The sequence below is a fragment of the Pseudonaja textilis genome, chromosome 7 (genome assembly GCF_049901715.1).
Source record: "Pseudonaja textilis isolate UNSWEBS1 chromosome 7, rPseTex1.2, whole genome shotgun sequence".
In the NCBI taxonomy this organism is placed as follows: Eukaryota; Metazoa; Chordata; class Lepidosauria; order Squamata; family Elapidae; genus Pseudonaja; species Pseudonaja textilis.
The window spans coordinates 22,703,305-22,764,575 of NC_141996.1; the positions used below are offsets into that span (position 1 = coordinate 22,703,305).

The 61,271-nt window shown below is 36.9% G+C and overlaps 2 protein-coding genes across 8 annotated transcripts in view; both read left to right on the plus strand.

Moving 5' to 3' along the window:
• The window catches only part of TEX26 (testis expressed 26), a 15,134-nt gene extending 2,813 nt beyond the window's left edge, over positions 1–12,321 (plus strand). Inside the window, exons 2-7 of one of the 3 annotated variants that reach the window (XM_026708890.2) lie at positions 1,014–1,098; positions 5,285–5,447; positions 7,641–7,797; positions 8,195–8,368; positions 9,088–9,249; positions 10,994–12,321. In XM_026708890.2, the coding sequence (XP_026564675.1) occupies positions 1,014–1,098; positions 5,285–5,447; positions 7,641–7,797; positions 8,195–8,368; positions 9,088–9,249; positions 10,994–11,100 (848 nt within the window). In that variant the 3' untranslated portion in view covers positions 11,101–12,321. Of the gene's footprint in view, positions 1–496; positions 662–1,013; positions 1,099–5,284; positions 5,448–7,640; positions 7,798–8,194; positions 8,369–9,087; positions 9,250–10,993 lie in introns of those variants that run through there. The other 2 variants (XM_087937222.1, XM_087937223.1) reach the window with 2 other exon arrangements.
• A 6,883-nt stretch (positions 12,322–19,204) lies between these two features.
• LOC148125266 (cilia- and flagella-associated protein 337-like) lies at positions 19,205–60,008 on the plus strand. 5 transcript variants are annotated; one of them, XM_087937224.1, is made up of 30 exons: positions 19,205–19,393; positions 24,506–24,785; positions 25,888–25,941; positions 28,860–28,943; positions 29,144–29,209; positions 29,706–29,936; positions 31,750–31,829; positions 34,307–34,399; positions 36,467–36,512; positions 37,760–37,806; positions 37,936–38,053; positions 38,713–38,782; positions 40,142–40,385; positions 41,810–41,912; positions 41,994–42,145; positions 44,725–44,830; positions 46,383–46,489; positions 46,581–46,660; positions 46,753–46,807; positions 48,509–48,554; positions 50,008–50,067; positions 50,918–51,083; positions 52,211–52,297; positions 52,687–52,745; positions 53,436–53,574; positions 54,515–54,554; positions 54,633–54,721; positions 56,858–57,033; positions 58,767–58,867; positions 58,949–60,008. In XM_087937224.1, the coding sequence occupies exons 1-30, from the start codon at positions 19,326–19,328 to the stop codon at positions 59,127–59,129; spliced, it is 3,228 nt and encodes a 1,075-aa protein (XP_087793350.1). In that variant the 5' UTR covers positions 19,205–19,325; the 3' UTR covers positions 59,130–60,008. The 5 variants fall into 5 exon arrangements, with proteins under 5 accessions (XP_087793350.1, XP_087793352.1, XP_087793353.1 ...); XM_087937225.1 differs by having other exon boundaries at positions 19,206–19,393; positions 44,728–44,830; XM_087937226.1 differs by lacking the exon at positions 25,888–25,941.
• The last annotated feature ends 1,263 nt before the right edge of the window (positions 60,009–61,271 follow it).

Here is a 61,271-nt window from a genome sequence, read left to right on the forward strand (position 1 = left end):
AGTGCCAGGTGAGTGCGGGCGAAGAGAATAAGCTAAACAGAACAAAAAGAGCTTATTCCGAATGGGGATCCTAAGAGTGTTCTGGAATTGGAGAGGTGACTAGTTTAAGGAAGTTTGGTCACTGCTATTCCACTGGAAGATCCCAGGCTCAAGAAGGAAAACTTAGCGGTCTGCCTGTTTTAGATTACTCTTACAAAAGCAACCATGATATGTGTGGCACTTTAAAGAGGAACATATTTATTGTTACCTCCTATGAGCCATTTTCATAGCTTTTTCCTACCCTCTCCCCGTCCATTTCTGGGCACAGTTAGGAGATATACAGTTAGGCATGAAAATCAGCTGGGTGACTTTAGGTCAATCATTCTCTCTCAGTCCATAATGTCAAGGCTCATTTCTGATGCAACCAATGGGTCAATACTCAGTTGATCCTCCCCCAAAAGTGGATCCTGCATTTGTGAAAAAATGCTACAAAGAAATATATATGGATGAATTAGTTTCTATCACCTTGATGAAGAGAAGAAAGCCTCTGTGATACTGTTACTTTAAAACAAGTCAGGTGTGAAGCCTGAACATTGTGTGGTAAAGGTTCTATAATTGCCAGTTGGCTATGAGAAACAGAAAAAGAAATGCAGGAAAGAGATTTTCTTCAATTTGTTAAATTGTAAGTATTTTCTTTTTTTCTTTAGAGATGATAGATAAGTTCTTACTGTTATAAGAAGTTGTTGAATTATTATTAATAGTATGATGAAAGTAAATAGTACCTTTGGGTGGGAGAGAAATGAACTGGATGAAAACGATAATATGGAGACAGATAGTGTATCTTTGTCTATCAGAGACCTAATCCAGATTCTCCACTCAATCTGCCATTTACTTTTATAAGTAATTCCCATCGATGCCAAGACTCTTTTGAAAGATATGTTGACTAACCATCATTTTGTTCATTCTTGGTTAGTAAGGCAAGAAACCGTAGGGAGTATGTAAAATGTCTAGCACTTAACACGTACTGTTTTTAGTAGGTAGACTAAAGTGGGATCCTTATGAATCGACAATGAAACATGATTTTGTCTTTAAATCTACAACAGATCCTGAAGCAGATTGGTAAGAATATACTAATTTAACTGAATTAAAGTTTTTAATCATATTTGGTTTATTGACTTCATTTGAAACATTCTCATTTTCTTTTATTAATCTGTTTTTAAAACTTTCATGGTTTGCTTTTCTAGTGGAATATGATGCATGTATGGAAAAGGAGACTAGCTTTAAAATTGGTTATGTTTTATATGTGCTGGAGACTATTTAGTTTAGATTGAGAATAATTTTGCTTTCTTCTATTTTATCTATATTTTCTCACCAAATTAGTGTGTAATTGCAATTTCCCTCCATCTTAAGCTTTTAAAGTAGGTTAAATTAATATTTTCAGAATCCAACTGATACATCCCTTATGTTTTTTTCAAGTGGATTTAAGCCACATCTCTGCTGAAGAAAAATAAGCCACATAAATTCCTATTCTGGAACTGGTTCTGAACAGTTTCAGATTGCCATGTTCATTTCTTGCCAAAGATTACCCTCTCACATCTGCTGTTTGTCATGATAAATATAGCTTATTTCAACCAAAAGTCCATATAAAATGTAATTCCCCCTCCCCCGCCCTGTAAATTCAGGGTGTTTTTTTTTTTCAAACCTTAAGCATATTTTCAATCAGAATTATTTTTATGGAATAGAAGCCCCTAGTTTAAGCATGTAAATTGCAGCATGGAGGGAATATCAAAAACTCATAATGCTCTTCTAGATCTTTATGAATCGGATATGATTGGAAATGAAGTCCTTACTCCTTAGTGTATATTTTGAATATATTTTGTTTAGGGTTGACAATTTTTTAGTCAGGAATGTTGATTCTGAGGCAGAAGCATCCTTAGTTTATGAATTTTTCCATGACACACATTTCCAGAGTCTGGACCATCTTATTTTCATGTAATATGCCACTGCAAATAGCATTAGCTAGATTTTTAACGTTCAGTCCCAAGAGCTTTTGATTACTGTGAATTGGTATTAAATATCTATAATATTTTCATATCATTTATTGAAAATACACTGCTCAAAAAAATAAAGGGAACACTTAAACAACACAATGTAACTTCAAGTTAATCACACTTCTTTGAAATCAAGCTGTCTGCTTAGGTAGCAACACTGATTGACAATCAATTTCACATGCTGTTGTGCAAATGGAATAGACAACAGGTGGAAAGCATAGGCAGTTAGCAAGACATCCCCAATAAAAGAGTGGTTCTGCAGGTGGTGACCAGAGACCACTTCTCAGTTTCTATGCTTTGTACCTGATGGTTTGGTCACTTTTGAATGCTGGCGGTACTTTCACTCTAGTGATAGCATGAGACGGAGTCTACAACCCACACAAGTGGCTCAGGTAGTGCAGCTCATCCAGGATGGCACATCAATGTGAGCTGTGGAAAGAAGGTTTGCTGTGTCTGTCAGCGTAGTGTCCAGAGCATGGAGGCGCTACCAGGAGACAGGCCAGTACATCAGGAGACGTGGAGGAGGCTGTAGGAGGGTAACAACCCAGCATCAGAACCGCTACCTCTGCCTTTGTGCAAGGAGGGACAGGAGGAGCACTGCCAGAGCCCTGCAAAATGACCTCCAGCGGGCCACAAATGTGCATGTGGCTGCTCAAACAGTCAGAAACAGACTCCATGAGGGTGGTATGAGGGCCCGACGTCCACAGGTGGGGGTTGTGCTTACAGCCCAACACCGTGCAGGATGTTTGGCATTTGCCAGAGAAGACCAAGATTCGCCACTGGCAAATTCGCCAGTGGCGCCCTGTGCTCTTCACAGATGAAAGCAGGTTCACACTGAGCATAAGTGACAGATGTGACAGAGTCTGGAGACGCCGTGGAAAACGTTCTGCTGCCTGCAACATCCTCCAGCATGACCGGTTTGGCAGTGGGTCAGTAATGGTGTGGGGTGGCATTTCTTTAGGGGGCTGCACAGCCCTCCATGTGCTCACCAGAGGTAGCCTGACTGCCATTAGGTACTGGGATGAGATCGTCAGACCCCTTGTGAGACTATATGCTGGTGTGGTTGGCCCTGGATTCCTCCTAATGCAAGACAATGCTAGACCTCATGTGGCTGGAGTGTGTCAGCAGTTCCTGCAAGATGAAGGCATTGATGCTATGGACTGGCCCGCCCGTTCCCCAGATCTGAATCCAATTGAGCACATCTGGGACATCACGTCTCGCTCCATCCACCAATGCCACATTGCACCACAGACTGTCCTGGAGTTGGGGGATGCTTTAGTCCAGGTGTGGGAGGAGATCCCTCAGGAGACCATCCGCTACCTCACCAGAAGCATGCCCAGGCATTGTAGGGAGGTCATACAGGCATGTGGAGGCCACACACACTACTGAGCCTCATTTTGACTTGTTTGAAGGACATTACATCAAAGTTGGATCAGCCTGTGGTGTTTTTTTCCACTTTAATTTTGAGTGTAACTCCAAATCCAAACCTCCATGGGTTGCTAAATTTGATTTCCATTGATATTTTTTGTGTGATTTTGTTGTCAGCACATTCAACTATGTAATGAACAAAGTATTTAATAAGAATATTTCATTCATTCAGATCTAGGATGTCTTATTTTTGTGTTCCCTTTATTTTTTTGAGCAGTGTATATACAGGTATAAGAAACATTGTAATATGTCATACAAACTTTCCAGTATATTCTCAGGTTTACCAATTTCCCAAGTGGTCAAAAGTTCAAAGTATGGGCTACCTGGATTTATTTCCTTTGGAAAAGAGAGTTATTTATATATATAAATACACCATAAATAAATCAAGTAGGGTAACCAGTCCTAAATTAGTTTTCTAGAAGATATATATTCCATGAAAATATGCTTTTATCCTTCAACTAATTCTCTGCCTGTTTGAAGATTCTGTTGCTATAATATATATCAAGTGTTATTGATAGAAAGACAGACAGAAGGCTATTTTATTGCCAACTTTTTGGTCTCATAGATCAGATGTCCTTGTATTCTAATGGCTATTCACACCCCAGGGAATACTGTTTTAGTAAATTATTACCCAGTGCAAACCATAGAATAAATCTATTACTGTACTGGCCATTCTCCTCTTTTAGGAAATTCACAAGTCAAAATCCATTGTTGTAAGCTTTTTCTATTAAAATTCTGTGTCAACAAAAGTACATTTTTTAAATTTCAGGGCTGGTTAGAAAAAATTAAAGTCATAGCTATATTTATATATAGATCACTAAATCAAGATTTTCTAATCTAGGGTTTGCTAAACAAGACCAGTTCAACACAATGCTGAGCTAGATGGAAACAGCCTGTATAGTGGCTTAGCATTATATACAATCCAAGTATTATGTATCCTTTGATTGCAGATCTTATGATTCATACATGATATGGATCTGCTATAGAAGAAAAAGAAAGAATGGTTCACCAATAGGCCTATCCTGCCAATCACTTGTTTGCCTAAAGAATTATCAAGAGACCTGTGAATGCGCCAGAGGTTCATTTAGTCTAGCACTCTGTTCCACCCAATTCCACCCTTTGCATTGTATAAATCATAGGTGTCAAACTCGCAGCGTCATGTTGCCATCATGTGACATTTTTTTCCTTTGCAAAGCTGGGATGGGTGTGGCCTGCGCATGACGCATCCGCCCCACAGGCCTCCAGTTTGACACCCCTGGCATAAATAGTTCCTTTTATCAGTCTTGAATATTATTGCATTTAGTTTCATGGGTCTGTCTATGTCCTAACAGCTCCTCTTTTTTATAGCATATAATTTTATAGGCTAAAGTCTCCTTACTTGCCTTTACCCCAAGTTAAAATGCCCCAGTTATTGTCATCCTTTCATAGTCTGTATTCAATAATTCCCACAGAATTTGATTCCAAGTTGATGTCATGATAGTTGTCATGGTATTATATTTCCTGGATCGTGGTCATCTGGTTTGCCAATATTTCATTCTTTAGTCCAGTTGCCCATGGCCAAACTGAGTGGGAAATCCCAGCATATCAGGAGAGGTAGGTTGGGGAATGCTAATAAGGACAATAACAAACTAGATAAATATATGGTATCATTCAATTCAAGCCAATTTCTTATGGGCCTATTTATTTAATAAGAGCTCGTATGATGTATAAATACACTTTATTGAAAAGAGACCTGTAGTAGAATTAGAGATAGCTGCAGGTTCAGGTAGTTCAGAGATAATTGGTGTGTGATTGCTTTGTCAATGCCATTGCCTTGTTTCTTGCAGTGCCAGAGCCGGGACAGGACATGTCATTCCCTTTCAAATAGATGAGCCAACTGCAAAAAGCATCTACAAAGATGAATTCTGCTGGAAGCCATATTCCAAGGCAGAGCCTATAACGAATGGCTTTGTGACAGTAAAGGACAGGAACAATCCTCAACCTGGAGAAGTAGGATTCAAGTTATTGTTATTTCAATAACATGTCTTTCTTATGCTTCATATTTTAACTTTTGATTATTTTGGATATATTATAATGGTTTTGAAATCATTGTTCAAAGATGATATCATGGGAAAGGAAAGGCTTAGTTATAAGAAATACTTAACAGAGTTGTGAAAAGCATATGAAATGCAAAGCGTCTTTCTTTGATGTGTTAAAACAGCTGGATCTGCTTATAGGACAGGCTTGTATGGTTCAAAGACTTTTTTGTTTTCTGCACTTAAATTTGCATCTACAGACAACATTTCCACTGAACTGAAAAGTGCCAGTAGAGTGAAGTGGCTGCATATACACATCCACCCACACCTAGAGATGTGAACAACGTGCAAAACAGTCATGTGAGGCTTGTGAGCTTTGTAAAGGATGCAGCTTCACTCTTGCTATTATCCTTTTGCATAGAATTTATTTCTATTGCCTGAATTTTATCTCCAAATTTATATGTATTTATTTATCACTGAGTTTTATGGTGTCTAATGATATTTCCATCAAGTATGAAGCCTTCAGTCCTGATGAGAATTACACTCAAGGCAAAAAAATTAAAAACCTTTCTCCATTCAAACTTTACTGATTTTTAACAATATATATATATATAGGCACAGAGCCAGCGAAGTGCTTAGCATCATTTATGGCAAATCTATTAACAACCATTCATTCAGCAACTACTTGAAGTTTTGATGATGCTGAACAAAGGGATTTATGACCACTCCCTGAAGGTGATGGCTATTGCAACATCCCTACAGTCATGTGATTGCAATCTGGATGCTTGGCAACCTATTTGCACCTACAGCTGATTGACAAGTACTCTGTGGTCACGTGGTTCCTATTTGCAACCTTCCCTGCTGGCTTCCCTTGAAAATGGGGAAGCTGATACGGAAGGTCATTGGGTTAAGCCTCCTTCCCCAGCCTTTCTTCATTTGCATCTACTGCATCCCCCTTCACTTACACACCCCCATGTCGTCTTTCCACAGCCTCCCTGTACTTGCATACACATATGCCTGCACTCTACATCCTCTTTCCACAGCCTCCCTGTACTTGCATACACATATGCCTGCACTCTACATCCTCTTTCCACAGCCTCCCTGTACTTGCATACACATATGCCTGCACTCTACATCCTCTTTCCACAGCCTCACTACAATTCTACGTCCTGCACTGTCTTTCCTTGGTCTCCCTGCAATTGCACACCTAAACATGCATAACCCACATTCTCTTTCCACATCCTCTCTGCAATTGCATGCCACCCTAATCCCTCATTTCCTGGCATTTCTGAGCTCACATCACACCAGGCACCCTTTCCATGACTCGTGTGTGGCCTCTTCTAGGCCTGCCCCCACCCCCCCAAGTCCTTTCTGGGCAATTCCTCCACTATCTACTTAATGACCCACACATCTTGGATTATGACATCAACTGAGACAGCCTGGATTGCTGAGTGATGTATTTATCTGACACATAGATAACAGGCACATCGCTTAGCGAGGGCAATTCCAGCCCCAATTGCTGATGGAGCTCAAGGACTATCTATAATGCTGAATATGTACCCAGGCAATTGTTCACCAATTATTTTACTGGTGTACAAAATGGTATTTGTGGTTTCATGGCATTCAGGTATACACGGGGTATGAAAAATTTCCCCCAAAGAGATAGGAGCAGTTGTAGAGATTAAGTAGGGCAGGAAAGAAGCTAGGAAAGCTTTTTAGAAACAAGATCCTGTGCCTAAAAAAATTTCAATGGTCTGAAATTGCTATTCTAATACATATGTGTTCAATTGATGATGATGATGATGATGATGATATGCTTTCAATCGCATCTGACTCCTGGTGATTCTATGGGCCAGGTCTCTCCATGGCTTCCAAACAATGCACTACTTCTTTGAGTTGCTCTATGCTCTTGCTGCTGCTCAGCCTTAATGGTGTCCAGCCACCATGTTCTTTGGTGGCTTTTTTTCCTTTTGCTGATAAAAATTTAAAACAAGCAGTTCAGATGTATGGAAGATATAAATAATACTTATGATCAGAGACATCTTTTAGAAAGATAACAAAAAATTAAATTGCTTTAAAAAGATAATTGAAAGCACGTTTGGATGGATTCTTTTAAAAGAAATCAAAGTTTTTGTTCTTTATCATTTTTTTCTTTCTATTTTTTAAGCGTTTCCTAATATGGCAACTGCCTCGAGAAGAAACAGCACTACCAATAGATAGCTTTTCACCATGGACAAAACCTTTTAGTAAACAAGATTTGGAGGAGGTACTAAAGAAGCAGTACAAAACAGTATACTCGAGAGATTATTTAGGAATACAACCAGGTGAATATTGTGATTTTCCTTCCTTCTCTTGGAATACGTAATGAAGTACACATGAAAATTTTTAATTCAAAGCTGAAAACATCCCCAGAAAACATTCTGATTAAGTAGGAGATTATAAAAAGTAACCACACAGAGAACTCCAGCCTTGAAAAACATGGAAAATAAAATTCTTTGGATGAAAGTAACGCACTGAACATTTATATGGTGAATTTGTGGTGAACTACATGTGGGGTATTTGGTAAGGTACTATCCTTCAATTTGAGCCCTGGTGAGATTAATAGGATTTACTCTCAAGTATATCTAAGACTACAAATGAAACAATGTTCTGCTATTTGCTTTTCACTTAATACCCCTTTCCCATTCCTTTCACAATAATTCTATTATTAAATCTTTTCAGGTGCTCCAAGGGATGATGTTGTTCTCCCTCCAGATTGGAAAGCATTACTCCCAAAGCCACCAGATACTGAAGTCAGGCGCCAATATCAGACACAAGTCCGTGCACCCGAATTAATGGATTTCACTTGGAAATACGGGTGTAATGCAAAACGTAAAGTTCCGGTCAAAGGTGCTGGTAAGTAGTGTTTTTTTACCGCTGAACTATAGAGTTCCATAAATTAACTATGCAGGTGGCTTTTCTTCCACGGTTAGATTTTTCTTTCCAGCTTCCAATGATCACAAATGCAGTGGAAAATGATCATCACCAGAATGGACAAGGGTCAGATTTTAGGCCAATGTTCAGCATCTATAATCTAGGTACTTCTCCATTAAATTCCATGGACTCTGTGTGAGCCATTTTGTCCCTTATTGTAATAAAAACAAAGAGAGAAATGAGGTTGTAATCAGATTTGTCACCAAATTTCAAAAGAATAAATGCTGCGGTTAGAGGCACATGTGCTCCAGCTCTGAGCTAAAGAATGCTAGTCACCATCATGGTGCAAGTATTTCTACTCTCCTGGCAGAAGATCACCAGTCCACGTGTTGCTCCTCATGCTCCCAGGCATCTTCTCCTTGGATTACTCTAAGAGTATCAATCTTAAGGGATCTGCTCAGTATCACTTTTAAGCACTCTGCTCAGTTTCTCAGTGGACAAGTACAGATTTAGATTCCCACAGATTCAAGGGCTATAATTTTAAGAGAACAGAGAACGTATGGGCAACAATATCCCACTTCTTATGAAGGAAGGACATAAGATTTTGTGATATGGAAAAACAGAAAGATTTAAAAATGTGGACAACACTCAGTTGTGTTGAATTTTAGTTTGACATGATTGTTATTGCTTTGCCTGCACAGTGCCCTCAATGACAATTGCTCAGATCTGGAATCACGAACATAGCAAACATCTGTCCACCTATCAGAAGGATTTTGGAAATGATTATCTTGATATCCTATCAGTTCTGAATTCTGTAGATCCAGAAGAAATTAAAGAATATGTGGAAAGAGCGCCTAAGCCAGGTAGATGATTTGGGGTGGGGTGGGGGTAGGTGGGGAGAATTTTGTATAGGACTTCATAATGTTGAATATGATAAGACTTTGTGATCGTCCTTTCTATCTACATAATAAGTTTTTTAATTCTTCCATTTGCAAAGTTTCTTTTAAGACGTAGATCTGTTGCCCACCTAAATAAACCTAAAACATACAAAGTAGGTCAACAGTCTTTTCATATGGCAGACACCATGACCCAACAAATGAATATTAAGAGCGTTATAAAAGATAATGTGTTTATATTAAAAGCTGTTCACCATTTCCATATAAAGACATCAAAATTAAGTTTTCGAAAGCCATTGGTTTTTAAAAAAATGTTTGAGATTGAGTTTTGTGGATGTCACATGGGTTGTTTGGGAATGGTTTAACTATCTTCAGGCACAGAATTATTAACTCCTCATATACTTGAGCAATAACTTCTATTTGTTCATATCAACTCATCTCAAAGATCTTAGAGATATTTGGTGAAAATGAAAAACAATATTAGCATCTGGATCACTTGATACATGTAAGTCAGTAGAATCATCTGACTTTAGAGGAGACCTTGATAACCAACTGAACAGATAGAGAGAAGCAGAAGTGGAAATCCTGTTTGGAAGTATGGATGACTCCATGCCTAACAATCAGAAGCCCTTAGGTGTATATGAAAACAAAATGAATTAATATGAAAAAAAGTATTACTGTATTATAGCTCTCCACTAGACCTTATTTAGATTATTACAGAAATTTGGGTAGCTAGTGTGTGTCGGGGGAAGGCAGGGAATAATGGGCAATATAATAAATAGGACAATACAATTTTACAATAATTTTAACCCTTTCCTACTTTGGTTTAAATGAAAACTGTCCAACTGAAAAAATTTGCTTTTAATAACCCGACATTATGACAAATACCATGATTTGAGGAATAATTTGTATAGATACCACAACAAGAAAAAAATGTTAATCCCTTTCTAATCATTAATTCTTGTCAACACTTCCTCAGTAACAAACAGATAACAAACAGATAATCAGAGTTGGAAGGGACCTTGTAGGTCATGTAGTCCAACCCCCCACCCAAGCAGGAGACCCTACACTATTTCTGACAAATGGCAGTCCAATCTCTTCTTGAAAGTCTCAAGTGATGGCACTCCCACAACTTCCGAGCGCAAGCTGTTCCATTGGTTGATTGTTCTCAACTGTCAGAAAGTTTCCCCTTATTTCCAGGTTAAATCTCTCCTTGTTCAGTTTCTATCCATTATTCCATGTCTGGTCTACAGCCGCTTTAGAAAATAGCTTGACCCCTTCAAATATTGGAAGACTGTTATCATGTCTCCCCTGGTCCTTCTCTTTACTAGACAAGACAAGCCCAGTTTACTAGACTAGCCAAGCCCAGTTCCTGCAACCGTTCATTGTATGTTTTAGCCTCCAGTCCCCTAATCATCCTGCTTGCTCTTCTCTGTACTTTTTCTAGAGTCTCAACATCTGTTTTATAATGTGGTGAACAAAACTGGATGCAGTACTCTAGGTGTGGTCTTACTAAGGCTTTATAGAGTGGTATTAGTAATTTGCATTAAGAAAGATTAATATGGATTAAATACAGAGAGTTATTTTAGTAGGATATCTCAGCAAAGCTCTTTAACAACCAATCCATACTCTGAATTAGAAATAATTAATGGAATTTATTTTGTCTGGCTCTTCAGGTGTAAGCAATAACCTTCTTTCCATTTTTCTCCAGAAAAAATAATCCTTCAGAATTTCCTTGATAGAGTCAGTGGAGACAAAATATCGCAAAGGCCTTCCTCATCCAAGAAGTCAGACGAAAATCCAATCAGATGCGTTTGATACTTTTCAGCAAAAAATTCATCAATTTTGAAGGGTGGCTGTTTCAAAATTCAATATCTTAATAGTAAACCATTTGAATACTATATTTACTTTTCTTATACTTGAGAGTTTCTTTAGAAAAAGACTGCAGTGGCACTACTAGTTTCCTAGCACTGACAATCTAATATGAATTGAAGCAGTTTTCAGTTGTTATTATTATCTAAGATGTGGTATGCTTGATGTATTGTGGATCAAATTTCTTAATCCATTCCAGTTGCACTGGAGATTTATTTTCATCCTGCTTATCAGATTACTTTAATTAATTATATTAATTACATACCTTTGTTTGACTTGTTTCAATTTTGAGAAATGTTTAAAGATTTTATTCATACACACACAAAAACATTTATCTTGGCTTAAATGTATTGATATAATGATCAGACATTTTAATTGGGACTCCTTATAGATTTAATAAATACATGAGTTTTAGTTGATAAATTGCTGCTTTTTTTTCTTGGCAACCTGATGGCTTCCAATTTTGTTAAGGTTGCACCTCCTAGGACCTAGAACACTCTGCCATAATACTGATGCCAAAGCAGTTAAAAATCCCCAAAGACAAAATTAAACAATTGCATTTGCATAGGTAGAATATATTTGCCCATTTATAAACAATTACATTTGCACAAGTAAAAGCAAGAGGTATCATCTTAAAAGAACCATCTCAGAGTATGAAAAAAAATGAATGCCAAAAGAGTTTTTATAATTGCAATACTATTTTTATCTGCCATTAGGTATTTACATATTTTTTGAAAACATTTCTCTCATTAAACCTTAATTTTTGTCTAGCTAGACCAGTGGTTCCCAAAATGGGCAGTACTGCCCCCTGGGGGGCGGTGGGATGCTAAGAGGCAAGGGGGCCGATAGGAGGGTGTTGGAGGTGGGCCCCTCGCAGAGCGTAATTCAGGGGTGGGATTCTACCAGTTCTCTCTCTCTCTTTCCCTCTCTCAGGCTCACCCCATTGACTTGGTGCACTACTCCGCTAGAACTTGCTTGGGCAGGTCCCTCCGGTGCAGCAGGCTCAGTGGGGTGGACTTGCGGGGCCAGCACCTTGAACGCGGCAGTGGCGGCAGGTTTGAAAAGTAGAGCAAAGCCAGAGGTCAGTAATTTTTGCTGCAAAGAATCACAAAAGCTCCTGGGCTGTGCACAAGAAGGGACACACGTGTCAATGCAATTCAGCAACATAAAATAAATAAATAAAATAAAATAAATCAACAAGAATCAGCAAAGCATCTCTGATTAGATTCTATTCAGTACTAGAATCTAATCAGAGATGCTTTGCTGATTCTAGTCCAATGACCTGCTCCAGCAGGGTTAGAAGGGAGTGTGTGTGTGTGTGTGTGTGCATGGCTGTCAAAACTCCAAAAACAAGTCAAGTAGCTCTGGGGACTCCAGTCATAAATTAGAACACTTGCTAAGCAACCGGCCATGAAGTGAGGACCACTTGTATTTGGTTTGACAGCCACCTGGCCATGCCCACCCAGTCACATGACCACCAAGCCACGCCCAGCCAGCAAGCCATGCCCAGCCAGTCATGTGACCAGCAAGCCACACCCACCAAGTCACGTGACCAGCAAGCCACACCCACCCAGTCATGACCAGCAAGCCACGCCTACCCAATCACAATACCAGCAAGCCACACCCTCAAATTAGGCCACGCCCACAGAAATTTGAATCCGATCCCTGAGTGGGAGCACCGAGGATGAGTTTGTAGCACCAAGGTGTTGGTGGACTGAAAAAGTTTCGGAACCACTGAGCTAGACACTCCATTTTAATTAATCAACTCTAGTTGCAAGATTTTCATTCTTCAATAAACCTCTTTATTTCTTTGAAGCCATATTTTTTTACATGTTGCTAGATAAATATCTATTTTACATATTAATTATGTGCATTGCTTTATAAATTAATCTGGTCAGAAACAAAAAAAACCCAACACCTCATTAGAAAGTATTTCTGTTGTATATGTTTATTTTATAGTATTTTCAATCAATTCAGTATTCAGCTATATTGAAAACAATAAATACATCCAAAGCCATGGAACAAAGTTAGAGAGGGAAGTTAAGTCTTACAATCACTTGCATACTTTCTGTATTTGGAAATAAACCTGCTATTAGAAATCTTAAGACCCTTGACATTATGATAGAATATGTAATATCCCTGCTGTGCTTCATAACAGCCTAATCAAAACATATGCAAATTAGAATGTTTATGAAAACACTTATTTTCAGATACAGCTGAGTATACATATAAGGATAGGGAAGGATAAAAATAAAATGCTGTGCTCTTCAGTGAAATCAAATAGAAGTGCAAGTAATTAAACACAAGGATGAAGCTAGTACAGCTGCTTTGCTGCAATACAAGAGGGACAGTTGTTTTAATACATCTAGGAATGATGCAACATGCTCCCTTCAAATGTTTTACGTAGCTCTAGAATTAGTGCAATCCTAGCATAATATAGTCCAAGCCTGTAAAAATGATGGCCCATGGACCAGAGGTGTCACTCCCAGGCAACGCCCACCCTGGCTCCACAAAGGCAAAAAACATCACGATACAGCATGATGACACAACATGACATGATCGAGTTTGACACCTGTGATATAGCCTGACTGATTTTGGCCTCAGATTGTGAGAACCAGGTGGGTTGATTTGCAAAATTCTGGTTTATGATTTAATGTTTTGTGTAGATGCGGTTTGACAATCCTAGATTAGAATTATGCCAGTAGTGTCTGTAGTAAATTGTCAAGGCATCTGATAAACAGGTACATAGGTTGTGGTGTTTATGTGATTACATCATCATGTATCACAAAAATTTGCCTGCACAGTTTCTTGCAGGCATCACTAGCTGTATTCACACCCTTAACCTCTTAGTCAAAAATCTCTAGAGTGTTGGTCAGCAAAGAAGATATCTAGAAAATTCTTGAATTTGACTTGACTTTAATATATTTATTCTGTAAATAAAGCCTTACAGATTTATATCTGTATTTGTACTTCTTTCACATCATGAGTAACAAAATATTTAATATTTTATAGGTATGCAAAACTGAAGAAGTATCTAATAAATATTCGACATTAGAAATGAGAGAAATTTATTAGAAATGTATTATTAGGCCCAGTACTCTTCAACATCTTCATAAACAATTTAGATGAGGGCATAGAGGAGAAACTCATCAATTTTGCAGATGATACCAAGGTAGGAGGAATAACCAACATTTTAGAATATAGGCTCAAGATCTAGAAATATCTTTTTTTTTTTTAAGTATTTGGGTTTTCAAAAAAAAAACATGATAAAAAATAAAACGTATTTTTTTTAGAGAACAGCATGTTTCCAGGTTGGCACATCTCCATACAGATGTAATCTTAATTACATACTCATCTTTCTATATTCAATTTCATATCTTATCACTACTTTATAGATTTCATTAATTTTTTCTTCATTTACTTTCCTCCACTTTATTTTACAACTTCTCATTCATTTCTAATTTTATTACATATCCTTTTCCAAATTTCCATATCTTCATAGTAATTATACTTATACTTTTATCTGTCCTGTTTACCATTTCATTGTGTATTCTTTTTTACCCATCATCATCCCAAAAAGAGAAAGAAAAAAAATTCCCTCCCTTTCCGGGCATTAGCAAGGTTTCCCCTACAATTACCCAACAGAGTATGTCACCTTTATATTTTATAATTATTACCCTTTCAAATTCCATTAAACATTTTATTTATACAGTATCCCCTTGATCAATTATAGCATTCAACTTCTAATAACTATTTTATATCATATATCTCTTTTCAAACAGATTCTGCTTGGTACTTTCCCTTTAAATTCCCCCCAATACCGTTTAGATTTCAAAAAGAAGAAAGAAGAAAATACAATAGGTAACATAGTTAATCTATTCAGATTCCTCCTAGAAACTGATATTGATTTCATTACAGATCTTTCACAATTCATTTCAATTATATTATGTAGATCATTAAACATAATTAATATAGTCTTCTACAATAATCCTCATAATTTATTTCAATAAAATACTTTTAATTACTATTTTCATCTTATTTTCCCTTCTTTCACTTTTATTCCATTTATCTCTTTATTTAATTTAAATATTACTAGACATTCCATTCATTAACAATACCATTCAACAATACCAATTCCATTCATTAACATTTCACAGGGGTGGGATTAATTTTTTTTTAACAATCAGTTATGTGGGCGTGGCTTAGTTGGTAGGCATGGCTTGGTGATCATGTGACTGTGGACATGGCTTGGTGGTCATGTGAATGGGTGGGCATGGCCAATTCAACATCACTCACATTGAGACACGCACCTCCTCGCCTGCTCTCTCATGACTGTGGGGATGCTGCAACAGTCGTAAGTGTCATAACTCACTTTTTTCAGTGCCATTGTAACTCTGAATGGTCACTCCACACAAGCAAAGTACCAGTAAAAGAGGGGAAAAAAACTCCAGAGAAGTTCCAGAGACAGGAAGTCTAGTCCTGCCAAGAATGTAATAAGGGTTAACAGAGAGGCAGTTTCTGTAAGCAACACCAGAATGTTTCCTTCCTGCCTTCCTTACAGGATTAGGCCAGTAATTTCTTCTAACAATCGGTTCTCTGAACTGCTTAGAATGCTAACAACCGGTTCTACCAAATAGGTGCGAACTGGTAGAATCCCACCCCTGCCTAAATTCATTATTTTGTTGCGTTTTTCGCAAAAAGTCTATAAGGGGTTTCTAATCAGCAATAAACATGTTGTCTTTTCTCTTATCAAAGAAGTCAAATTTGCCATTTCAGCATCAATGATACACTCAATTGGAATGTGGAACTAAATTGCAAAGGGAGTTTTATCAGTTGCAAATTGATAAAATCAAACATTTTTCTAACTTTAAAAAAATCTCAGACTTTTTTGGCAGATGAACAACAAACCCATAAGGCCTAGTTTATATATATAATGTGGGTATAATGTGATTGAGATTAGTTTTGTTGTGCCTCTCTTGCTTGTTCAAATTTTTTTATCTTATTTAGTACACACGTGGATCGAACTATAGGTGAGCAGGATGTATAGATTTAATAGAAAAATGAGGGAGGACAGGCAAATATTTTTATAATTGATTGTAATTGAGTGTTGGTCATTGAGTATTGATTCTGTGTGAATGTAGTAAACAAGTTACTTTCTAAAGTCGAAAACAACCAAACTATGTAAAAAAAATTACTACTAGATTTGCTGCTCTCTTTATTTCCCCTCTAGTGGCAGAATAGGATACTTGCTGTTGAAATGTTTGGGGTTTTACTTCTGTGAACTAGAGCTAGTTGAGATACATTTGGTAAGTTAACAAATCTGAATGTGGCATAATTGCAGATGAACATTCAGATTAAATTCCTGTCTGGAAATTACTATGCCAAGATGTCCTCTAGATGGCACTTTCTAACTCTGGTAAAATTACTTTTGAGGATCTATGTTATTAACAGTCTTTTAAAAGGCAGTATCTGCAAAGGTTTCTTTTAGATAGCCAAAGAAGCGAACTAAAGATTCAGGTCTGAGCAAACATGTGTCCAGGTTATCTTGGGCTTTTCAAACCAAAAATAATAGAAGTTTAACTAGAATGTATCTTGCAGACAGGGATGGGTTTCAATTTTTTAAACAACCGGTTCTGTGGGCATGGCTTAGTTGATGGGCGTGTTTTGGTGGTTATGTTATTGGCTGGGCATGGCTAACTCAGTATCACTCACATTGAGGCACGCATCTCCTCGCCTGGCCTCACATGGCTGTGGGAATGCTGCAACAGTTGTAAGTGTGAAAAATGGTCATAAGTCACTTTTTTCAGTGCCATTATAACTTTGAATGGTCACTCCACACAAGCAAAGTACCAGCAAAAGAGGGAAAAAGAACTCCAGAGAAGTTCCTGAGACAGGAAGTCTAGTCCTGCCAAGAATGTAATAAGGATTAACAGAGAGGCAGTTTCTGTAAGCAACACCAGAATGTTTCCTTCCTGCCTTCCTTACAGGATTAGGCCAGTAATTTCTTCTAACAACCGGTTCTCTGAACTGCTTAGAATGCTAACAACTGGTTCTAGAAAATAAGTGCGAACTGGTAGAATCCCACCCCTGCAGTTTCATCTTTCACTTTGATTACCTATGCTTTCTATTTTCTACTTTATTATTATCTGTGATATAACTACACTATATTTTGTACCCTTGCAGAATCCTCTCTTTTAGATTATCTTATTAACCATTATCTCTGAGATCTAGAAAGATCTTGACAGACTTGAACACTGGGCCCTATCCAGTGGTGGGATTCATTTTTTTTTATTACCGGTTCTGTGGGCATGGTTTGGTGGACGTGGCAGGGGAAGGATACTGTAAAATCTCCAGTCAGAGGTGGTATTTGCTGGTTCTCTGAACTGTTCAAAATTTCTGCTACCGGTTCTACAGAACCGGTCAGAACCTGCTGAATACCATCTCTGGCTCTATCCAAAAAAATGCAGTTCAGTGGTGGAAAAAGGAAGGTTTTTCATTTAGGCAAGAAAACCCTAATCTAGCAATGAGAAGGGCCTAGAGTTGACATGATAACAGTCTTCCAATATTTGAGAGGTTATCACGAAGAAGGGGAAACCTATTCTCCAGAGTGCCTTAGGACAAGATAAGTAACACATGGAAACTTATCAAAAAGAAATCCAACCTAGAATTAAGGAGAAATTTCCTTACATGACTTGCCTTCAGAAGTTGTGGGTGATCACTGGAGATTTTTAAGAACAGATTGGACAGACATTTGTTCAAAATGGGGTAGGGTCTCCTGCTTGGGCTCCCAGGTCACTTCCAACTGTGTTACTCTGCTCTGTTATTTCTATTAAAATTATTGTTCAGAGTATTTTCAGAGCAAATGCCTTTCAGATCAACTGTTGACTACATTTTTCACTGCAATTCTTACACAGATTTATAAAACTATTTAAACATGTACAAGAATCTTGAAATGATTATCTACTCTCTTACATTTCTGAAATATTCTGTCTAGAAGTCTTTCATGAATCATTTTGGAATTTCTCCACATATTTTTGTTTAATCAGAAATACAGGAAACAATACTTGAGAAAAGTAGGAAAGGCTTCAAAGCCACATTCCTATGTCTTGTGTAACCCAAAAAAGAAAAGGACATTCTGGAATCATTTAGAGTTATTTTCATATTTGTGTTCCAGTTAAAAGATTCTGAGTTCACCAGGCATTTGATTTGTGTACATGTGGTTTGTATAAATGACCATCTGATTTGTAGCCTTTTTTTACACAGGTATTTTTTCCTTGGCATAAAAATTATTTTTCTCCTTCATTGGAGGGGGAAAAGTCCAAAAAGTCACAATGAAAGTCACAGATATTGACTGAAGTCCTGCCTCTTTTTACATAGGTCACAATGCCTATAAAAGGGCTGGGCTTTGATTGTATCCTTGTGGCCACCATTTTTCTGTTTTTGGCCCCTATTTTCAACTCACTTTTTTGGTGAAACTGTTTAAGTAATGCAAACCTGTCAGATCTAATCAGACAGGGAGAAACCATTGGGAGAGAGAGGTGGTCCCATAAGTTATCCAGTCCTCAGCTCAGACTGTGAAGGAGTTTATAAATGACCATCAGCACTTTTAATTGCACCCAGAAACGTACAGGTAATCTTTTCAGTTTGTGAACTAGCATCATTACATCAGTGTACCGAGACACCTCCATTGGTCCAATGTTGCATTCTGGATCCCTTATGCAGACCATGTCTAAAGTTCAACTTCAATCCCTGCCAACTTTAGCCAACAGAAGGAAGTACAGCACAACACAACAAACTGTTGCAAAACTGGATCAAGAGACCATCTGATCCATACCAAATGCAGTGGGAAATCTGAGGAAAAAATCCCCAAAATAATATCTGACTATTTGCTGTAGTTCTTCTTGAAAGTTGTCATAACTTGGAGACACATGTTCTGAAATACATGTGACAACTCCACCAGTAACTAGGACTATTCCCAAGCTTCGCCTCCTTTGATGTTTGGGGACTTAAGGGAGGTGCAAAGATTGCAGTAACCTGAGCATTGCAGACAGACCTAACAGCAGGTTCCAGGCTCCTGAATAGAAGTAAGCACAAGCTGTTGCCTTATAAACGAAAAACAAATGCAAGATTTCAGCCACTGGAATTAGGAAGACAACGATTCAGATTCCATAATGCCTCTGAGGAAAAAAGTGCGACCAAGTTCTGCTTCTGGGAAGTTAGAGACCTCCATGCTGACCAGGTAAGGGGCAATAATGGAAAGGAAGGTGTTATGTCTCTATTCATTAAACAGAAACACTGTGCTACCTTTATTTTTTTCCCCACACAAAACAAGATTTAGTTGCAGCTGACAAAGGCAGTCATGTTTGGAATGCTTGTGTGGTTGTCAAGGAACCCAAGCTGTTCGAGTTTAGTGTTTGTTTTTCTCCTTGTGTAGGAATTATAATTGTCTCTGCCTGGTATTATGGCTTCTTTACTTAGCAATGATTCCTCCACAATTCTATCTCGTCAGGAGTTCAGTATACACAGCTGACCTGTGGATTTAGCTTCAGTGAAATGTGTGAACACTTCTTAGGTAGGATAGCTCTTTTTTTTTTTTTTAGAAGATGCAGTGCATTAGAATCACATTCAGTCTCCTGAGGACTTTCTGATGGCATAACCTAAGACTTACTCTCACAGGAGGAACTTAAGAATAAAGCCGCTGTGTTCCTGCAAAGAAAGCATGTTAGATTTCTGACCTGCTGGTGATTAAATTCACAGAGCAGAGGGAATATTTTTAATATTTAACAAAACTTTTGCAGGATTCCTGCTAAGAGTACACATCTCAGCAAAAGCATTTTTGTAAGGAAGGAAAATCTTCTTCTGTTGCATATTTTATCTCAATCAGGAGTGGCATTCTGACTCAGGAATAAGTAGAACCCTTTAAAAAGGTGAGCTGCCACTCACCCCTGATCTATCACAATTTTCTAGGAGGGGGAGGGGGAGCCAGTTATTCAGTAACACAATCTTATCCATCGATAACTTGCAATACATACAACATACTACTATAACAATACCAATAGCACTTAGTCTTATATACCACTTCACAGTGCTTTACAGCCTTCTCTAAGTGGTTTATAGTGTCAGCCTATTGCCCCCAACAATCTGGATCGTCATTTTACCGACCTCTGAAGGATGGAGGTCTGAGTCAAACTTGAGGTGGTCAGGATCAAACTCTAGGCAATGAGCTGAATTAGCCTGCAATATTGCATTCTAACCACTGTGCCACCACTAGTCTATGTTGTTGAATTTTATTTAATCATTCATTCTTTATTTGAAAAGTCTCAGTCTCACAAAATTATTCAGAAAGTAGGCAAATTTAATGGCTACCTTTAAAAACTGTGAACCTTCACCATTTCATTGATGAAAAAGTTCAGTAATTTTCTCAAATTCTTTTAATTAACACAGGGCTAAATAAACGTCCTCTAATATTTGAATTATTCTCTGCCTTTCAAAAAGGATAAGCATTTCTCCTTCAAAAACCACCTTGATATGAATTGTTATATTACTAATATAATATTTTGTAGAATTTGGCTAACTAATCAGTTTTGATGTATACATCTCAAGTTGGGCCCATACAATGTGCTTAGTTCCAAGGTTACATGGATTTCCTCTACTCTTTTGTATATAAATACATTACACATTCCTCTTTTCACAGAATTGCATACCCCATGGTTTGTTCAATAAGCTATTCTTAGCCAACAATCAATAGAAGACAATATATCATGCTCAACTATGGTTATATCATGCTCAACTATGTTAAGTCCAAATATCCAATGGAGTTCATTGGAGGACTTTGAGCCAGTCAGGCCTGACAAAGTTGCTTTGATATGGATAAAATAAGAAAATTACCTTCCCATTCCCATCCCATCCCAGTTAAGTACTGTATCTGCAAGAATAAACAAAACTATATAGAATGATTATGTCACATATATGTGAATCGTACCTTAGGGGTTCATATTCTTACCAGTGCTGTGATCAGATGTGCTTTAGTTAATTACAATGAATGAGAAATTTTATTATATGGGCCTTTAAAAAAAAGTAAATGACAAGCCCTTTGATAGTATTAATAAGAAAAATATACAGATCTGTCTATGACACTCAAAGGAGATTTTTGCCATTTTAAAATCATTTCTATATAGTTTGGTTTAATGTATTTTCCAGGATATTTGAATAATTAATCTCCGGTAGAGAAAGACCACAGAGATATTTTAGTGAAGATCATGTCTTGAGCTTTTCAATTAGCTTAAGTGTAACCAAGCAACATTACAGAGTAAACAAAACATGAGAACAGTGTTTAAAACTATCACTCACCACAAAGCTATAGTGTATATTTATTTTTAGTTTGGCTTTCAGCCAGATAACTGGCTTGTGCATTTAAAAAGGTTCATCTAAGGAAACCATAATCAAAACTAAAGAGAATTCAGTCCATTCCTCTATACATAATTTTATTTGTTATCATATGTTTAGCCATTAAGAAATGCACATGACCTGGGAAGCCAGGAAACATATACTCCATCCATTGTGTTCCATTGTTTTCTAGTGGAGGTGAATGTTCTGGAGATGTACATTTGCCACATCATTTGAGATGCAAAGCCTTTAGAGAAATCCTAAGGAGCCAAATTACTGACAAATTATAATTTTCAATTGTAATAGAAGGGAAAATATTAAATTCCCAAGTAGTAGGAGTTCTGACATCCAGTGGCCAGTTGGATACCAGTAGATTTATTTAGGATTCAAAACAATAAACATATTCATAGAGCAAAGAGGCCAGTAATTTATTAAAGTAATATAAATTACAGAAGAATGTATACTCAAATATTCTTTCTGTAGGTAAAACTGAAAAAGATTTTAGGTGAACCCCTTCTTGGGCCAGTTGGAATATAGACCCTTCCCAGTCACGTCTACATCAAGTGCCCATCCTATTCTGATTTATCTTGGCTTAAGTACTTTTACATAAATGTAGGAGGGTCATCTGTTTTTAGCTCCTGGAGATGCCTGCTCAGGGATGTCTCTTCTTGGAATTCAACAACTGAACTTTTCTTTTGAAAAGTTACTCCTCTATTCAGTAGGGTGATAATGTTGAGATAAATAGCATGGGTTTAGGACAGAAGGTGCACATGCATCAAGATCAGTACAGTAAAGATATTTTTATAAAGAAAAAGGAACACACAGTGCAGAAGCAACTGAGTGAGCCGAGTAGTATAATAGTGGATGATAAATAATAATTTGGGATTTATATAAACCAGGAGAAAAGTGGATCATGTCATTCACCATTTCATCTGCATGAAAATTATTATTAACTTAGTTAAAATGTAGCTTAATTATTAAACTATAGCCCAATTAACTCTATATGAGCCCTGGTGGTGCAATGGTTAGAGCGCAGTCCTGCAGGCTACTTCTGCTGCAGCCAGCTGCCTGCAATTTGGCAGATCAAATCTCACCAAGGCTCAAGGTTGACTGAGCCTTCCATCCTTCCGAGGTGGGTAAAATGAGGACCCAGATTGTTAGGGGCAATATGCTGACGCTGTAAACCACTTAGAGAGGGCTGTAAAGCACTATAAAGTGGTATGTAAGTCTAAGTGCTATTGCTATATAACAAAATAATATCTTATTCCAAATTCCAAACATATACAAGAATAGGATAGGATAGGATAGGATAGGATAGGATAGAATAGAATAGAATAGAATAGAATAGAATAGAATAGAATAGAATAGAGTTGGAAGGAACCTTGAAGTTCCTCTAATCCAATCCCCTTCTTTGGCAGGAAATCCTACCATTTCAGACAAAAGGTTGCCCAATGTCTTCTTAAAAACTTCAAGTGTTGGAGAATTCACAATTTCTGTCGGGAAGTTGTTCCACTCGTTAATTGTTCTATCAGGAAATTTCTCCTTAGTTCTAGTTGCTTCTCTCCTTTATTAGTTTCCACCTATTGCTCCTTGTCCTGCCCTCAGGTGCTTTGGAGAATAGCTTGTCTCCTTCTTTTTTATGGCAAACCCTGAGATATTGGAACACTGCTTTAATGTCACCGCTAGTCCTTCTTTTCATTAAAATATATGATTAATTCAATTTTATTTCACTTAAATCACCATCATTCCATTCCTAGTTGTGATCATATCTGGAAACATAACTGTCAGAACGTCACTTAAAGATCAAGTGTGATCCCTTGACATAAAACATGCTACCCTGCATATACCCTGCATTATGGCCTTGCAAGCTGAAGATCTTTAGGCATATGAGCAGAAGACTCCAGTGTCAGGCAGAAGCCATTACAGAGTAGATAAATCCCTTGTCTCTGATCTAAATGCACAAGTTTCTGGAGGAGATTTCACATTAATCCTGCAATAAAAGAGAGCAAGAGCTTTGAAGTGCCACAAAAACTAAGAAACATGTAACTGCTTTATTATTTTAGCTTAGAATGAAAGAATGATAGAGTTGAAAAAGAGAGCTTAGGTTATCAAGTCCAATCCCTGTCAAGTAGATTCAAGTGGTTGGAGAGTTGGTAGGCAGATGCACTTCAGTTGGGATGGGTTGGGGGACACAGCAGAAGAAATTGGGGTCAGCCATTTCAGGAAAGGAAACACTCATGGCTTTGCAGCTATATTCTTCAGATAGAATTGGATCACCTGAGTCAATCTCAGGTTAGGGTGTTAAGAGTACATACACCTAATCATCATGCTCTGCTCAGTTCTGCAAGACCAGGGACACGGATCATAAAATAACATGTGGTTGTATTTTCCATCTATGAAATATTCTATCTTTAAGAATATTTTATCTCATTCCCCCCATTAAAATTCAGGTAGTCAGCCAAACTGGAGCTCTTTTGTAGAACTGTTAATGCATACTTGTATGGTTTTGGGATGTTGTGTTGGTTTTTAGGTTATGCGTTTAATTTGATGTTATGAGGATTCTTATAAACCAGTAAAAATCCATACAAATTAAATAATTTCCCAAACTGTATAAATAGACATACAGAAACTCTTAGAAATTGCTGACATAGAAAGTGTCCATAATGAATGAACCTTTCTTCCTTCTTCCTCTGTCATTCTTTCTGGCTTTGTTATCTGCAGCTTTAGTCCAAATTTTAGAAAGTCACTTCACCTTTTAATACCTCAGGCATCTTTAATTGTTAGTTGAATAATTGTAATTTGTGCATGAAAAAAAACACTGTTTCATTGTGTCAAAGAGAATTAATTCTAACCCCAGTCTGGAACTTTGCTCCTTTTGTTACTATTATTTCTAAAACTGGTTAATAATGAATGAACAATAATACCATTTCCCACATGGTCACCTTCTGTTTTTGTGCTTGGACAGCATTCTGAATGAGCTAACAGAGCCAACATTGACAAAAGACTCTCTGTTTGGAAGAGCACAGACTTCATTAGCAGGCCCCAGATTGCAAACTGCCTCTGCAGTTTCTATTGGCAGCTTCTCAGAAGGCCAAAAGAATATTCCCAGGCCCCCAGAATGGTTGGTGAGGGAATTACTGAAACGGCAGCAAAGGAGTCACTCCATTGGACTCATGGAAAACATCTCAGAGAGTGAAAGTATTCATCACCGTGCCGATTCCTCCAGAAGCCACTGGAAAGGCAAAGTATAACATGTTCTCTTTGTTAGCTTATTAAGGATTTTCCATAGTTAAAGGTTCTGAAGAGTTATATAAAAGATTATTCAAATGTCCTTTGTACAGAAATCATCTGCTTAGAAGTTGCTTAGAAGTCAGATGAAAACTGAAGCACATATTTTATGTCATGCTATATGTTTTTATCAGGTTATTTAGGACTACAGGTTATTTAGCATACATTTCAGTCTCCATGGAGATGCCACAGAATTGGCACTACGGTCTGTTCAAAACCAACCACTGAAATACAAAGCAAAGATATGGGGACCTGTATTTATTTTTCTACTTTAAAATATTATCAGTTTGCGGATGGGACGGAGACACTGAGCCTGCCATTCAAGGGTATGAAATATGTTTTGTTGCCTACGTTGCTCAATGACGATCTGTATACATCCAGCTGAAGGCACGTAAATTTTATTTTATTTTATTTGTTTGTCAAACATGTACAAAATAACAAGTACAGGTATAAACATAAACATGAACAAAAGAAGTAAATGCAGATAAATGGGGACAGTAAGACAGGGACGGTAGGCACACTTATGCACGCCCCCTTTAAGGACCTCTTAGGAATGGGGTGATGTCCACGGTAGACAGTTTGAGGTTGAAGCTGTGAGGGGTTGAGGCTGTAACAATGGAGTCGGGTGGAGCATTCCAGGCGTTGACCACTCTGTTGCTGAACTCGTATTTTAATAATAAAACTGTTATAATGAAGGAAAACTTAATTCACTCTCTGCTAAATCATTTTCTCATATTCTACTTCCTTTCGGATACATTCTGTATTAATGGTGCTTTATATTTTTCTAAAACATCTGAAACCTTAGCTCAGAGGGACAGAGTTGAACATTTGGGGGTTTATTTATTTTGCATTTATATCCTGTTGTCATGTATTACTTTTATGTTGTTACTTGCCTTTTAAGAGTGTATATTCTTCCTGATACTGTGAGAGAGGACTAAATGCATTTGTGGCAGATATTAAATATTGATTCAAGACATCAAACCAGAAACTTCTCTCAGAAATTCAGTTGTGTACCATACAATGTTTGCATTAATCCATCTTGCTCTTTGTCTTGGCAAGATTGAACAGCAGATTACACTTGATCAGCTGCAGAAACTATACACAGCCTTTCAGGTACAGTCATCCTATTAAATGGTTGGTGTCAAAGTAATTATAATAATCTCTGCATGGAAATTTTTGACGTTGCAGTTGCAACATATCTGGGAGGATCTAAGTTGAGAAAATTTGTAGACGTGATCCCATTGGAAAAGATAGATTAAAGACATTATTGATTAAAAATGTTGGTCTGATATAAAATATTTATGCTTTGGAATTGATTTGATTTTAATACAAGGTGATGATGAACGAAAGTATTCATTCTTGAAAAATTCATTGTCAAAAGATGTATGTCAAGCAAGAAAGTAACATAATCCTTGCAGTATGTGATTGCCTATACTGGCAAGTGTTTTCTTGGCATAAGAGGATGAATGATGATTAAGAATTGCTATTTTATTGTTTTCATATTTGCCAAAGATGGAGCATACATTACTTAGATTAATTGGGACTGAAGTGTTTGTAAATTTGTAAGTTGCCAAGGATCTGAATTATTATTATATCATGGGGATGCTGCAACGTGTCAAAAATGGTCATAAGTCACTTTTTTCAGTGCCATTGTAACTTTGAATGGTCACTAAATGAACTGTTGTAAGTTGAGGACTACCTGTATTCACTTTGGATGGCATATACATTTAATAAATAAATATAAAATATTACTCAAAATTGAACTGTGGAGACTAAGACATGACTAATTTAATAAATTTTGCTTTCAGTCTTGCTCAAATATCAGAGTGCATTTGTGATGACTCTTCGATCTAGAGCTCGGTCAAATCTCAAAAGGACTTGAGCTACTCAAAAAAGCCCAATTGGGTAACACAGAGAAAATAAAATGCAAGAGAAGAAAAATGGCTTTCTCCTTCCTTTACCACAAAATCGGCTGAAAAAGTTCAAACAAATTTAGGATACGTTTTCCTCTCTACTCACTCCAGTCACCTCCCAACTTTTTCCACTGCTCTCAGCTGAGACTTATTGCTGCCCATCTTATAACAGTGACTCAGTATAACATGACTGAATAAGTTCCTCTTTGTGAAAAATGTTCAGGAGTTAATATGTCAATTAATGTTGAACTTGTAGAAAGAATGCAGAGAATAGCAGCAAATATGTCTATGGAGATTCTCAGTCATCTAGGTCATGGCCGTCTCAAAGATGCTTTTTTAAGAGGCAACTGGACTTTCTGGATTTTCTTTGAAGAGAATCAAAGAGGCCATCTATGACAAAATTGAACAGTCCTCTCTCAACAGAGGGGGGAGGGATACGACATCTCCATACCCATTTGCACCACTCAGATGACCCTGATGACACAAATTAACCTTCAGTTGGCCTTAATGACTTGCTAAAAGAATGCAAATGACTTGCTGTCTGCGAGGAATATAAATCCTTCCATTCCCCATCATCCAGTCAGAGCTGAAGAAGTTTCTTGAATGAGAAGTGAAATGTCTTCAAAGAAAAACCAGAAAGTCCAGTTGCCTCTTGAAAAAGCACCTTTGGGAGCAGCAAAGATGATTAGGGGAATGGAGGCTAAAACATACAAGGAAAAGTTACAGGGATTGGGGTATGTCTAGTTTAATGAAAAGAAGGACTAGGGAATGATATGATAGTGGTGTTCCAATATCTAAGAGGCTGCCACAAAGAAGAGGGGTTCAATCTATTGCACAAAGGACCTGACGGCAGGACACAAAACAGTGAATGGAAACTAATCCAGGAGAGAAAGAACCTAACATTAAGGAGAAATTTCCTGACAGTGAGAACAATTAATCAGTGGAACAACTTGCCTCTAGAAGTTGTGAGTGCTCCAACACTGGGGGCTTTCAAAAAGAGATTGGACAACCATTTGACTGAAATGGTATAGGGTCTCCTGCTTGAGCAGGGTTGGACTAGAACAGGGGTCTCCAACCTTGGCAACTTTAAGACTTGTGGACTTCAGCCAGCAGAGCTAGCTGAGGAATTCTGGGAGTTAAAGTCCACCAGTCTTAAAGTTGCTAAGGTTGGAGATCCCTGGACTAGAAGACTCCAGGCTCTCTTCCAACTCTATTATTCTGTTATTGTAAAATTACAAAAAACAGAGCAAAATTTAATATAACCATTAATCTGTCACTGGAGTCTTCCTCTCTGCTTTGGCATTGGCTGTAAAAGGGGCAGCTCATTATCTGCCACAGGCCTGAAGAAAATGTTCCACCTACTTACTGAAGGCCTTTACAAGTCAGGTGGAAAGAAGGTCCAGGTGAGTGGATGTCTTTTTATCCAGGACCAGAAACAATAAAGATCACAAGAGTTGTTCTCATCAGATGGCATGATTTATTGAGTGAGCTGTTGAGGCAGGTAAAAGTATCAATAGAGATAGAAACCAAGATATGTAACTTTGGTAGAGAAACAGAGTCACCTTATTTATGGTGAAAGTGGATCAGAATCCCTCTTGAATTCCTGAAGTCTGCTGTACCTGTCAGGCCTCAGCCCAAAGACGACATAGAGAATCCAGTTCTGTATTTGCTTATATCTAATAGACAGAATCTTGCCAGACTAAAGCTGTAAACTTCTAACCTAATTGATATACTTGGGAGATTCTAGGGTGTGGCTACCCTGAATCTTTTCCTTCCTCCCCACCTAGTTCAGAACTACACAGACTCTTGCCTTGATCCCTTGTTTGAGATGCACTGCCTTCTCCATGGGAAGCTGCAGTGCTACTGCCAACATTTCCCCACTCCTTCTTCAGCTGTACATTTCTTCACAGTATCTCATTTCTGATGAAGAAAATATTGACGTTATGGTACTTTAGTTTTACATTTAACATTGCTCTCATGTTTGAATTATTCAGAAAGAAAGAAAAAAGTGACAGAAGAACAAAACTATGGATTTGAAAACCTAAAAGCGAACATTTTGCCATATCTACTGCTCTATACTAATGCTTAATAACGTTTTGCTGCTTTATTTGCCTCCAGGGATTGGAAACAAGTGGACATAAATCTGTGGATGCAGAAAGCTTCAAGCACATATTAAAGACATGTGTGGAATCACATAATGCAGTAAGCAAGTAGTTTGAAATTACTTGGGATATTTTTACATGTAGCAAAAGTTATAAGTAAAAAGAGGATGGGGATGGAAAATTATATGCCTTTCTTCCTGCCCTAAGGTGCTTCATCAAATGGTGGTGGGGGAATGGAACAGTGAGCTCCAACAAAATGCATTTCATGAAATTTCAATGCTCATTTTTTTCTTTCTATAGACTGATGAAGAAGTGGAAAAACTGTTCATGAAAATAGACTATTTGGCAACAGGCAACATTCAGTGGGTACATACATATTTTGCTTAATGGAAAAGTAGATGAGATGTAGTCAAGCATTTGGCCTCAACAAAACAAGAAATCTTTTTTTTTAATGTGAATTAGCAGAAGTATCCTTGATTGTGGCAACATTAGAAAAGTGTTAAATAAATAAAAATAAAATGGCAGATGTTTCCGATTTGAAACACAAGTAGCTTAAACACTTGATTGAGAGTGTTGGAAATAAATGGCACTACAGTGTATATGGAGGTACTGAAATTAGTACAAGGACAAAGGTTTTGTTCCTTCTGTAAATATGTATAGCACCACGCTCTATAGGTTAGTAACATTACTTGTCAAATGTTACATAGCTTTTATGTGGCATGTTTTTAGGATAGAAAATTTAGCTCAATGTTCGCTTGGGAATAAGCCTATTGGGTACTGAAGGATTCAGTTCTGAATAACCATGCATGCCATTTGCATGCACAGACACCAGGATAATAACTGTCTCTTTTTCTCGATGCAGCATGATTTCTGCACCTACTTGCAGATAGAATATGCTGAACTGGACAGCTCATCTATGCGCTTGAAGGAGGTCGCCTTTTCACTTCCTGCTACAATGCAAGAGATACCTCATGGGGAGCCTGTGCTGCGTATTTGCTCCCTGGTGGATAGCACATTAATAACAGCACAAGAAGATGGGCAAATTTCCTTCTGGTCACCAGAATTTAAGCTCAAACGAAGCAAGATGGTGTTTGTATGTCACATATTTTTATTTTGCACTATTTAGGAATATAGTTCTATTTGTTTCCATTTGTACTGCGTTCTGTCTTGATGAGATTGCATTTTAAAAGATCTTCCTGCTTAAGCAAAATCCCCACCTCTCTTGGCTCTTCATACAGCCTTTTCCAATATGACCTTCCAGATGTTTGCTGGTGCTGAAGGAAATTGCATTGCATTACATCTGATATCCACTGGATTAGGAAGGACTATTGTCTCATCTCTTTGGAATGGTTTTTACGTGACTTTTTGCACCACAGCCTTTCCCCATTTGAGTCTCAAGCAAATTTCTTCATATCTGTGGCTAGAAATGAAGCTGGCTTATGAAATACCTTTATGTATTCTTTCTTCACTTTAGCCTCACAGTGATTGCCACATATCCCAATAGAAAACCAGTTGCCTCTACCACCACCAATGGATCCTCTTCTTCCTTACTCCTCCCACTAATTATTTTCTTTTCCTTGAATATTTTTTTTGGTGGACTGCAAGAAAAAAATAAAATAAAAACACCAATGTTGGCACTCTTCCTATACCTTTGGCTTCTAAGGAAAAATGGAAGAACTCTTTCTATTTTCATCAAGATTATATTATGTGCATGCTAAAGAAAATACTCCATCCTTTCAAAAGTTTATTGGTTAACACGTTAGCCAATAGAAGTGGAGGCATTGCATGTAACAGAAGGAAGTATTGGAGCTCAACTACTTGGATTGCTGGTGCCAGCATAAGTCAGAAAATGTTATTTTTGATGCAGAGCAAGAAAAGCCAGAAGTTGACTTCACCACAGATTGGGGTTGAATTGGGGGTGATGTTGTATGCTCTGGTCCTTAGAAAGGAGTTAATGAACCAATGCAACTTTATGGCTTTTCATGGCCAGCTATCACACTAGGGGCAGTACCTAATGTTATATCACAGTCCATTGATTTAGAGTTCCAAGCAGATTTACCAGCTCTACTTAAAATTTTTTTCTTAAGCACGCCTTCTCCAGCCAGCCAGATACCTTAGTTACATGACAATTCTAGAATTTGCTAGGGCTTTATCCTTGGCCAGATTCAATGCCCTCCCAACAGCTGTTACCGAAGGAAGATACCAAAAGATCCCCTTTGAAAAGTGACTGTGTCCTAATTTATTTTGTTGGGCATATTTAACATATTTAACAAAATAAATTAGAACAAAGAAACAAAGAATTAGAAATTCACCTGCAAAACACCCCAAAAGATTGCAAATTGAAAAAACGGATGATAATAACTAAACATAAATTAAATTTAATTGAACAAGAAGGAATGGCCTCAAAGTTAAATACAGCCAGACAGATATTTTTTGAACAGGCCAATAAACCAGGAAGGTGGTTGGCCTATAAACTTAAAAAAGAAAAACAAAAAAGATTGATCTACCAATTAATAGATGTGAACAGGGATGCCCAACAAGGGATAGAACAGAAAAAAGAAATTGCATGTAAATTTTTTGAAGATCTTTATAAAAAAAAGGAGGTAAATGAGGATATGATAAGAAACTATTTGGGTATTACTAGAGATAAAATAATTAAGGAGGAGATGAAGGAAATGTTAATTAGAGATATTACGTGGCCCGAGTTAAAAGCAGCAATAGAAAACTAAAAGAAGAATTTCTTCTTAAAAATATTTCCCTTATTATTCTCTCTGTATAGCCATGTCCTCTCTGCTTTTTCCAATATCCAAGTGATTTTTTTAAATTTATTTTGATTTTGAAAGAAGAGTTGCTGATTAATGATTCAGAAATGTCAGCTGAATTTTAACTGTTTCTCCTCTTTGTAGGAGAAAATTCACAGAAAATCTAAGTGGCTGATGGATTTTACTGTCATGACACCCTACAATAAACTAATTCTGGGAACTGGGTTAGTATTTATTTATTTTTATTTATTTTATTTGTTTTTATTTGTGAATTGCTTACAAGATAATATAGTTATGAATACATGGATACATAAAAGAAAAAGAAAAAAAAATATAAAAGAAACAATAGGACAGGGACGGTAGGCACGTTGGTGCGCTTATGCACGTCCCCTACAGACCTCTTAGGAAAGGGGTGAGGTCAATAGTAGACAGTCTTAGGTTAAAGTTTTTGGGGTTTGGGGAAAAAAACCAGAGTCAGGTAGAGTATTCCAGACATTGACCACTCTGTTGCTGAAGTCTTATTTCCTGCAATTAAGTTTGGTGTTGAGTTTGTATCCATTATTTGCTCTAGTGTTGTTATGGTTGAAGCTGAAGTATTCATTGACAGGTAGGACATTGCAATGTATGATTTTATATACTATACTTAGATTGGACCGAAGGCGGCGTAGTTCTAGGTTTTCTAGGTCTAGAATTTCGAGTCTGGTGGCATAAGGTATTCTGCAACGAATAGAAGAGTGGAGAACTCTTCTTGTGAAATATTTCTGGAGTTTCTCAACTGTGTTAATATTAGATACGTAATGTGGGTTCCAGACTGATGAGCTGTTTTCAAGTATTGGTCTAGCAAATGTTTTGTATGCTCTAGTTATTAGTGTAATATTACCAGAGAAAAAGCTATGTAAGATTAGGTTAACAACTCTTAATGCCTTTTTGGCTCTGTAGTTACAGTGGGCTCTAGCACTTAGGTCATTTGAGATGACTACTCCAAGATCCGGGACAGAGTTTGGATCATCAACAAGGTCTTGACTATTCAGCCTGTATTTTATTTTCTGATTTTTTTAGCCAATATGTAAGACAGAGCATTTATTTGTTAAGATTTGAAATTGCCATTTGTTTGACCATTCTGATACATAGTCAAGATCTTTTTGAAGGGTAGCAGTATGGTCTGTGGTGTTGAATAGCTTTACATCATCAGCGAAGAGAACACAGTTGCTCTTGATATGATCACAGAGGTCATTTATGTAGAGTATGAAAAGAGTTGGTCCTAGAACACTGCCTTGGGGGACACCACTATTGACAGGTACACACCACTAACCTGATTGATCATTTCCTTTTACTGCAGAACATTGGGAGGGACATTTACTGGAAAACAGCAATGACTACAGGATATGGTAAAAAATTTCAAGTTGGGTACAGGTTGTGAGCAAAGCTTGTACCATTATGTTTTAATGTCAGTCAGTGGATGTTGTAACAGGACAGGAAAATGGAAAAAAAATAGCAGTGCATGAGTAACCAGAATATTGTTCATGCCAGCTGGAGGAGATTCCTCTTGAGGTGGATGTTGCTGTGTGAGGCTGGAATTTTAGCCAAGGAAACCAACAACCACAACTCTTTGAATGTAGAACATTAAAAGCCATCTAGACAGCAACACAGCATAGACTCACCCTGAGTATGTAGTACAGCCTGTTTGTGAAGGCAACAACATTTGGATGGCATGATTTCTTGCCTCTATGGGACAAGGACAAAGCAGTCAAAACAGCTATGTGGATGTGACCTAGGGTTCATTTCATTAATGGGTGCACCTCTTGCTGCTGTAAAGGAAATGCTGCCATCTAGGCTTTGTATCTAGGCCCTCAGTAACCCAGACAAAGGAGAAGAGTTTTGTTGCTGCACAGTTTTTTATTCTTTCTCCCCCCGCCCCACCACCTAATTTTTAGAGTTAGCAGAAGTCCAAACAATCATGCATCATTTTCCAACTTCTCCTGAATGTAGAGAATAAGAGTGGTGGTATGGGGACACTAAATCATAATTAACAGTTTAACTAAATGAAACAATAACTTTTATAATTATAGAAGTCTTCTATTTTCATGTAAGGAAATATCAGACGATGTGCAATCCAGAATAAGTGGATACACACAACACTAAATCAAATGAAACAAACCATGCAATGTTTTAGGTTCGTTTCTGTTTAATCCCCCTTTAAAGCTGAATTCTGAAACTTTGGGAGAAGATGGAATCAAACATCCAATTTTACAAAACTCACGTCATCTCTTTCACTAAAACCACTTACATTTTTCTCATAGCAAAACTGCTAGGAGGAGCGTGTGGAAAGAGCCACAGCAAAAACAAAATTACAATATGCGCTTCCTAACATCATCACATGAATGATTAATAATGTATTATTAATATCGTGGCCTCTGGTGCAAATACATAAATTGCATCATTTGCATGATTATATGATGACACAAATGTCAGAATATCATCCATCTGAACATAAATAGAATCATACAGTATGTTCCCAATTATGCTGTCTCAAATATCTAATGACATTATGAAATTGGTTTTATTTCCAATCCATTTTGAAATTAACCCTAACTAATCCTTGTCTACAGCTATTGTTTACCACTGTTTGTCTTACTTATGGGAAAAGTATGTCTATAAAGTCTGTGATGTTAACATCTGATCATATTTTAACTTGTGACAGGGATCGTGAACTTCAGTTTTATGAAAGCTCCAACTTTGAACCGTATGTTCAGATTAGTGGTTTGGAAGCTATACCTTTGAATCTAGATTACTGGTAAGCCAATACAAATCCCTATCATCTACCATTTATCATCGCATAATGATTGTGTATTATTATATATGACACTAGATCAGAGGTGAAATTCAGGAGGTTCTGACAGGTTCTGGAGAACTGGTGGCAGAAATTTTGAGTAGTTCGGAGAACCAGCAAATACTACCTCTGACTGTCCCTGCCCCATCTATTCTCTGCCTCCCTTCCAAGACCCAGCTGATCAGCTGGGTCTTCATTTGTTGCTCTGCACAGGAGAATGGAGCTGAAAAGCAGGTTAGTGGGGTGGGGAGGGAATGGGGAATTTTGCAGTAACCTTCCCCTGCCATGCCCACAGAACTGGTAGTAAAAAAAAATTGAATCCCACCAGTGCACTAGATCTATTACAGTGCTCTGTTTTGGCATTTGGTACTCTTATATAGTTGTGGAAGGTCAGTGATGCAATACATTTCTCTGGTTATGATTCTTTTTTTTTTTTTGCTTTTGCTTTCCTTAAGTTGGTCAGCAACCATCAGAAGACATTCTTTTAATTTTCCCATAATGTCCCAAAATGTTGCTGCGTCAACTGTTTGGGTACACAGAGGGCTCCAATAGTCATGAAAGTTAGGGAAACAGATCTCCTGTGGCTGTGCTGGCATTCTGGCCACACTAACATTAGTTGAAATGATAGTTCAGTAGTGTCCAGAGAACCACAGGACTTGCACATATGAGATAAAGCTCAACATCATTATAGCATTAACTATCTTTTCATAATTAGGCTTCAGAAAATTATGGGAACCTGTAAGCACGAGAACCATTATAACAGGCCAGGATCTTAGAGGTTAGAACAGAACAGAACAGAACAGAATAGAATAGAATAGAATTCTTTATTGGCCAAGTGTGATTGGACACACAAGGAATTTGTCTTTGGTGCAAATGCTCTCAGTGTTCATAAAAAGAAAAAGAAATACATTTGTCAGGAATCATAGGTATAACATTTAATAATAGTCAAAAGGTACAAATAAGCAATCAAATCATACTAGGAAACATAATAATAAGTGATCAAATCAAATCAAATTATACTAGTAAACAGTCAATTGAAAATCATAAGGATACAAGCAACAAAGTTACATTCATGCATCATAAGTAGGAGGAGATGGATGAAAGGAAGGATGAGAAGATGAATAGTAATAGTAATGGTAATGCAGACTTCGTAAATAGTTTGACAGTGTTAAGGAAATTAGTTGTTTAGCAGAGTGATGGCATTCAGGAAAAAAACTCTTGTGTCTGGTTGTTCTGGTGTTCAGTGCTCTATAGCATCGTTTTGAGGGTAGTTAAAATGCCAGTATTCCAAAAGTCCTGTTCAAAATCTCTGTGCATGATTATGCGCATTTAGAAAATAATTCAGAGGACATCTTGTGAATTTTTCATGAGCGTAACAGTTCCCTGCTGGTTATAAAATCAACTTATCCTTTGTTAGATTTCTTGCTCAAACTGAAAAGAAAAGATAGTGGTTACTTTAAGAATTGTTTTAATGAGGCAGTTCTTAAGGCATTTTTAAGCTTATACAGAAGCCTGAAGAAAAGTAGGTCACTTTAATAAGTAGCAGAGGGGGTGCTAGCCTTTCATGGGGTTCAAAGCACCCCTTCTGAATCATTTTCAAAGCACGTTAGCCTTACTCTGTTCTGAGGAGAAGTGTACAATGTTGGCTCATTCTAATTCATCTCTGACTTTCTCCGTTGGCAGGAAGATATGCAACCAAGGACTTTTGTTCAGTTCAATGTAGTTTAACATGATTTGCAGAATTGAAAGCCTTGATTGCACATTGCTACCCTTTGTGCAAAGCATATTCAGATGAAACTGATTACAATTTGTTTACAGATCTTCTGATGTACGGATGTCATAAGCATCAGGATGCATATCTGCATTCTAGGCTCCTCTCTATGCCTAGCTGTTTTTAAGGGTTTGAAGAATTGCCATCTTGTTTAGATTTCATTTATATACTTGTAGGATTCAGATTCCCTTGAAAACTTGTATGAAATTTATTTATGAGGGACAAGAAATTCTTCATTTTCTCCTTTACCTTATTTTCAGCTGCACAGATCATGATGAATGCATGATTCTTTATGGAGATGACCAGGTATGCATTCTAAAAACGCTCGGAGAAAAGAAAACAAACAGAAGTGTGATATTTGCTTCTAAAGGTATAATCAAGAATTATGTAGTAGAGTGTGAAGGGAGAAGTCAGATTAGATCCAAAGTGCTGCTTATTGCATGAATCTAAATGAAAGAATCCTGAACAAATGGTTGACTAGAGTGTACTCAAATACATCCAAAGAATGGTAGCCCACTTTTGATAGGAAGTTTTTCCTAACTTTCAGGAAATTTTTCCTCTTCCTGTAATTTAAATACTCTGCATTCTAAAAAAAAAAGAACAAATTTTTACTTTCTTCCATCCTTTCAGGCATTTGAAAAAGAGTATCATACAATATCTCTGCCGAGTTGGTTTTTCTTTTTTCTCTTACAGTTAAATATACCCAACTTCCTCAATCTCTTTTCATATAGCTTAGTTTTTATTTCCATTTTTATTACCCTTCTCTGAACTTTGCTCCAAGTTTCCTGAAATGCGATGCCCAGAACTGAACACAGTATTCAAGGTCGAGGGTCTGACCAAAGCAGAATATAGTGAACTGATTACTTCTTATGATATGGACATTATACTTCAGTAAATGCAACCGTTAACTGAATAACTCACAAGTTATACAGGTAGTCCTTGAGTTATGTCCATAATGAAGCCTGCCTATTATGGTCATAACATGGTTGTGTAGTGGGTTAGTCATGTAGCCAGCCCAATTTGACATCTTTTTATAGCGATCATTAAGTGAGTGTTGCAGTTATTAAGTGAACTAATGGTTTGCTACAGATGCAGTTTTGTCAAAAACCAGAAGTTAATGCTGGTTTTCAGCAAAATTGTTGTAAAACCTTATCGTGTGATTGTGGGATGCTCCAAACAGCCATAAATGTGGCTCAGTTGCTAAGTGCCAGAAGTACAGTCATGTGACCATGGAGGGGGGCAGCCATTGAAACTTCAAATCCTAAGTTGAAAGTATTCTTCAGATGGTCTCTAAGCAACCAGTCATAAGTTGAGTACTACCTGTATATGGAAAGAAACATTCCTCCTTGTAATATTCTGGTCTCGAGTCATTAGAGTTTTAAAATCACTTTCAAAACTTTGAATTACAAAATGCCTCATGTAATAACGATGCATAACTGTGGCCTTTCAATTTGCTTTCAGCACCTGACCAGAATTTTATAACTTATAATTTTGTAATCTTATAAGATAACATGAATATATCTTTATGTTTTTCCCCCCTTGCTTTGTTGTAGGGATGTGTCAATATCTTGCAGTTATATTCTGTGGGTGAGACCTTGAGGTAAGTGCTTACAAAAGCCCAAATATCAATTGAGGTAACAGGAAGCATTCAGTTGGCAATTTGTAATTCCTGCCTGGTAGAGATATTTCAGATGAAATGATACAATTATATTTTCTTGATGTGTTTCAGGACATGGAAGAAGCTGCCCAAAGTGGAAAATCTCCCTAATATAAGGCTTGAGAGTGCTATACTGTCTCCAAATGTCACTTATATCCGTTGGAAAGTTCACGGAGACTGGGTGACTCAGGTAAAAACAGAAGGGTCTTCCACAGAAGTGGCATTCAGCAGGTTTTGACCAGTTCTGGAGTACTGGTAGTGGAAACTTTGAGTAGTTCAGAGAACCAGCAAATACCACTTCTGACTGGCCCTGCCCACAGCCATTCTCTGCCTCCCGAGTCCCAGCTGATCGGCTGGGTCTTCTTTTGTTGCCCTTCACAGGAGAAAGGAGCTGGAAAGCAGGTTAGTGGGGTGGGGAGGGAATGGTAATTTGCAGTAACCTTCCCCTGGAGTGGGGTGGGAATGGAGATTTTGCAGTATCCTTCCTCTGCCATGCCCACCAAGCCACACCCATCAAGCCAAGCCATGCCCACCAGGCCACACCCACAGAACCGGAAGTAAAAAATTGAATCCTACCACTGGGGCGCTATTCAGTTTTTTTATGTTTAAGCTTCTTACAGCAATAAAAAAAAGATTATTTTTTTCCAGAAAGGCAGGAAAAGTTCATTGTTGAGAAACAGTTAAACTTTGACTCTGTGTCCCATGATCATTTTGGACAATGGATGGGTGTATTTTTCCAGGATTTTGTAATGATTAGACAGCTATGGTATGTTCTTTTTCTGTGTAAGTTAATCCTTGCCCATCTCACCAGTATTTGGTTGGATAATATTCTGTTCTCTGTCTTTTTAGCTGAATTACTATGATTCTATTAAGGCAATAATTTCTGCATCAAGCCATGAGCCTACAGCCTTAGTTATAGGTAATTATATAATTCCTTATATGTTGTTTGTAAAGTCTCCCCTTAAAATTACTTCATGATTGATTATATGCCATCAAGTTGGTGTTGTCTCTTAGTAACCGTATAAATAGATTTTCTCTGTAAATATCTATCTATCCAAAAGTTTTTTCCATAAACATCTGATCCTTCAAGTCTTCCACCAGTGCATCCATCATCACTGTTACCAAGTCAGTACACCTTCCTGCTGTTCAACCTTTTCTTCTCTTTCTTTTCACTTTCACAGCATTAGAACCTTCTCTAGAGAGAGAGGTCTTTGAGTAATGGATCCAAAATAGGACAATTTGAGCTTGACTTTGGTCATTCAAGGGCTTTATATAACACTGTATAAGATGGGGAAGGTGTAGATTAAGCTTTCAGTCTTAGTATATTGAGACATACTTACAATTTTCTTTCAAAAAGAGATTGGACTGCCATTTGTCAGAAATGGTGTAGGGTTTCCAGCTTGGGCAGGGGGTTGGACTAGATGACCTACAAGGTCCCTTCCAACTCTGATTATCTGTATCTGTATTTATTTTTACAAATAACACAGCAAACATATCCAACATGCCTTCATCCTCCTATATTTCTCCTGTCAATCCTGTGGGATGAGTTGGGCTTAGAGAGAGTGATTGACCCAAGGTCACCCAAACCTGGTTCCAAGAAAGTAAACTCAAGACAAAGGCAGCAGCACAACCTTTTTATGTTTCATCTATGAATCCTGTTTCTTCACAAATAAAAAGCTACTTCCAACTAATTAGCTCAAACAAGAGCCTTTCCAAGTTTTTGGAAGGCTACCAAAAAACAACAGAAATATTTTACAACACAAGAGTCTTCAAATACCAACTGTAATGTCCACGAGGCTGAATTTTAAAACATCTTTGCTTCCTGCAAAAAAATGTTCATTTCACAGCTGGCTTTTATCTTCTTGAAGGAGGAGCCATTACCTTGCAGCCTTACTCCCGAGTTGCCCGTGCTGTTGCAGCTGCTCTTTCCTGTGAGCAATCCTGCGCGCGCACGCACTTGGCACAGGCTCCTCAGGAACCTCCTCATCGCTGCTGCCAGCCCCCACAATCTCTGAAGGCAGCAGTCCACTCCCTAATGGTCCTGGCCCCTCATCTGAGTCCTCGGTCTCCTCAGCCGTCCACACCTGCTGCTGGCTAACCACAATACTAAGGCAGGACTAAAACTCATGGTTTCCTGGTTTCCTAGCCTGGTGCCTTAATCACTAGATTAATTAAACCACATAATTAAAAAAAAAAAAGAATATTCACTCTGTATAAGAATGTTGGAGTCTAAATTCTGTGTAAGAATCTTTTACTGAATTCTCATATCCTTCTACAGGTTGCATTGTGGGAGCTACCAATGTTGAGCAACAAATGAGAGAAATAAAAGAAAATAAGAAAGATTCAAAGATGAAGAAAGCACAGGAAATGCTAGGAACTCCCTCCCAGAGAGCTGAAGGGGATCAGATTATTTTTCGGGTTCATAAAGGAGTTAAAACATTTGCATTTAGTAAAAAAAATAATGCCATAGTAACCGGCGGAATGGATCGAATTATTCGAATATGGAATCCATACATGCCTGGGTAATTATTATATTGCAATTATACTTCTACAGCTCTATTATAGTCCTTTGCCAACTATTAGTTATTTTAAATGCATGTGCTACTTTTATTTAGGATGCATGAATTAGTATGATTTGTAAAGAAAAATGTAAAACAGATGAATTTTTAATTCATGGTTAGTTTAACTCCTTAAGAAATCCTTACTATAGTCATGGAAGGAGGAGATAATATTTTTCTTGTCATTATCAATGATGAAAATAAATCTTAGTTTTTTTTATTATTTATGCATTATTCTTTAGATTTTCATTAGATTTCTAAAGGAGCCCGTGGCAAAATAGGATTTGTTATAGAGAACAAATTCAGGTCTCCATTACCTTTTCCATTCTCACTCATGACACTCTCCTACTAAGAATTTATTAGCTTCATTTTCCCCTCTCTTGACTGTGAAAAATAGAAAGATATGTCACTATCATCCAACACTGATTTGTCTTTTGGGACCATTGAAATATAGCTGCCCCTTCATGAAATCTTTAAAAGTATTGCCTTAAGGCAGTTTTTCTAGTAATACATTTCAGAGACCTCTTGGTCTTTGAAGAGTGAATTAATAATATTTTTGCAGATACAATTCAAAATTGAGTCAGGTGAAATTATTTTTGTTGTATGTGTTTCTAAATCTACCATGTTTCCCCCAAAATGCGACCTGCCCCCAAAATAAGTCCTAGCTTGATTTTTACATGTGTGCCCAATATAATCCCTATCCACAAAATAAGCACTAGTTAAGACCCCACCCACTCTGGGGTGCATGGGGTGGTGCAATTACAATTAAAATTAAGCTAGAGGGGATGGGGGTGGTGGAGCTGCCCTATTTACCAGGCTTTGCATACCCCAACACCTGCCTTGCCTTGCAGGCCTACTTGTTCTGCAGCTGCTTGCTGCTGGTCATGTGCATTGCCCCTAGCTTCTGTTTCACTGGCAGGGGCCCTCTGGAAAGGCCTCTGCAGCTGAGAAACGTACTCCAGATTGACATGTGCAATCCGGAGCTCTGTTATTGGCTGCAGGGGGCTTTCCAGAAGGCCTCTGACAGTGAAACGGAGGCTGGGGGCAACACATGTGAGTGGTGGCAAGCAGCTGCAGAAGAAGTGAACTGACAGCGGGCTCCTGTTGGGTGGGGCTGTTGGTGCCACAGCCATGAGGCGAGTCAGTAATTAGACATCCCTAAAAATAAGACCTGGTGCCTTTTTTGTGGCAAAAACAATATAAGACCAGGTCTTATTTTTGGGGAAACACACGTATATTTATAGGCATGGTGTCCAATTAGTTGTCAGGAGTTGAGAATGACTTGAACGACCAAATAAATAAATTACTATTATTACTGGCTCATTATAGTATATAGTTCATTATGTGTTCCTGATTGATCAAGATTTACTGTTCTCGCTGAATTTTAGAAGACCCACAGGCATGCTCAAAAGTCACATGGCCCCCATTTTCTATGTCTACGTATCTGAGGAGGATAAAATATTTTCCATATCAACAGACAACACAGTTAAGGTCTGTCTTTTTCATATTTCAAATTATATTTTCTTTACTGTAGTTCTTTCTCTTTAATGTAACACAATTCTTTCCTTGCAGATATGGGATATGGAGGATCAGACTTGCTTATTCACTGCTTGTTCAAAAAACAATGGAATTAAAGGAGAGATTACTACTTCTCATTATGTATCAGGCACTCGATCACTCTGTGTTGCCACAAATACACTGGCCATTCTTCACCTAAGATTACGGTAAAGTACAAAGCAACATAACCAGAGCTCCTGTTAGTTAGACAGAACCAAGAATTGCATTTATGGAAAACCCCAAATGTAAGAAATTGCTGATAAAATTCTAGGTTTTTTTTTTTTAATAGTGTGATTCTTATGTTGGGACACTTCAAGAGAATACTTGAAATGTTGTGGCATTTATTAGGATTGCACTCATAAGCAAAATATTACAAGGATTTTCTAAAATCTAGATGAACATTTAATTTCAAATAATTATTACTAATGTGATTTTTGGATTAGCTTGCTGGAATCTATTAAAACCTATAACTTAAGCATTTGTTGATTAATGCTAGGGAAGGTTGCAGTTCTCCTAATATACAAGTATTAACAAGTAGAAGTACTTTCCAATATTTATCAGCCTTTCAATGAACTATAAAGCATCATATAAAATCCTGAGATGCAGGCATTTTCATTACTAGAGCATGTCATTATGGTGTTACTTTCTCTTTCAGGATAAGCAATCCCTAAATTTCCAATATTGTGTTGCAATGCTGAATCAGGCTTAGAGGAACTGACATTCATAAGCTTTAATTAACATATGTGCACATACTAAACTAATACATATCAGGAAGGTTAGGAACCACAGAGGAAAAGTGATGCCCAAATGTATGCAGGCACCTTTGGGGATACCAAATTGTTTATCTAATGCAGTTTTATGTTTAGATACAGGAGTGACATTCATTAAACCTGAAATACAGCATTTAGTTACTAATATTTACTTCAAAAGACTTTGTGTAAAGATTTTATTTCCTTTATAATTTCAGATTCATTCGGAGAAAAATGTAACTTCAATTCAATTCTACTGAATGAAGAATTAGCCTCAATTAATGAAAGTAAACTATAATAAGACTAAAAGATACACATTCAAATATGTGTTATTATAGACAAATCAAAATACAAACAAAAATGCAGTAAGTAGAAATAATAAAGCAAGTCAAAATTAAGACTTCAGCAATATGATAGAGTTTATTCAGGTTTGATGAATGCATATTGGCCAAAGAATAGCCAACGAGCTATATAAATGTTTGTTTTAGGGTTCTGTTTATCAGTTTATGTCAGAATAAAACTTATGATATAAGAGAATATGATCAGTCAACTTGCTCTCCTCTGTTTCACACAGGGATAAATTTGGGCAGCTGGAGTATTATTGCATTTACTCTGTAAAATTGCCTGTGGGAATGAATTGAAAGGATACTGGTGGATGCCCAGTGATATCTGGAATGAGTTAGTTTAGATAATCTGCAGGTGACTGTCATAGTTTGAAATAAATCAAATTAAATTTCTACATGTTCAATTCACTACTTTATAACACCTACAGTTTTTAAAAGCCAGAGAATAATAACAGTTCTGGAAAAAAAATCACGGGATAGCACTTTCTTGTGATATTTTCCCAACCTAGTACATGTGTATGTATCAAAAGTGACTAATGAAAGCAGCCTTAGCCAAACAAAGAGAATAGTGTGTTATCTAAAGATACTATATAAAGAATACTACACATTGACACAAAAGGGGGCACATGGCTTAGTGGTCAAAGACATTGAGCTTGTCAGCTAGAAAGATGAGAGTCTATCTTTGAGACCTGAGTGCTATGCAACTCCTGTTCTTTGCTCCAGCTCCTGCCCCACTTAGTAGTTAGAAAACATGAAAATGCGAGTAGATTAATAGGTACCACTTCAGTGGGAAGATAATTCCATATGTATTGGTGTATAATCATGCTGACCACATGACCACGGAAATTGTCTTCGGACAATGCTGGCTCCCTCAGCTAAGAAATGGAGATGAGTACCACCTCCTAGTGTCAGACACAACTGGTCAGGGAGACTTTTAGCTTTTTACATATTGATTATAAAGATAATTTTACAATGGATATTTATGTTTGGTTCCTGAAATTAAAAAAAACCCAAAACACCAAATTATCTATGTGATTTGATAATTCTTAAATAAGGTTTTAATGTCCTATTTTCATCTGCAGTTTTAGAAGATTGATACAGAAGGCAAGACAGGGACATGTGTCTATTCTAGTGGATATGGAGAAATGGAGACTTCACTTCCTACTATTTTGTTAATTTTATAGGGACATAAAGGAACAGTTTATCTTGCCACTAAGACTGAAGAATAGAATAGAATAGAACAGAACAAAACAGAACAGAACAGAACAGAATAGAATTCTTTACTGGCCAAGTGTGATTGGATACACAAGGAATTTTTCTTTGGTGCATAAGCTCCAAGTATACACACATATAACAACTTTATTTAGAGATACTAAATTTAACAAAACATACTTATTAAGATTAGTATATTAATAAACTTGTTTGGACAGTTATTCAGAAGAAGGATTATTAGAAATTGGGCTTTAGAGGATAGATTCATTTTTGAATAGCTGGACTGCTATTGATTTGTACAGGTTTGATATACTGTAGTGGTAGCTTTTCCCTTTAATTATAGAATAGTGCATTTATGTATATTTTGCTAATTAAGCATTAACAGCAAGCCAAATAACATTTTAATTTATTGATAGTTTGATTTTGTTGTTGTCTCTAAAGTAGATCAACTCCAGATCTTTATATTGTAACTTCCCACAAAAAACCAGTTTTGTGCTGCAAATTCAACAAAGTATTCAGGCATGTTGTGAGCTGCTCTGAAGATTCTGTAAGTGAAATGATAATTATAAAAATCTGTTCAATTTTGACCATAGTTATCTAATCAATATATTTAGAATCTTCAGAATTCTGAGTTTTTTTGTTTTAGATATGAAGTGAGTTGTGATTTGAGATTGAGCCTTCTCAAAACTGGAATTCCTTGTCAAAAGGCATGGTAAAAAATCTCTTTTTAAAAAGATTTTACATATTCAAGGAGAATGCAGTTATCTCCAGTTGCTCTTAGAGTCTCTATATGCCTTTCAGGATCAGAAGCAAATGCTTCTAAATAAGTACTTAAATCAAGACACAATATCGTACATCTGCTTCCAAAAGCATTCACTTTTTGTGTATGATAGAGATCAGTGTTTCTGAACCTTAGCAATTGCAAGAGTCACTTTGTGAGAGATGTGCAGTTGTATAAATGTGACAAATAAATAGTGTGGAATAACCAGTGTGTTGAAGTCCACTTTTATTAAAGTCTTGTAGAAGTTGAGAGAAACACTGCATTAAATATACTGTATGTTATTATGAAATGGCCTCCCAATAAAAAAGACTTCCTGTGTATTTCTTTTAGACTGCAATCTTCTTCTTCTTCTTCTTCTTCTTCTTCTTCTTCTTCTTCTTCTTCTTCTTCTTCTTCTTCTTCTTCTTCTTCTTCTTCTTCTTCTTCTTCTTCTTCTTCTTCTTCTTCTTCTTCTTCTTCTTCTTCTTCTTCTTCTTCTTCTTCTTCTTCTTCTTCTTCTTCTTCTTCTTCTTCTTCTATAAAATTTAGTCATCAATAAATTAGCCTCAAATCACAGTTTCAATAAATGTATTTGTTTATTAAATTTGTTTGCCTCCCATCTTGCTGCAAGGTTACTCTTGTTACTAGTATATTTTGAAAACTGCTTGGTGCACAAGGGAGAGGAATGCCTGACAAAACCAAGGGATAAAATAGAAATCACATGGCCATGAGCTATAATGCTTATAAATGCAAGTAATATTGCTGTATGGCTGCTTTAATGCAAGTAATATATAAAGTATGGCTGCTTTATGTGCAGAAGGTCAATTTCAACATCCACCACCTCCTGGCTAGGAAATAAGACTTCTTTGAAACCCTGGGTGTAATGTTAACCATACTGGCCTAATAGACCATCAATAGGGTGACTTGTATAAGGCAACTATACATGTCTTTACATGCATTCTACCTTGGTTGTTGCCAAAGAAAAAGGATCTGTTTGCTGGAGCTGTATGGCCTTCAAACTTAATTCAGAAGAAAATAATGTGTAAGCAGAAATATCTTGTCCCTCTGCTCTTCATTAAAGCAGCTTCACTTGGGACTTGGAACATGGCAATTCTATCAGATTGTGTGGGGTGGAAAGAAAAGATGAGAGATAGGCTGTTCTTAGATGACCAGAGTGTATGTCATGAGGGGTTTTATAGGTGACAACCAGCACATTAAATTGCATCCAAAAATCTACTGGCAGGGCAGCTTGTAGAATTGATTTCTCTGTAAGATACATGTTTTAGGATAATGGCAGTAGTGTTTCTATATATGTCCCTTTTTTTCTTCTTCTTTTAAGGTGGTCAAGGTATGGGATTTCGAAAGCGGAAAGCCTGTTTTTGAATTTGGTAATGCTCATAGTGACTCTGCAATTACATGCCTCACATTTGATTTTAGTGGAAGAAGGTACATTTGGAGAGTTTTAGGGTGTGAGAAGGGCTGTGATATTTTTAACACATCGCTGAAGAAATAATTAGGCATTTCAATGATGTTTCAGACTCATTACTGGAGGAAAAGATGGCTGCCTGAAAATATGGAATTATAATAATGGACAGTGTCTTCACACTTTGAAAAAGGGTAAGTAGAAGATTGATTGAATTATCTAAACATTCATTTCAATAAGGGGGAAAATTTACAAGTCCAGCATTATGGGGTTTTTTTCTCTGCAGAAGACAGATATGATGAAGTTCGTGACTGTGCTTATGTGGAGATCAACAAAAATGAGTAAGTTATCCACATTTGTCATAACATGTGATGTTTTAGTGTAGGAAAGGCTAATGAAAACCATGTGGGTTTTTTTGTGTGTGGGTGGCAGGTTCATATCAACAGGCCTCTTCTTGAAAAAATAAATTTCAATCCATGAGGTTGTTTTGGCAGATGACTTAGGAAAAATCTCATATATTTCCCTCAAGTTAGGGATCTATCTGAGTCATCAGGTTCAGAAACTGAAGAGTTTGACCTGTCTAAGCCCCAGCCTCGACCAGAGCAATTAAAAGAAAAGAGCGCACCTGAGAAGACACAGGTGCATAATAGCAGATATCCAGTGTCTGAGTTCTGGGAAGGTCATGAGCCTAACATGGTGCTGTACATTCAGCAGAGAAAATCAAAAGAAAACCAAGCTATTTATTTGATAGGAAAAAACCTGCTTTTTTCATTTCAGTTGCCAGGGATTAAACCTAAGGACTTTAGTATACAATCTTATGCTCTGCCACTGAGTTATGGGGATCCCCTTAATTGTTGAGGTATGTTATTACCGTACATTCAAGGATTACAGATTACAGATTAACAGAGTTGAAAGGGACCTTGTAGGTCATATAGCCCAACTCCCCCGCCCAAGCGGGAGACCCTACACCATTTCTGACAAATGGCATTCCAATCTCTTCTTGAAAGTCTCAAGTGATGATGCTCCCACAACTTCCGAGGGCAAGGTGTTCCATTGGTTGATTCTTCTCACTGTCAGAAAGTTTCTCCTTATTTCCAAGTTAAATCTCTCCTTGTTTCCATCCATTATTCCTTGTCTGGCCTACAGGCACTTTAGAAAATAGCTTGATACCTTCCTCTCTGTGGCAGCCCCTCAAATATTGGAACATTGCTATCATGTCTCCCCTGGTCCTTCTCTTTATTAGACTAGCCATGCCCAGTTTCTGTAACAGTTCTTTGTATGTTTTAGTCTCCAGTCCCCTAATCATCCTGGTTGCTCTTCTCTGCACTTTTTCTAGAATCTCAACATTTTTTATAGTGTAATGATCGAAACTGGATGCAGTATTCTCGGTGTGGTCTTACTAAGGCTTTATAGATTGGTATTAGTACCTCACTTGATCTTGATTGTATCCTTCTGTTAATGCATTTAGGATTGCATTGGCTTTTTTGGCTGCCACTGCACACTGCTGGCTCATATTTAATTGGTTGTCCACTAAGACTCCAAGATCCCTCTCATAGTTACTGCTGTTAAACCTGGTTTCACCCAGTCTATATGTGTACTTTTGGTTTTTCTTGCCTAAGTGTAGGACTTTGCATTTTTCAACATTGAATTTCATTTTGTTAGCTAGAGCCCAGTGTTCAAGTCTGTCAAGATCCAGATGGATCTTGAGCCTATCTTCTTGGGTGTTAGCTATTCCTGCCAGTTTAGTATCATCTGCAAATTTGGTAAGTTCTCCTTCTATTCCCTCATCTACATTGAACTAGGTAGTGCTGGAGAGGGGAATAAATACCTTGGCTTGCTCTTGTCTTTGGCAGTTAAATATATATACACCTATATTTAAAAATGAATAATAGATAATTCAACTCACTGATTGTTTAATAGAATAATTTATATAAGAGGGATATTAAATATAGCTGGCCCTAGCAACTAGATTATTAGCTACTGCTGCATAGCAGAAAGACTACAATAATTTACATTTTGGTAAACATTAATTGCTTTTGCAGGTATATCATAGGTGTGGGATGGGACAGAAGAATAAATTTGTTTTATGTAAGTAAGAAATTTCTATACAAAAAATGGTATCACTCTTAATTGATTGTTGAAATTGTCGTGTGAAAGTACCTTTATACATAAATAGTACAAAGTAGTGAGAACACTTTCCATTTTAGTGTAGAACCTGGCTCTATTCGCCTATGATTTTAAGTGGCCAAAATTGCATTACTTAGTTAATTGTGGTCCCTAAAAGCTGGTGTTCTGCTTTCAATGTAGCACCTCTGCACTGCCAGTAGCAAATTCAAGAATAGATCAGTAAGAAAATCTGAGAACTTTGTTAGCTACTACTACCTGAATCTATGGGCAAATACCATTTATTATTCATAGTGGTCAATCTACATGCAGCAATGAGGAGGCCCTTTCACAAGTGGAAGCCCACTATTCCACTTTATACACAAGATGTAACCAGATGGATAGATGGATTGATATGTACGTGTGTGTGTGTGTGTGTGTACTTATTCCTAGTGATTATACGGATTTTTTTTGGCAACAGTATGTTATGCTTTCTTTTAGAAAGTTTCAATATTAACAATCACAGTGGTATATTGTGTAAAATGTGTTTCCAGGCCAATTAAGATTCAAGAGTGTATAAATAATCAGCTGCAAACTTCCCCTTTATCAGTAGGGGGATAAAGGAAACCTATGAGAAAGAGAATCAGAAAGCTTCCATTATAATACATTCTAAATATATGTTGTCTCTAAATTGAAAAGACTCACTTTAAATCAGGTAGTTGCCAAACAGCCTCACAATTCCATGCACACAAATTTCAAATTCTTTTAAAAGCTGTTAGCTGCTATCACTTATCAGGGCCCTGTTAATGGCAAGAGCTGAAGTGGACAGAAGAGTATGAATACGGAGGATGTAAGGATGGACTTATATTAAACAGATGGGATTGTGAGGCATGAGAAGATGAAAGTCAAGACTTCTCTCTGTATGTGGAGGAGCAAGAAATAAGGATTGCAATGGGTCTGGGTATACATTCTAGACTGATTTCTTACACCCAGAGACTGTTCTGTTATGGCTACTCTTCTAAAACTGCAATAAAGGTTTAGTTGTAGCCATGTTTGTCCAAGTCTCTCGGGCTTTGTAGCTAATTTGTAATTGTGTTTTGAATGACTGACACACTTTAAATTTAGTTTAATGTCAGAACTGGATAACCATTTAGGAAAAATGTAAAATAAAATGGTAGCATTGTTAGGCTTCAATGGAAGGATGGGTTGCAGTGTAAGTATCAAGGGAAGCCACAATCTACTCATAGGAACAAATGCTGATTACTTATTGAATGCACAACTCAGGTGAGAAATGGGCAAGTCAGATTTGGGTACCTTCAAGAGAATAATTGAATTAGAGCTGGATTTTATTTTTGTATGTCTGGAAATGCCAAGTTCATTTTGGAGATTATAAATGATTATCTTAGATATCATTTTATTTGGATATTTTTTGTTATAGGATTCCGCAGATGATTTCTATCATATCAAGAAACCTCAGCCCCACTGGCAGGATGACATAGTAAGAAATGTTGGCATATGAAGTGCTTTATAAGCAGTTTGGGATAGGCAGTTTGATAACATTTGGGGAACTAGATAATGTAAGAGTGGAGATAAATCTTTGATCTAATCCATCTTTGAATTTTCACTGCTGGATAAATGTGAAGGACCTACTTACTTTATACTTTCCTTAGGAATACATCATATGAGCTACCTCCAGATAAATTCACACCACCTTTTTGCCTAAAAGAAGGACAAATAAATAAAGAAGCATAAATAAATCACAGGTAGAGAGGGAAGGACTCTCATCCATACTTTGTGGACTAGAAGCATTATTCTGGTGAATCAGATGAGGCCTACAACAAATTGAAGCTTTCCACCTCCAAATAGATGATCTATAAATCCTGCAAATACCACATAACCAATTTGTTTTCTTGACTCATCAGATGTGGATAATGAGATGTCATTCCATGGAGTTAAAACCCTCTTTTTTCTGATGTACCAATAGGATAAAATTAGTCACATGGAACTTCCTTATGGTCAGTCTGACTGAGACCATCCATAATTAAATGAATATGGCAGTATCCAAAAGTATAGGCTTATTTTTTTTTCATAAAAGTCACCCTATTAACTTTATTTTATAAAGTAGATTTATTTCCAGGGTATATATAGTGGCAATGCTGAAATTGTAGAGTTTGCAACTCATGAGAGCTTGTACTTATGCTTATGAAGTTATACTGAATTGTATAATTTCATCTACCTGTTGGTTTGCATAGTGTGTAAAATACAATCTAAACCAAAACACAAAGAACTTGAAGCAGTTTTGTTCACTTTTTTCTTACTTTTTTTCTTACTTTTTTTTTCTTTTCCAGAACTGGGGACACAAAGAAGACATTCTCTGTATTGCTCAGTGTCCCCCTAATCTTCTTGCAACATCCAGTTATGATGGTGAAATTATTGTTTGGAATATGGTCTCTGGTCACATAGACCACAGATTCTACATTCCAATGACCACAGCTGCCTCTGTTCATTCTCAGAGTAAGTTCACTAATCAGAAAAAGATTGTAAAATATAATTCTCATATTGCCATGAATAATTCTTAATGAATCCTTGCATATGGAATTGCATATAAATGGAAAATACGGCAGAAATCCACACTTGAAGCCTAGCCCATGTTGACTAGCCTTGGGATAGTTAAAACAACTTCATGTTTTACCACACTAGGAATAGTTCAGTCAATCCATTTATTTTGTTGATGTTATTTTAATATATATGTCACCTCCTGATTTCCAGATGGGTGGGCAGGAAATGATCTTTATTTGGCATGAGCCCTAAAACTGTTTAATTAATGTATCTCAGTCATGTGTTCAATTCAGTTCTTTTGAGTAACGTTAGAAACTGCTGGAACTTGGTCTACAGCTCACATCTTTGAAATAAGAATTTGAAAGTAAGATCTCTATACCTTTATTTCATTCAAATGTGGTTTTATCTGTTGTAGCATGATCTTAGGGCATGGCTTACACAATTAAGAAGGATAAGTCACATTCATAAACAAAAACAAAACAAATAGTAGCCAATAAATTAGGGTAGGGGAGGTTTAGCAGATTAAAGCAATAAACCTGCTTAAAAAGTTTAATCCCAAAAAAGTCTCTTCCAAATATTCAATTCAGATAAAATTAAATTAAGTATATTTGTAACATATGCATACATTTACAGTTGTAGTCTTAAAAAGTATATAACATCCCCAGAGCAGAGGGCCTCTTATTTACTTATGGTAAAGTTTAGTCATAGAAATTAAAATTTAACTTTAATAATATGGATATTTGACTGCATTCACATATTATGCCAAGTCTTGATTAATTGTGCATAAGCGCACAATCGTGCCTACCATCCTTGTCCTATTGTCCCCAATTATTAGTCCTATTTCTTGTATTTAAAATGTTTATTCTTGTTTCTGTTATAATGTAAGCTTTTGACAAATAAAATAAATAATAATTTAATTATGACTTAATTGGCAAGCTATAAATGTCTGGATGCAAAGCCAAGCCAAACAAATTTCATAATAATATATTAGGATGAAAGCAGTTGGGCTATGCCTTTTGTACAGTATATTGAAAAACTCACATTTCCTTATAGTGATTATATTTTTTTCCCTTCCCCACCAGTTGATGTGACACGGATAATTTTTCTAAAGACTCGTGCTGTGAAATTTGATTCAACTACTGCATCTCTGGTTTCTAATGGCCCACAAGGTAGGATTAATGGATGATATAAATCATTAACAAAACAACCATGGTGATAACTTAATTAATTGATGATCCCAATTTGGAGATAAATTCAATTTCAATTAATTTTGCTTATGTTTTTACAGACTAGATAAGGAAATGATACTTAGATGTCAGAAACCTTGCTTCCTGTTACCACAGCATTATCAATCATGCTAAAAACATGGAAAGAAAAAGTAATGAGATTAGACGTTTAGGGTCCTAGCAATCTTAAACTTTATATCGTCAAGTCTACACTCACTGTGGTTTTATAAATTTGCCTTAAGGTCAGTTAGTTACAGTTAGCACAAAAGTATGCTTGTTTAAATGCTACCAAATATTTCATCTTTTGTCTTTATGATTTCCCCCTCCTCCAGGTTATCTGCATTTCTGGAGTTTGTTTTCAGAGGAACCACTCATAGCAAGTTTTCAACCAGTAAGTTTAATCGGTAAAATTAATGGCTGTAAAAGTTAGAAAGAAAACCAGTTTGCTGTAGAGATTAAAGCTAGAAAGTGGGAGACTCTGAGTTCTAGATTAACTGACCTTAGGCCAGTCACTTTCTCTTAGCCCTAGGAAGAAGGCAATGGTTTTCCAAAAACCTTTTGGGAAAATTACAACGACTTGTTCAGACAGCTGCCAGGAGTCAAGACTGACTTGAAAGCAATCATCATAATCATCATAATATACTAAATCTAGTTTCAATATCTGGCTGATTGTCTGATGAATTATAAACAGATCTTCAGCATGAATACTGGTAACATCTGAAATATGTCAAAAACATTCTCTAATTTGCACGCCTTTGTTTTACTAATTGCAGTTTAAGATCATCATTGCATGACGTACTCACATTCTTTACATTGCATTCTGTTAAACCATTATGAATGCAAGATTTTACATTGCCTTGTGGTATAAACCAAAGATGGCCACTACAATATGGATGTTATTGGAATTCAGTCTCCCTGAAATTTAATGTGAGCAGATGATAGCTGATGAGAAATTCCTGAACTAACATGCAAATCAGAATCTCATTCTTTGGAATTTATACCTCTCCTTATGCTGTATAGTTATGCAGTTTTCAAAATAGTTTATAAAGAATATTTTACAGTGTACCACTTTATACTCCAGTCTAGGGGGAAATCCCTGATCAGCAGCATTGCTGTGACTGCAGATGATTTGTATATGTATGCAGCTGATGAAGATGGTTATGTGTATGTCCATGACATCCAAAATTATGCCCTTCAGCATACAAAAGAAGCACCCAAATGTATGTTTATATTACTATGTGTATATTACAGTTTTGTATCTCGAACTGGAAAAATGAATTTTTAAAAATTAATCTACAGTGCATTATTTTAAAAAGTTGAATTGGTCCAGATGTTACTCACAGAGTGATATTCCTACGTTGTATGGTTTAATTTTGTAAACAGGCAATATTCTTCAATAAGGCTGGTGAAATAATCACTTAAAATGTAAAATTGAGAGCTGTTTTGATTATATTTCAAATATGCAGTACTCCTATTTAATGATTGCAGTGGACAAGAAACAACAGAGAAAATATATTTATAAAAGCTGTAAGACGCAAGTTTGGATGGAGTATTTAAGTGACCATTTTGTAATCTTTCTTTTAAAGACTGGGTCTACATATCACTCTCGCTCTGCATGCCACCCTCCTATAATCATTACTCAACTCAGTTGTTTCTTAATAGGGCATATTTGTTTATTTGCTGATCAAATCATGCTTTTGTGTAAATTATGGATGTTCCCATTGAAAAGAGACCTAATCTTTATTTTAGAAGATAAAGACATTCCTACCTGTATTCTGAGGGGTATGAACTTTAAATCTTCCTGAAAGCTAAAACGGGGGGGAGTTTGTATGGGGGCAAGAGAAAGTGGATGTTATATAGACTGGAAAATATTGGCACTCACAAAATTTCCATTGCTTTTTTTCCTGTTCTGAATGCTAGTGAGTATATACTATGGAAGTTTTAACAGGGCCAGAATGAGGTGCTCCAAAATTGCATTCCCCCTAAAACCACATGCTCCAGTCCTGGACTCAGATATTTTCAGAGACTACAGTCCTAAGGTCTCACATATTTTATGTTTAAATATAAGACCTTAATATGTATACTGTAGTGTTTTTCTCTATTAATATAATTCTGAACAGTCCATGAATAAACTGATATTTTTCTTTTTTGTTGTTTCAGATTTGAACCATTGGCGAGCTCATTTAGATCTGGTTCTAACGTAAGTATGATCTTAACCATTACAAAAGAATAATTTGTGCTTATACAGTAGGACTGATTATTTTCTTTCAATCCACAGGTTAGAAGTTATAGATGAAGATAATATCCTTTTATCCTGTTCTATTGATTGTACAATTCGTTTGTGGAGTCTGAATGGAGAATACATTGGTAAATCAATATGTTTGTAAAGCATGAGGATAATGAGATACTTTAAATTTTAGTAAACATTTAGAAGAAGGGAAATTGGATAGTTGTAGTAACAGAGTTGACTTAAATATATATCTTTCTGTTTATAATTATTAATGCAATGGAAAACCATGACATAATTTTATTGACTGACTTTATGACACTTTAAATAAATCATCATGTAAGGGTTTTATCAGATAAATGAGAATGGTTTACATTACAATATAAGATGATATAATTTAGTATAATTTAAGATGTAGTGGAGTGGGGTTTTTTTGCAGTAGTAGAATAACATTTCTTCTTTTTTAATGTATACACAACAGTTCACTTTTTAATCATCCTCCCTTTCTTCCTTTGTATAATCCTTTTGGAGAAGGAAAAGGAAGGAAAGAAAAAGAAAAGTCTAAAGCATATAAAAATAAAAAATTAGATACTATTTTGTTGCAACTTAGTGTGATGAATTATTTGATTTAGAACCCAGTGAACTGTCTGCTGTTTGCTATTTATTTTTATAATAAATGTATATAATAAATATATAAAAAATGGTGGGATTTAAAAATTTGTACTACCAGTTCTGTGGGCGTGGTTTGATGGGCATGGCTTGGTGGGTGTGGCTTGGTGGGCCTGGCAGGGGAAGAATACTGCAAAATATCCAGTCCCTACCCCATTAACCTGCTTTCCAGTTCCGTTCTTCTGTGCAGGGCAACAAAAGAAGACCCAGCCGATCAGCTGGGACTTGGGAGGCAGATAATAGATGGGGCAGGGCCAGTCAGAGGTGGTATTTTCTGGTTCTCCAAATTACTCAAAAATTTTGTTACCGGTTCTCTAGAACTGGTCAGAACCTGCTGAATACCACCTCTACAGTGGCCATATTATATTGGACTTGATCCAGATTTAGTTGTACTAATAACATCATTGCTCATAATAACGCAAGTTAATCAGTTGGTCTCAGTCCTATTAATATCAACGAGAACTACATGCAATTAGCCTTAAATTTTTGCTATGTGAAAAAGAAAATCCTTCTATGAAAGACCACATCTTGTTTAGAACTACCAGCTCTAGATTTGGGTGTAGACTCGGGCCACAAAAGGATAGCAAAGAGTTACAATTCTCTGTATGTTTGCTGCCATCTAATGCTTATTTGGATTTTGGCAATCCAGCTACGGTAGCCCCTGACATTATTTAATTTAATGTTATCGTTTTTATAATACCTTCGATGCATATTTTCACTGTAATTCTGTATGCCTTGTCAACCCTAAATTCCACTGATTTAAGGTTCTAAAATGTACTACCATGTGAGCAGCCTTACATGAACCTCTAGAGCACTATTACTTCAATTCTAATAGACTCCAGTTTGAAGAAATATCTATGCACAATGTATTTCTATATGTACTGATGATGTTGCTTAGTCGGGTAATTATGAGATATCTATAAATAAGTGACCAAGCTCAGAGACTCCATAATTAAAGCCTGAGCTTCATATATTCTCTTCTTATTGAATTATACTTACCCATCAAATTTGCATATGTTAACAAAAGCAGGAATTCAGTGTCCTCATGGCAATATTAGTTATGCACGTACTGAATATAATTGGCAACATCCAATCTACATCTAAATTTGACTGGGCTCACACAATTATTTCATTGTTTAATATGGCTTTATATAATAGCTTATATAATAATATGTTCTTCAAAGCTATTTTCACAGAATGGTACTCCTTTAATAAGTCTGTTTGGGAATTTCTGTCACTGCTTTGCCCTGGGTATAGCAATACATTATTCTCTAGGAGTACAACAATAGATTCTTGAGTTAACATTAGAAATGAAGCTAAGTTTAAGTCTTGAAGATGTGAAATCTCTTAAAAGGGTAAAGAAATTCTTATAATGGCAAAGTGTCTGTGAATCTAACTGTATTTACTATTTGTGTATTAGTTCCCAGATTTTTTTTATCCTGCACTCTTTCTCCAATAATGGATAATTAACTTTGGGGGCGGGGGTCCTTTCTCAGCATTGAACTTTGACAGCACCTACTCTCTGTTTTACTAAGTCTTGTCTAGTCTCAGATTCTTCATATTTGCCAGTTTCAGCATTGCAGTATATTTCCTTCTTCCCTTCATAGGAACCTTTGGTCAGGAAGAACCTTGGGAAATTTTTAACACATCCTCCTGGAAACATCCCATGGTCCCTTATGAGATTTTGATAGATCCACAGAGTATGCCCATTCATCCTATGCTGGAAGACACTTCCTCTGACATGCAGATCATCAGTCAAGATGAAAATAAAAATCCTTCCAAGGTTTTATTATGTTAACTATAAGCTTACTCAGACTGTGCTTCGGGACAGCCTGCAGGAAAAATTAAAACTATACTGGGATGTAGTACGGGCAGTGTGGGCAGGCTTCCTGTCACAGAATAACCAGATCAATTTGTGATTTATTTGGTTCTTAAATTCAGTCCTTTGTATCCTTCCTATCACTATTCTGACCCACGCCCTTTTCCAACAAATCAAACACCATCTAAAAGGAACAGTAACCTTGTAATGCTTTTACAAAATAATTAGCTGTGATAAGTACAAGTCTTGCCAAACTATGCAAGACTTGCCAAAAGATAAGACAAGAAATAATTTGCAAACTAAGAATCTTCAAACACAAACTCAGGATACTGGAATGTCCACGAGGCTGGAGCTTCAAAACGTCTTTGCCTTCTGCAAAGTACATTTGTTTCACAGTTGGCTTTTATCTTCTTGAAGGAGGGGCCATTACTTTGAAGCCTTACTCCCAAGTCGCCCATGCTGTTGTAACTGCTCTTTCCTCCGAGCAATCCTGCATGCACATGCACTTAGCACAGGCTCCTCGGGAACCTCCTCATCACTACTGCCAGCCCCCACAATCTCTGAAGGCAGCAGTCCACTCCCTAATGGCCCTGGCCCCTCACCTGAGTCCTTGCTGCTCCTCAGCTATCCACACCTACTGCCAGCTAACCACAACAACCACTATGCCTCTTACTCTTGTGTCTACTTCACTCTTATAGAGTGGGAATACCAGTATTTCTCCCTCAATATGAAGCCTACTTGTTTAAGTAGACCTATAGAATTTTATTATAAGGCTGAGTTTCAACTTCAACTTCAAATTTCAATTTCTAGTAAATCTCTATAGTGTATATTGAAAGAAGTCACTCTGGGAATAATAGCAATGTTTTTTTCAGTTCCTAATAAGATAAATGGTTAGCAAAGTTATAGGTTGTAAATCATGCTTGAAACCAATAATATCACTCACTATCATACAGACCCTGAATCATCTACATATAGTCCTTGACTTACAATTCATTAGGTGACAATTTAAAATTACAATGGCATGAAAAAAGTGACTTATGACCGTTTTTCACATGGCCCTTGCAGCATCCACATGGTCACATGATCAAAATTCAGATGCTTGGCAACTGGTTCATATTTATGATGGTTGCAGTGTCCCAGGATCATGTGATCAATGTTTGCAACCTGGCAAGCAAAGTCAATGGGGAAACCAGATTCACTTAACAACTGTGTTTCTAAACAATCACAGTGATTCACTTAACAACCTTGGCAAGAAAGGTCATAAAATGGGGCTGAATTCACAACTGTCTTACTTAGCAACAGAAATGTTGGGCTCAATTGTGGTAGTAATTTGAGGATTATCTATATAGTCAACAGATGTTAAATAATCTTTCAGCAGCATATGAGAAATAATACACAAATTCTTCTGTGAGGGCAAGAAAGGAATCCTGATAAGAAGATACCATGTGTATCCTGCTGAAACAACTACCTGTGTCTATATTTGCAACAACTATGTATATAAATAAAACCTAAGGATCGGTATAACTATATAGCAATTAGAAAATTAGAATGTTTTCTATCCTTGTTTTGGTCTTTTGCCATCTGACATAGATAATTTGCTGAACAGTATTTGAAGAATTTTGTAATGTACATTGTGACAGCAGCAATTCTGATTGCCGTGACAATGCTAACATTAGCTGTCTTTATACTTTCATCAGAAGACTACTTGTATCCTACCCTCGTCACAAATTACTGTTACTGATGAGGATATTGAAGAAGAAATTAACAAGAGGCTTTACGCACAAGCTTCAAGCAGGCGGTAAGAAGTTGAGGTTAATGAATGAATGCATTTTCAAAGTGTTGCTTTTCTACCTGCAATTTCCTTTTTTTTATTTTTTAGGATGAAGTATGAGAGATCCAAGCTTTCAGATAGATGGATTAAACGAAGGGGACCAAGTATTTATCATGCCATTGACTATTGGGAAATTGACAATTTTCCAGGAAACTGTGAGAAACCTGACTTGTCTGTCCTTGGGGTAGACATATTCAGTGCTAATTATCAAGGAACAATGGAGCAGTAATCTACTAAAATACTTCAGTAACGTTAATCTCATAACTGACATTTACACAATTAATAGAGAATTTTTTCCCTGTTAAACCTGATATTGGTACTGTTTTGCAGACTTGTTTCACACATGCTAAGCCATGGTTTGCTTAATTGTGTTTTACTGAATTAGGCACCTTTGGTTGGGTTCACATTTAATGAAAAATAACCATGGTTTTCTAAACCACTGACACAGGTTGTAACGTACTAGGCTAGAGTGTAGAGACTAAAACTAAAAAACAATTATGTGACAGTACTTGGCTGCATGGGGTAGAAGGACAACACAATGTGCCAAACTGTATTTCTTTGGTGGCTACATTTTTAAAAGTTGTGTTAAACTTATTCCACAAATACACTGTCTCAAAATGATGTAAACTGAAATTCAGCAATGGGGAAAGCAAAATAAGGTTTTAGAAGGCTACATATGATGACCAAGCTACCCACTGAGTATAAATCAGGGCATACAGACAATTCTGACTAGATTATCAGAAATCAAAGATAAATCATATTAAGGTTTAGAGGACAGTGTGAACCCATAGGTGCCCATTCTCTCATCAAAATATTTCAAACTGCAGGAATGAAGAACCAAGACTTTCCAAATGTTGTTGGACTCCAATCGAGGACCTGTATACTGCACGAGTCAAAAAGAGGGCTGTGAAAATATTTAGATTCCCTCACATCCCAGACATAAACTGTTTCAACTCCTTCTCTCAAAACGACACTATAGAGCACTGCACACCAGAACAACTAGACAAAGGAGTTTTTCCCCCAATGCATTACTCTGCTAAACAAATAATTCCCTCAACACTGCCCCACTATTACAGTCTGCACTATTACTGTTAATCTTCTCATCACTCCTTATCACCCATCCCACTTGTGACTGTATAACTGTAACTTTGTTGCTTGTACCCTGTTTTTATTGACTGTCCTAGTATGATTTGATTGCTTATTGTACACTATGACTATCATTAAGTGTTGTACCTTGATTCTTGACTCTTGATGAATGTATCTTTTATGTATACTGAGAGTATTTGCACCAAAACAAATTCCTTGTGTGTCCAGTCACACTTGGCCAATAAAGAGTAAGAATAATAAACTGACTCCTTGTAGGCTGATGGTACCCAATTCTATACATCACTATCTCCGGGTATCTCAAGTGAGATACTATCAGTGTCCTTTCCCAATGCCTGGAGTCTGGAAGGGAGAGAACAGGCTGAAGTTGGAAGCCTAGTAAAATTACAGTAGCAGTTTAGACATCAGAATCCTCCATTGCCATCATTTTTTAATAGGCAGGTACTACTCTTTAGAGAACATGTCTGCAATATGTGAGTCATTCTGCATACGCATCTTCTGCTTAAACGATGGGTAGAAACCATGGCCATTGGGATCTATGCCCAGCTTTGGCAGGTGCACCAATTACAGCAATACACTAACTGGAGCAGCATGACCTGGCTAAAGTAACTCATGCTCTCATTACTGTTTGAAAAGACTGCAACAATGTGCTTCACATGGGCTTTAGAAGCTACCTGGAAACTGCAAATGATCCATAAAGCATCAGCCTGCATGTTTCCTTGCTCTCACTGCTGAGAGCAGGTAACGCTCGTTCTGCTGGCCCTGCATTGGCTATCAGCTGATTTTTAGATATAATTTATAGTGCTGGTTTTGACTTATAAAGCTACTGTCTTGGCATTTAAATACTTCCAGCACCACTTACTTCAATCAGCATCAGACTAATGTATTACAACATCCCAGGAGAAATAGCGTGCCACGTTTCTGAAAAGACATGATGTATGTGTGCAGAATCTAGAAAGTGTTGCTTTTCTGTTATAGCACAAGCAGAACAGCCTCCTGATGGAGATCAGATTAAGCCGGCTTAACTTGCTGGCTTTTCCACAAAATGTTAAAAACCATATTTTGGAGGTCAGTTTATTAAATTTACACTTAATGCTATCTGGTTCTCGGTTTTTGTTTTATTTTTGTATCCTTTTTTAATGGTCATGTGTCAGAAGCATATTATGGTTATTGAGATTGGTTTTAACCTGACCTTGGAAGTTTTAATCCTTGTTTTCTATTTACTGTAAGCTACCAAGAGACACTTTTTAAAATAAACTCTACCCAA

Bases quoted from the DNA above. Each gene is read 5' to 3' on its own strand.
- LOC148125266 (XM_087937224.1), top strand. From the start codon at position 19,326: ATGCCTCTGAGGAAAAAAGTGCGACCAAGTTCTGCTTCTGGGAAGTTA. The intron at 40,386-41,809 runs GTAATTATTATA...GCTGAATTTTAG, and splicing joins TGGAATCCATACATGCCTGG to AAGACCCACAGGCATGCTCA. The intron at 54,722-56,857 runs GTAAATCAATAT...TTCCCTTCATAG, and splicing joins TCTGAATGGAGAATACATTG to GAACCTTTGGTCAGGAAGAA.